At 43.8% G+C, this 71,091-nt stretch overlaps 3 protein-coding genes across 4 annotated transcripts; all 3 read right to left on the reverse strand.

Moving 5' to 3' along the window:
• Positions 1-19,271: 19,271 nt before the first annotated feature.
• Positions 19,272-27,650, reverse strand: VGLL1 (vestigial like family member 1). 2 transcript variants are annotated; one of them, XM_019492794.2, is made up of 5 exons: positions 27,491-27,650; positions 24,143-24,360; positions 23,111-23,527; positions 21,668-21,723; positions 19,272-21,279 (listed from the first exon to the last, which is right to left on the reverse strand). In XM_019492794.2, the coding sequence occupies exons 2-5, from the start codon at positions 24,339-24,341 to the stop codon at positions 21,205-21,207; spliced, it is 747 nt and encodes a 248-aa protein (XP_019348339.2). In that variant the 5' UTR covers positions 24,342-24,360; positions 27,491-27,650; the 3' UTR covers positions 19,272-21,204. The 2 variants fall into 2 exon arrangements, with proteins under 2 accessions (XP_019348339.2, XP_014456384.2); XM_014600898.3 differs by having other exon boundaries at positions 21,668-21,727; positions 27,491-27,648.
• A 1,051-nt stretch (positions 27,651-28,701) lies between these two features.
• HTATSF1 (HIV-1 Tat specific factor 1) lies at positions 28,702-48,758 on the reverse strand. Its single transcript, XM_014600906.3, has 9 exons — positions 48,519-48,758; positions 45,208-45,412; positions 44,790-44,837; positions 39,749-39,903; positions 37,568-37,731; positions 36,419-36,518; positions 35,362-35,451; positions 34,671-34,808; positions 28,702-34,205 (listed from the first exon to the last, which is right to left on the reverse strand). The coding sequence occupies exons 1-9, from the start codon at positions 48,708-48,710 to the stop codon at positions 33,921-33,923; spliced, it is 1,377 nt and encodes a 458-aa protein (XP_014456392.1). The 5' UTR covers positions 48,711-48,758; the 3' UTR covers positions 28,702-33,920.
• A 5,853-nt stretch (positions 48,759-54,611) lies between these two features.
• Positions 54,612-63,213, reverse strand: BRS3 (bombesin receptor subtype 3). The gene is made up of 3 exons (XM_006268564.3): positions 62,629-63,213; positions 59,294-59,645; positions 54,612-57,630 (listed from the first exon to the last, which is right to left on the reverse strand). The coding sequence occupies exons 1-3, from the start codon at positions 63,057-63,059 to the stop codon at positions 57,223-57,225; spliced, it is 1,191 nt and encodes a 396-aa protein (XP_006268626.1). The 5' UTR covers positions 63,060-63,213; the 3' UTR covers positions 54,612-57,222.
• Positions 63,214-71,091: the final 7,878 nt, after the last annotated feature.

The following is a 71,091-nucleotide window of genomic DNA, read 5'->3' on the forward strand; positions in this document are numbered from 1 at the left end:
GGTGCATTCAGTGGCCACCGACATTTCAAGCACCATCTAACCTTTCCCAGAGTACAAAGCACTTGAGCAGCAGCTGCCAGCAGTGCTTGCTCTAGTGCAGTAGGAGCAATTTTTTTGTTAGGCTTGCCACAAATCAGCCATGCTCCCTCTCCAGGTGCCGCTCCAATCCCCCTCCCCTGCCTGATCTGCTGCTCTGCTTTCTTCTCCCTGCCCTGTGCTCCCTGCATGATTTGCTGCTTTGCTTTCTGCTTCCTGCCCTAGCTGCCACTGTGCTGCCTGTCTCTTCCCCACACTTCTCATGCCACACACAGAGGCTGCCCATCCCACTTGTGGTACCTGTGCTGCAGATGGTCATCCCTGATCTAGTGCACTGTCTATTACTACTACCAGGGGAACTGTATTGTAAGAAGTTTTAACTAAAAGAATGGGCATAGACACAAGAAGGTCATTGGCTTCTTTTGATAAGACCTGTGGGTTATGCACAGGGCCAGGCCTGCACTGGCAAGTTGAGATGATGCTGGCTGAAACTTGGATTTCCATATCTAGACTTCAAGGCCAGAAGGTAGCATGGGACAGGAGATCAGACTAATGGATTAAATGGAGAAAAGTGAAGGAAAGGAGAAGGCTGAGGGGGGGGATATGACAGAGGTCTATAAAATCATGAAGCATGTGAACCAAGTGAACATGAGAATTGTTCACCAAGAACCAGATTACTAGAACCAGGGGGTACCTGCTGAAATTAGTAGGTGACAGATATAAAACTAACAAAAGAAGGTACTTTTTTATGCAGCATGTAGTTAACTTGTGAAATACATTGCCACAAGAGGCAGATAGCAGGGCCAGGTTCAAAAAGGGACTGGATAAATGCATAGATGAAAAATCTATTAATGGCTATTGAATGGTTGGAGTTGTTTTCTGTATCTCTAAACTAGTAATGGTGTATGCGAGGGTGGCTATTGAATTGGGGATAGATCATCCTAGAGATATCCAGTTCAATACTTTCCCTCTGTAGCATCCACTTCTGCTACTGTCAGAGACCAGAGTTAGATGGATCATTGTGCTGACCCAGTATGGCAGTCCTTACTTTCTTATGTTCTAAAAATGCCACCCAGCTCAGGCAGACTCCAAACTGCTGGGCACGTCACTCGGCACAGGAGGGTGCAGAGTACGACATGAACAAAGCAGAAGAGCATCTCACTGCCATCTGAAGTTCCCATGCACCTGGGGCTGGATGTTCCAAGAAAGCAACTGGCGTCATACACGCTACAGTCATTTTGCGGAAAGAACAGGTTACGTTTCCGACCCAACACTGACAAACGTGGTTGGAGGCCTGGCTGAAAACACAACATCTAGTATTTCTTCCACCACCTCTAACTCACTACCAACTCTAAAGATGGAAAGATATTTTAGGAACCTGCTTGTCAGTTTGGGAGTAGGTACCATAGGTATTGCCAGGTTCACTCTCAGTTTACTAGGCTATAGTGTTACAGTCCTAGAAGAGGCGTTTCCAGGAAAGGTGGTTACAGCACAAGTGAATCACAGTTTGTGATGCTCTGTTGGGTCATCATCATCTACCATTACAGGAATAAGGCAAGGAAAAAATAGAAAACTAGAGAGACCAGCCATTGCTTCTGAATTAAGGGGGTCACAAACTTGTCGCTGGTTCTAGGTAGAAGTTTGTTTTACGGGCAAAACTGAAGTCTGGTTACAGAAGTTTGCGCAAATACAGTTTTCCTATGTAGGCAAGATTTAGGGCAACCATACAGATGTGTGAAAGGTTTCTAGCTGATGGTTTTCAGCCATTCTGCTCAATCCAGGATGGGTAATTAGTTAGAGCCCTGTGGTCCTAGGTAATATATGACATATGCTTCCCAATTTTGATTTCTCTTGGGAATTGAGGCCAGAATTTATCACGGTACTAATACTGAAACGGGCTGGAGGGACAAAGCAACTGTTTGACCAACTGCAAAGAGCCGCAAGTGTCATTTGTTTTTCTGAAGAGAATGCAATGTAGGTTTTACTCTGCCCTTCAGCTAAAAACTGAGACATCTCTGTCTCCCAACCAGCTGTCTCACAGCCTGGGCTCTGTTTGGAAATGAGGGCAATTTCGTTGCACCGAGAGGATTTTTTCATTCGTTTTTACTACATAGACAAAAATCCCGGTAGAGCTAGGAAAGCTTAAATGCTTTGTTTGGACACAATGTCATTTAGTACAGCATGTGTTACAACACCTCATCCTCACACTGCTCTGTAGCAGTCAAGTCACACGCACCTGCGAGAGGCATACAGTTTGTATTCATAACAGCAGCCCCCGCTTCATCCTGCTCCTAATAACTCTGATGCATGACGGATAAGAAGCCTGCTAATGTCCCCCTCTCTGCAGGATTCACAGGAGACATGACCATACCTCTGCTAGTTTGATGGCTCTTTGGCTCTTTAGCTCTAGCTGTGCAGCTTCAGATACTGATCTCAGCTTGCCAATGTGATGGCCATGATATGAACCACCATCCTCTTTCTAATAATTCTTTTGCTACCTACATCCGCTGACAAAATGCGAGACAGTTTCAAAGCAGCTCTGTCTAACACGGCCCTCGGAAGCAGAAGGTGACAGAGGGCTGAAGCTGGCTGTAAATGGAAAGGCAAAGCAGCTATGTGGGAGCAGCTTGCAGAGGCACTCCAAATGCAGACCCTGCCATGGCCCTTGCCGGGATTTTCCAATCTGGCTTGCACACAAGCTGCATGATAGGCAGATTGACCATCTCCTGCAGCTCAATTTGTTCAGTCTAATTTCACTAGCAAGCTACTGTTCAGTGTTACTTGCAGCATGAGAAAAGAACAAGGTTGCTGGGCTACAGGACAATTTCCTTCAAGAGCAGCTGTACACAGACACAGAACTGAGAATGTCCTGATGCCTCCCTGGTTGCAGACACTGGCAAGGCATGTGTTTCCCTTTCAAATTAGACCTTTTTAACTGGCATCTCCTTTGATCTAGGAAATATCATGTGCTTTGAGGAGACCTGTTGACACAGCCGGAGATGACAGCAACATGAATACAACCACTGGCTGCAAGAAGCTACCTGACAAGGACGCCCCCCAATGGAACCAAACACAGGCAAGCTAAGGAAGTACGGGCTGGATGAATGGACAGTAAGGTGGATAGAAAACTGGCTAAAGCATTGGGCTCTGAGGGTAGTAATCAATGACTCGATGGCAGCCAGTTTCAAGTGAAATGCCCCAGGGGTTGGTCCTGGGGCCAGTTTTGTTCAGTATTTTCATCAACAACCTGGTAGATGGCATAGCGTGCACACTCAGCAAGTTTGCAGATGACACCAAGCTGGGGGAAGTAGTAGATATGCTGGAGGGTGGGGCTAGGATGCAGAGAGACCTTGATAAATTGGAGGATTGGGCTGAAAGGAATCTCATGAGAAACAACGACAAGTGCAAAGTCTTGCAATTAGGAGGGAACAATCCCATGCACCGGGACAGGCCGGGGGCTGACTAGCTGGGCAGCAGCTCTGCTGAAAAGGACCTGGGGGTAACAGGGATATGAGTCAGCAGTGTGCCCTTCTTGCCAAGAATGCTAATGGCATCCTGGGCTTCATTGGTAGGAGAGTTGCCAGCAGATCGGGGGAAGTGATTATTCCCCTCTACTCAGCACTGTAGAGGCCACATCTGGAGTCCTGTGTCCAGTTTTGGGCCCCTCACTACAGAAGGGATGTGGACAAATTGGAGAGAGTCCAATGGAGGGGCTGGGGGACATGACTTATGAGGAGAGGCTGAGGGAACTGGGCTGATTTAGCCTAGAGAAGAGAAGACTGACACGAGATTTAATAGCAGCCTTCAACTCCCTGAAGGAGGGTTCAAAAGAGGATGGAGCTGAACTGTTCTCAGTGGCGGCAGATGACAGAACAAGGAGTAACAGTCTCAAGTTGCAGCAAGGGAAGTTTAAGTTAGATGTTAGGAAGAATTTTCTCACTAGGAGAGTAGTAAAGCACTGGAACAGGCTCCCCAGAGAAATTGTGGACTCTCCAACCTTGGAGGCTTTGAAGACCTGACTAGACAAAGCCATGGCTGGGATGATCTAGCTGGGGTTGGTCCTGCTTTGAGCAGGGGTGAACTCCTGAGGTCCCTTCCAACCCTCATTTTCTATGATTCTAAAACACAAAGGGGCCAATCAATGTTGGTATCCAACAGCAAGCAGAAGAGCATGTAGAGTACTTACCCTGAACACAGGCAATGGTCCAAACTGCAACAAGTGGTCAGGTTGGGTGTAGGTACTCCAGAGGACAGACAGCCCCATGCCAGGGGCAGAAGTCTAAAGCACCAGAGCAAACAAGCGTGCTGTGCCAACAGACAGCACTCGTTCCCACCAGGTTAGCCTGCATCTGTGCTGCCCTGGCTCCCTCCAAGCAGATAGAAGGTGATTGGATTTTGACAGGTGAAGGATTTTGTGATAAGGTGCAATGCAGTGGCATAAATAAAACTCTGGTTATCCAGGCTGGCAAACACTCTGCACAGAGGCAGTGGGTCCAACCCTGGCACCATCCCTGCCCAGCCAGATCTTCCCATCAGGAGGTGTCAGGGGGTTCCAAATACAAATCTTTGTCCCTGTCCCCTGAGTTCAGCCCTGACCAGGGAAGCAGAGGAGCACATGGGCTGCTTGAGTCACCTGACCATGGTGTTTAAATGTTCCTGCAGTTGATGATAGGCAGCAGCAAGGGACTTTGCCATGTGCACCCCAAAAGAGCTACAATTTTAAGTGTTGTGTAACCAAATCCCCAATTATCCCTAGCCCACTGCACAGATATAACAAGGGATTTGCCTAAAGTCTCAGCCCCAATGAGTCAAGGGGAAGTGCTTCCATTAATGTCAAGGGGACAGGAATTTTGTCCATTTGTTCAGAACAGCCATTTGTAAATCACAGTAAATACAATCATGTTACCCCAGTTGTGCCCAATGCTTCCAGATGGTACAAATACCTTCTAACCAGAAGAAACTCTGATTTACAGGCAGAGCTGGGATTTTTTTGGCTGAATCACAGCAGCACCTAGAAAGGAAAGGTCTGAGTCATGACCTAGGATCAGAACAATGGGTTCCCCTACAGTCGGTGACACAGACTTCTCACGTAGCCTTAGGTAAGTCATTTGTACTTCATTTCTTCCTCTATATCATGAAGAACACCACCTGCCTCAAAGCATATTGGGAGGCTAATTTATCAGTGCAAATCATGTGCTTTGAGACCCTAAAGATGGAAGGAGCCAGACAAGTCCTTGGTATTATTCAATTACAGTCAGCATATTGTTTGAAGAGTATTACTGCTTTCCAGTGCAGTGTATCTAGCAGTTGGGATGTAGAATGACAGACTTTCAGGAATGGAATAATTCTTTTATTTTTATTATAGCACACAAAATGGACCAAGCACTTCACAAATTAGTGTATTTCTTACCCAGACAGTTTTAATCAAAAAGGAAGGAAAAACCTACTTAGCCTATGGGAAATGCCTGATGAGACCTTTAAGGAACACCATGCTAGCTATTACAGCACGTAGCATCAGTTATTGTGGCAGGAAGAAAGCCCATGGCACAGAAAGATCTTTCATTATGTGCAAGGCCTTGCAGTAGTAAAGGCAGGTGCCATCATAAATACTTCCAACCACATCCTATAGCTCAGGGGACCATTCCTCATTCACTAAAACATATTTAAACAAATCCATTTGCAGAAATGCTGCTTACAGTCCTTTCCAGATCTCCATCTACTCTCCCCTTTTAGAAGCACTCAAAAGAAGGCTTAAAAGCTAGAGAGGACGAAGGTCTCCTTTGGATTCCTATCCATAGCTTCAGAATAACATTCAAGGAAATGATCCCAGAGCTTAACATGGCACTGAGCTTGGCAGTAGCAGACATTCATTGAGGATGAATATGTTGTTCAGTGAAGACAATAACTGCCTTGCAATCTTGAGTTTCAGTTTTTTTGGCACAAGGAACCCTGGCAACCTTGAGAATGAGAGCAAGACACTGCTCCTAAACCTCCCGTCTCTACTAAAACTAGACTTTGATGGTTTTCAGTGTGGTTGAATGGAAGGCAACAATTCCATGAGCTGGTATGGAAAGACTTCATGGGAATCCCTGAGCCCTGGATGTTTTTCACTACCCTGGATCTGGGAGTGGCTAAGCCGCTACTAAAGAGGGGCTTGATTTCATGGGGTCTTTGCATTTCTGAACCAGGGCTCCATGTCTTGTTTTCAAAACTAGCAGGGCAGGCACATCAATAGAACTGAAAGTAGGTTCACACCACATTGCCCACCCATGCAAAAACTATTACCAACCACAAAACCCGCCACTTACTGCTAGCTCCAAGCAAGCTCCGTTTCTGAGCAGCGGCTGTTGCTGCAAACAGAAATACTGCTTTTAGAGAAGCTTTGAAATAAAAATGATGTCAGGGATTTTATTTCTGGCAACAGCCATCTGCGAGCTCACCCTTCTGGGCAGGCACTTACTGCCTAGGCTCCCAACAGTAAACCTCGGTCCTGAAAGAAGAGTGTGCTGACCCAGAGCTGTAATGCTTTATATCCTGTTAGAAATTAAGGTCTTTTTCACCTGCTCCCACAACAGCTGAGCTAAGTGATAGACATGCTCCTCCTTACCACCCCAGCAATAGATAGGTATCTCATAAGTAGGGGTAGAATAAAAGCTTTGGGTTTTCTGTACATCCAGAGAATGACATGAGAACCCCAGTGTCCTGACTAGACCAGCATCCAGGGGCAGCCTGTAATCCACCGTGACCAGCTGTCAAGCCCTGTCTACACTAGTGTTCAAAACTATGATCTCCAAACTGGTTTTAAGCTGGGCCAGGACTTTGGTATTCAACCCAGGAGATGGGACTACATGGCTGAGGCTGAGTTTCCAAGTTGGAAGCCAGGATGCCAGCGCAGAACACACTTGACCCTTACCCAGGCCTTCATGAATGTATTCAGAGGTGGTGTCCAAAGGATAAGAGAAAACCTGGATATAACAATGGGAAAAGCTAGTGATGTCTAATATCACAGTCCAGAACCGATCATCCCTAGCTTTCATCCCTCCAGTGTACTCATTAGGAAAATGCCCTTCTGAATTTCAGTGCTATCCCTGGAACTCACCCATTCTTCCCTTCCTTCTTGATATTCTTATCTGCAGTCCTCCCTATCTCAGCCACCTTTCCCTGCTTTCCTTTGGGTTCTTCCCGTACTCAAATTATCAAGACATTTCTATCATAAAACTAAACCCTGAAACTTTCTGTTGACTCTGACTTCTGACTCTGGCCTCCAATCAGTTCTTGATGCCCTGCCTCCTTCCATCTCCCTGTGCCATAACTAGGATGTCAGTTTATTATAGCTCAAAAGAAAACCCAGCTTTATGTGGATGGAAAGCCCTCCAAAGCATGGACGTACTCTTCCCTGCGCCTACCACATTGTGGGTACTACTCCAGGTCTACAGCGTACAGGCCGGCAACACAACCTCAGCATGGACCTCAGGTTGGTCCCAAGCGCAAGCAGGGCTGTGCTGAAGTTCATGCCTCTACATCTCTACTGTCACTATTTCACTGCTAGGTGGGAAGAGCTATGCCCGCCTGCCCTGAAATCACACCTTCAGCTGTGCTGTGGACTACAGCAGGCAGGAGACACACTCTGGACACAAGGTCAAAGAGCTTCTAGACATTTGTTCCCATCTGGTCTCCAAGAACCAGCCATGAAACTTGCATCATTTTTTATTGGTGTTTTTTGTGTCTACTTGAGACATCTGGTTCTCTCTGGTGCGCTGAGGACTGGAGCTTCCTGTCTCCCCGCACTCTCTCCTTCAGCCATTTGCCGTGTTCCTAATTTTAACTTAAAAACTCTTCTTTTTTTCATTCTGTTCTTCTGCTGGCTCTTTGTGCATCATTCTCCTTTTCCTGCATGTCTGAGTCACTCCAGCCAGCCTCACAGAAAACCATCTCTATTTATGTCTCTGCATTACTGATGCTTACACAACAGAGGCCAAGTGAAGGTGCACTATGATGCATCATTGCCTCACAGTAACATAGCTATTGGGAAGGTGGTGTGGTGGCAATGTGGTACCTTCCATTGTGCACCAGGCAACCACCCTGCCCTTTTTTGCTCCTTTTCCCCAGCTTTTTCTTGGGTATTCTCCATTCAGACTGTGATGTGTCCAGGAAAGAACACTGGACCAAATCCTCCCGTGTGTCTAGGCAACTCTGTGATGCCCAGCAGGTGACTATCTCCCCTAAGACTGGCCCACAACAAAACTCACCCCAACAAAGGGACAGCCTTGGCGTGCAGACCCTGCCAAGAGACAGTGGGTCTCCTCTGTGTGCCTTTGCAATCCCCAGCTGCAGTACCAGGCTCTTGAACATTAGGCAGCTGATCCATATTTCAGCAGTTCTCAAGCTACTCTGACCTGGGGGACAGCCTAAAGCAGAATGGCTCTGGGATAAGGGAATTGGAAAGGTGGTTTAGAGCTGCCGTGGTCATCCTCACATCTGATCAGCAGGGTAGGCTAGCATGGAATCGATCCCCAGGACTCACAAGCAGAGAAGAAAGGCAATTTAAAAGGACACAGAAGCTCTCTGTCTGTTGTAGCAGAGCAAGTGAGCAATGCAGGACCCTTTCTTACACTTCTCTATGGCTACATCTATTGTCAGGATCAGGGTTTTTTTCTATTGCTACCAATTCACAGTAGCAGTAGGATATCCTATTGCTACTGATTCCTATCGATCCAGTCAGCAACTGCGTTTGCTGCATCAGAGCATGCCAAAGAGCAGCGGTTACAGACTGGGACAGCAGCAGTGCATCGTGCACCACAAGCAGGAAAGGATGAAGCTCCCAAACAACCCTGCACTGCCATAGTTTCTTCCCAAATAGGAGATAGGCTGCAAGACATGATCCCCCGCCAGGTCCCGCAGATGTTTTGCCTTGCTAGAACCACTTTGGAGAGAAGATGACAGAAGGTGTTCAGACTTGGGCCCCATCACACCCTGGCCCTTTTAGCTGAGACTGCTACAATGGGAGAGTGGTGGTGAGGGTGAGCTTCCTGGCAGCCCTACCCACCCCACCTCATCCTGAGCAAGAGGCCCACGCAAAGCTGCTGCTTTGCAAAATCAGTGCTAACTGAGCATAGGTCCAGTATGAAGGGGCAACTGTGCTCTAGGGTGAAGGCAATGGGGAATCCTCACCTGCTTGTTGAGGGACACAGTGAGGATAGATTGACAGATGTGCCAGTCACTGCCAACACGGATGCTTACTGTTGGTGTGACTATGCCACATTTCTTCAGTGTTGCAATCAGGGACACTATCCCAGATGGCATCCAGCAGGTAACCATGGAGACCACCATGAAGAAGATGTGATGGTCCCTCTTCTGAATTGTTGTCACATTAAACTTTTGCTAGAATCAAGTGCTGTTTATCAAGCAGAAGCTAAACAGGGAGTTTTTAAACCCCTGCATTGTTGCAAGTCACCCCTTTGATTCCGACTGCAGGCAGGTGCCAGGGAATTCAGCAGGACCGGGATCTGAACCGACACACAGAAGTCTGAAACCAGAACTACACACAGACAAACGTGCAAGCTCACATTGATGCTCTGCACAGACATAACTGGGAGACTTGCTCAGAAACCCTCATCAGGTCTAGACACAGCATTCTGTATGCAGGAGAGCAGCTTCTTTACCAACGGCGGGGGGCCATGCAGGCTTTGCAACAAAGCCAGCTATTTCCTTGGAAAGCTTTAAGAAGAGAAGGTAGTGGGTTCCAGATCTCGCCCCAGGGACCACAGCTCCCTCCCTTGTGCCTGCAGGAGTTGCCATCTCGCAGTGGCAAAACTGGAAACCATTTTATTAATTCCCATACCCAAGAAACACGAGGCCAGTCCCCCACAGCTGGCACGTGTCTGGGTGCCTCCACTGCAGTTGTGGTGGTTTATACTCCTGGGAAATTTGTGGACCCTGAGGGATCATATGACAGGTGGTAATCATCCCAAAGCCTGCCATCCTGCTTCCATGCTGGGAATGTTTGCTAACCCCATGCATCAGGGTTTTGCCTGTAGGGGCCAGGAAGAAATGCCCCTCTTCTGCTCCATGACTGCTTGACTTTGCTGGAGGAGGGACATCCTGGCTTTTCGCTAAAGCACTGGATATGGGCCCCAGCGAGGGGTGGGAGTGTGGCAGGGGTGAGTGGGTGCTCCGAAAGGAAATAAAATCCTCTCGGGTGCCTCTCCAATGGGTCTGGCTTCCGCGCGCAGCATCACATCGATTGCCAAATCTGGGCTCACGAAGGGATTTCCCCCACGTCAACTTGGGTTTGGTTTTTTGCCTTCCCTTGCAGCACAAAGTGTGCTTCCAGAATCACCTGAGCAGGCATTTAGCTAATGAATGTCCTGCCACGGCTGTGACAAGGCAGCATTTGTGCCTCTGTCTTGCCTGGTCTTTCCCTGTGGCACATTGCAGGGCTTTGTTTTTTTGTAATAAGATGCTTTTGGGCCGTGGTGTGTGAGAGGGGCTGGAGGAGTGATTCTTATCACTTCTGGAAAACTGGGAGGCCCCTTCCAGGCTACACAATAGCCAGCCTTGTCGCTTGTTTTAAATGAAAAAAAAATAGTCCCCTCATTGCAACGCCAGCCAAACTGAGAACACTGGTCCCTGACCGCCGCACAGAACGCATGCGACAGTGGCCTCTGCTGGAGCGCAGCAGGCTTGCTTCATGGCAACAGTTTAATTTAGACTTCAAGATTGCGCTAGCTAGACAGACGAGGAGACTGCGCTGGGAGCTCGGGGTCTGTGGACAAACACTGCAGGGGTTACGGATGAGTGACTGGGGGTGAATCTGTGTCCATCTCCAGAGCTCTCCGAACAGCCTGTCCTGGAAAGCATTACTCAGTGAATGCTCCCCTTTGACTTCAATGCAATCGTCCGTCCGTGCACAGCTTTGCAGGACTGGGTCTAATTGTGGCAAGATGGGGGACATGTTTCCCTCAAGACCCCAATTTCAGGCTCATGACTTATCTGCTTTTGCTTAAAAAACAGGAACTGCACAATGCTCTCCCTTGAATCAGGAAGACAATGAGACAAACTGGGGACAGAAGAGAACCTGCTGTAGTGTTGCCTTTAAAATAGACTTAAATGACTAGCTATGACATGGGTGAGCTAGCTCTGAAGGATCATTAAGCATCTGCTGAGGCTAGTGGCTACCTGCCTGCTGCCCAGTTCCCTTCTTTTTCTACCTGTAGGGACAAAAGGCAGACAGGTTGCTTAAATAATGCAGACAGACAGACAGGGGTCCAATGCTGAATTAAGCAGCTATTGTAACTCTTGCTGCAGTTCAGCTGAGGGAAGGGTCTCACTTCAGAAGATGGCATCTAGACGGTAGCATCCCTTTGCAAACGTTCTGCTAAGCAGGCAGCTGGCTGGTCTCTTCTGTTGCACGTTGACCCCCAAAGAAACCAGTGGCGGCTCCCACTCACACAGCGTTTACCATTTCCCAAATATCATTTAATCCCCACAAACACTTATGACAGAGACAAGGGAGCCCTACTGAGTCTGATTTTCAGAGGCACAAACAGCACCTTGGTACCTGAGTGCTATTTGCAACATGGAAAATCAGCCCTTGATCCCCTTTTGAGTAAGAGATGAACCAAGCTGCACAGTGAACAAAAGTGGACCAAAGACAAGCAGGTGTTAGAGCTAGACCTAGGACTTGGGAGTTCCCACTGGTGCTCTAGTCAAGTAGAGTGCATGCTCTTCTCATTCAGCCCCATGGCAAGAAGAACTATAAATATTCCCAAAGTACAGTTGCCTGAGCCACTCTCAGGGCAGTAGCTAACTCATCTGAACTGCACTCTTGGAGCATTACAAAGGCATTGAGAGGGCGTAAAATGCAAGCCAACTGAGGCTAGAAGATTTCTGTGCATTCCCATTTTTGTTTCTCGGTGTTTTGCTGGCACCACATGGGTGACTGGCATTCATCCTGTGTCTCAGCTTTCTACCCATTTTGGAAGACAGAGGAAATGATGTATACATCACAGTCTGTCACTAGACCTCATGGCTGCGTCCCAGCTGGACATGCTAATACTCCCTTAGTGATTCATTCATAAAATGATGCCGGAGGTAAACACTCAAGAGAAAGGCCAGGATGCTACAGATGAGATGAGATGTCCAAGTATCTGTCTTTATGGAAGATAACCTGCTTTTCCAATATTAATTAACAGTTTCTTAATGTCTCAAAAGCCCCTTCAGCAGTCAAATGCTGGTAATTTTAGCAATAACCAATCCTTGAGGCACTCAAAACATTTAGCCTAACAACCCAGACGTAATTAAAATAGAAGACCAATGAACAGACTGCTCTGACCATCATTTCTATGTTGCTGTTTATCTGATTTTCCTTCCAATGCATCATTGCTGTTCTGTATTCCAGAAGGAAAATAGAAAGGAGGGTTGTTAAGAAACCTGTGTCCTTACTGCCTTATGTGCCTTTCTTTCTGCTAAAATGCTGGGGTTTAATGCTGGGTTAACAAAGTCCATTTGGGTTGGCTGGGAACAGACTTTTCATCCAGCCGTTTATTAAATGGCTAAGGAGTGAGTTTGATAGGGCGTCAGTAGGTCAGCTACTCAGTAATCAATCTATCTCCATCAAGCAGGAGACAGGGAAAGATAACATTCCCAAGCATCAACAGCAAACCAGCATCTCCATTTTACTGGTACTGCTCCAAGAGAATTGGGTTTTAATGAGTGGGCACTAACCATCAGGTGCCACAGTGCCCTTTGACCCACACAACGCTCCTATCCTGGTTTTTTAATTAGTTGTCCAAGTATTTTGTTGTCATTCATCCATTGGCCCCATACAATAGGAGCTATAAGTTAGCCGCATGGGCCTCAGGACCCATGATAACTGGGTGATACAAATAGTCAGGTGCCACGGTGCTGAGGGGCAGAGCAGGCAGTAAATAGCTGTGTTTGATGCAGGACAGTCAGACAGAGTCAGTGCTAGATTGAGACACACCGCTACACCCGTGGTTTGAGAGCTACACCACTTCAGCAGGCAGGCACCGAATACCACCCTGGAAGAACAGGGGAAGCCCAGCTGCTGTGACACCAGACAGCTATTGCATGGGTGGATGGAGAGAGCCAGGTCATGGCCCCAAGCCCTGCCAACACCTCCACCTTCTCTCTACAGTGGCGCACGATCGGTGGAGTCCTAGCACCGCGATGTGCTACAGCAGCTGTCACAACACGTAACTTCTGAAACAGTGCTTTTATCTTAGAGTGCGAACTGGTTAATGGCCTTTGAAGGAGCGCCGTGCTGCAGTTCAATTTGTTCTCCATTTGCCCCAAAGGAATATTCCCCAACAAAACTGTCCACCACCGATTTACGCTCTTTACTTGGAAGGCAGCATTTGGGGACAGAATGGCTTCCCTGGAAACCAGGAATTTGTGATTGAGCTGGGATCTCTGGAAGAAGAGACTGCCTGGATAACAGCAGCATTGCACACAGCCATTGTTTTGCTATGAAATCCCAACAGAGGTGAGACTCATGTGGTTTTGACCGTGAGCACCTAGGTACCCGAGAGTACCGAGGTACTGTACCACCAGCTCTGGTTAGCCACACACATGGTCCTAAGGCGTCTTGTTTCCAATTTCACCCACATTTTGCAGCTGGATAGCTAACAACGCATGAGAAAAAGCCATGCCTTTCATTAGCAGTGAAGCCAAACCTCCAACTCAGCTTTTTAATTCGTGTGAATGTGACAAGGTGCCATGTCTTCATAATGCTTTACTGCAGCTAGTCCAGATTTGTTTCCAACTGTCAGATCTTGTTATACCTTTTAATGCTCATCGAGGATATTTTAATCTATCCGAAGTCCATTCTTTATGGATGCACTGTAAATTATAATTAAAGTCACCTCTTAAACTTCTTTCAGCTAAGCTAAAAGGAGAGAATTTCTTAAGTTTCTCACTGTAAGAAATGCTCAAATAATTCTTGAGAGAGCACTTTCTGCAGGCAGCTTTGAAGCTCATGTCAGAAATGTCAGGTCTATTTGTTTCTACTTCATATCAATGTCTCTGCTTGCCAAGTCGTTCAAAGTTTTTTAGAAACACACGCACAGTAGGCAACAGCTCCCTGCCTCACTTGGCAATTTTGATAATGTAAAGGCCTGCATTGTGTCTCATTTTTGTTTGGCATTAAATGAGCACAACCGAAAAAAACCCATTATGCAACATGGAATATTTGTAATACAGCAGACTGAGAATTTGCACAGGACCATCTTTTGGTGATTCACAAGTACAAATCCAGGATCCAAAATAAGTCTGTAAAATTAATGCAGATTGAAGTGAACGGGAGTTTGAGGTATGCGGGCTCAGACCCACCTTTGGTAACTTTCTGCAATCTTTTCTTTGTTGCCCTAATCAAGAATTCTTTCTGCTAGGGCCTAGGCTCTTTTTAGCCACTAATTACCCAAGTTACCCATTATGACTGAGGCAAAAGAAGGGCTCTTACAAAAGGATGTAAATGGTGTGAATTAGAGCACTGCTTTGCAGGAAATATCATTCTTCCTAACTTTAAAGGGCTCACCTCCAATCTCACGTTCAATCCTCATTTGATCAGTGGGGTGCTGAGGTCAGTTTGGGCATTGCCAGATTATGAACGGCAGAAGGTGTGGAAGCAAAGCCTACCTAAGAAACAATATTAGGTCCTACAATTAGTTTTATTACAGGAGAGGATTCCTCACCAATGTAACAACTGGAGAGAGAGAGCAAGTGCTTCATATACAAGCATTAACAGCCTGAGATCTCAAGGTGGCCAGAGGAAACACTATAAAGACACCCTGAAGGCAGACGTGAAGAAAGCGGATGCCAACATCAATTGCTGCAAGCAGCTGGCTGCTCACTGACTCCAAGGGCACCGCAACCTCAACCAAGCAGCAGCCCGTTTTGAGGTGTAGCGTCTTGCCCTCAAAGCCGAGAAGAGAGAGCGGAGGAAGAGAAAGAGAAATCCCAGCCTATGGCCTATTCTCCCCTGTAGAAAGACCTGCAACTTCTGCAGACAGGTCTGTGGCTCAAGGATTGGACTCTTCAGTCATCTCAAGACCCATCAGTAAGCCATGGTAGAGACCGTCCTTGAATCAACAATGAAAAGCATTTACTAATGCTTTCCTGACTTACCTGATGTCTAAATCACACCAAGTCCCAGTTGAACAGAATCAGGAAGAAGCAGGGCTGGAAGGGACCTGGAGAGGTCATCTAGCCCAACCCCTGAATAGCAATATTATGTACAAAATCTTGGGGACAAATGAGCCTAAAAAACCTGTGCTGAACACAGGGAAGTGAAGCTGATTCAGTGGCAGATGCTCAGTTGCATATGTATTGTCTTAAAGGAGTTTGTAGCAGGTTTTCCCCTTGCTACAAGGCACCCAGACTGCCATCCAAGAACGATACCGCCGGGTTGGACTAGATCCATGCTTCTGCCTTTTACCTTTGTTTGCAGACAGGCACAGCAGCCAGGAGGAGCTGGTACTGACACAGGAGCCAGCTGCAAAGAAAACACCAAGGCTCTGGGTGTCCAGGCAGCACATGAGCAGCTTGCAGTGGTGAAGTGCTTCCCATCTCTTTCATGGATGTGTGCCACAATCCTACCTTTCAGAGCTGCAACTGTGCCCGCGGGGAGAGCCTGCAGGGTGGGCAAGCCTCACCTCTGTGTGTACATAGCTTAGCAGGTTTGCATCCTTCACGTGGGAGGGAAAGGGAAAGGCAGAAGGAGGAGCAGTGGAGCAGGAAGTGCATGTCGTTTATTGGCAATTATGGTAGAGCTGCCCTCTGCCCACACCCTGGAATGCCTGGCCTGGGCGGGCACATGGAGAGGGCACCCCATGTGCAGGCTGCAGGAGCAGAGCACAGCAGGGAGTGGGCACAGGGACCAGGCGGGTATGGGACTGAGAGAGATGCTGCATTCCCCCCAGTCTGTGCCTACCCCGCACTGCACCTCCCAGCCCCTGCGCACATCTCCTTGGGCTCCTGGGCAGGGATGGCACAGACCACCCCACTGCTGGCATCTGTGCCTCTCTGCACAGGGCTGGGGAATGAGCACCCACTGTGCACATCTTGCATGCTTTTTCTGGGTCTGGCATATCCATGTCCTGCCCCCTCCTTCTGGTTTGACTAGGTTTGCACCTGCTGCTGGACAATATTTTATATAGCACTTTGCAAAAACAGGCCCCAGTTCCTAATGCCGCTTTCAGATCTAGGCACCTGCAGGCGTTTGTCCCCAAAGAACAAAGAGCAAGTTCAGGAGACTTTGTACTAAAGCTGAAGCCGCATCTTATTTGCATCAAGGGGATTCAGTTCAAAGGCCTCTGCGGACGGTTTGTCAAATGGGCTTTTACCTGACCGGATGTCACAGTGAGAGAAGCCACGTATGTACCTAGATGGGTAGACAGAAATCAGGGTTTGCCCATAACATGCACTGATTTGGTAGCTTGGCTCCGCATGCTCCCCACATCCCCTGACCTCAACAGCAATCTGTGGCATTTTCTTTATTCATACACCTGCTGTTCCTCACTGGGATCTCTAACCACAGTTCTAGCCACACCAGCCTTCATCCTGCCTGTGAAAAAGTAATTCCAGAATAAAACTTCAGACCAGCTGGGGTCCTGCTGGGGCTCCAGGAGGACAGCAAGCAGTGCCTGCACTTTATACGCGGGGTGTCGCTGCGTGTGCATATCTGGCTGCTGGCAAGTGCATCAAGGTGCCCTCTGCATCTGTGGGCGCAGATGCACAACACAGGGCAGAGCCATTTACTTTGGATTTTCCCCTTTAGGAAGCAGCGGACACGTGAGTTCTGTCAAGCTAGGTGTATGGAGGAGCTGCTGAGCCTGACCACTAGGCAGCGGAGGATCCAGTTTGCAATGTTTCTCCAGAGTTATTTTAGCCTAGATGCAAGTGGTTTATTTACCTTGAAGCAGGTCTGTGTGTCGTGTCTGCTCTGCTTCTACCCTGGAGTAAAATCAATTGACCATGTGTGTCTGTACCCTAAGATACAAGTGCTGTGCACTTTAAAGTTGGTTTTAGCTGGACGTGAACAGCTGCTCCTTGTAATATTAGCTTTTTGAACACACATAAGCTCTTTCTGTATCATAGGACAAGGTATTAAGGACTTAGGGCTGGTATATTTTGTCATGAGCTTTTGAAAGAACAACCTGCTGCGTACAGAGCCTTCTTCATTCCATAATTTGGCTATTTTGTTTCCCCAGCGACCGAGTACAAGGATTTTCTTTCTTGTATAGCTTAATGGAAGCATAACAACCTGGAGCTTCTCTTGTAATAGTATCCCAATTGGGTCAGTATCTGTGCATCCTCCAATATAGAAAAATTATTTCAATGCTAGGTAGGATGTTGCTACAAAGCTTTCACTGTCAGTGCAATGCTCAGGAGAAAGCACTCCCACTCCTGCAGAAATTGCACTGAGAAAAAGCACCAGCCATAGATTGCTGCCCATCATCAGGCAGGAGCTCACCGTACATCAATACTCATTGCATCTCTGCAGCAATGAGCGATGCTCCACTTCCAAGCCAGAATTAAAAATAAATGTGAGGAGTGCCAGATGATAGTTACTGAATGCAATATAATATGGTCCCAAGATCTTTTAAGCAAAAGAACATATGTCCTGCCTGAGAATGAAGACATGGTCTGCGAAGAGAACAGTGCATCAGGCGTCAGCATCAATCAGAAATCCAGGTGTGGAAAGGAGAGAGGAAGAGCAAGGAACGCTTTCCATCTTCAGTCCAGAGCACTGCTGAAAGGCAGCATTCCTGCAGCCCGTGGGGGACCACTCCGTATCTGTCAAGGAAAAATGCCTCCTTCTGGAAAAAAAAACATTTCTGACCCATAGGAAATCCATTACCAACAGAGACAGAGTGCTACAGTTCCCATTGAGTAGAAGTGAAGCTTTTGATAAAGCTGCAGTGTCTTGGAAAAGTGCATTCTGTCTAAATTCCCACTGCATTTCCACTCTACTACAATGCTCTGCACTTTCTTAGGGGTTTTTTTTTTAATCTTTTATTCAGGGAACTGTAAAAACAAAACTAACACGGAATTGTATGAGCTTGAAGTGATTGCATCTTTCCAAAGGAAATAATATATGCCATTTTTTATACATTATCCCCTCTACCATCACTAGATGATTATATATCTAATGTTAATTGTCAAAAAATCTGCCTAAGGACTCTGGCTTCCCACCTGTTGATCTGTCTTGTGCGTAGGTCAGGAATGGAATCCGTATTTCTAAATATCAATCTCTCTTTTCTCTCCTTTCTGATAATGTAGCACGACGGGGCAGTTTCTCCATCACCACAATGTCATATTTTAGCATGCCGCACTTTCAGTGTGTGTGTATGTGTGTTGGGGGTGGTATTGTGATTCCTTCCCTGTTTGGGCAATAGATAATCTAGCGGTTGGAAACAAGAAGGGTATCAACTTTTAGTTCTGCACAAAGTAAGCTTCCTTTAACTGGAGCATTCAACAGATAAACTAGTGGATTCAGAGGGGATATTAGCCCCCACCACAAGAGTTATTAGTCTAGCTCTGGGCGGTTGTGCCCAGAGCTCACCAAATATTTGGAGCTCTGGGCACAACCGCCACACATGGAAAAAGAAGCCTCTTTCTCCACAGCATCTCCAACGCAGTGCATCACCATTACAAAAATATGGGTTGCATCCTGCCTAGAGACAGGTACCATCTGTGGAGTACTCTATAAAACCTGGCTTTGTATAAAACCTGTATGGAAGATGAATAACCCTCCTGTTCCCATATTTCTTCCCATTGCTCCAACTCCATTTCTTTCCCCAAGTCTCTTTCCCAAGACTTAATTTGCTTCATCTTCCTATACCTCCCTTTCTCTATTAAAGCTGCAAATATTTTAGAAATTAACACTTTCTTTTGAGCCTACATATCTCATGTGCTCAGAAGTGGGAAGTGATCTAAAGTGAGCTGCTTCCTACTTATTACAAAATTTCTAATTTGAAGATACTGAAAAAAGGGACTCTTGCCCAAGTAAAGTTACCACGAATTTTTTGATGAGGTTTCTTCCGTGCTTACCGCTATTTCAGAATCTCATTGTACTGGTGGAACCATGATGGGCGATCTAAGGACTTTTATTAAAAAAAGAAAGAATAGCTAAAACTACTAAAAACTCATTTTAAACACAGCAGCAATGCTTTGTGTCATCCTAGTACAAGACAGAAATGTGTGCAAGCATGTTTTGCCATCATCCAGAGTTGTTTTTTTTATTTAATTGATTCACCAAGCAGGCTTCCTTTACACATGGTTATAAATATTGTATTTCTAGTCTTGACATTCACAAAACTGTTCCAAAATAAATTGCTTTTTAAGAGTATTTAAATACACTGTCACATTTCTATGTTTGGCTCTTAAAGCAAAATCATTTCAACAGTTCCTTTGAGAGGAAAAATCAAGTCAGTACACAACAGGTATTTCAAAGCAGTAACTCAGGTGAAGTCACAACTAAAAGCAATAGGGTTTGACATAGGAAACCTAGGTAGAGTCCTGCAAGTCAGACCATAGCAGGTGGGCTGGCAGAGGATTGCAGCAGACAGCACCCCTCAGGCTGGCTGGGGGCTACAGCCCAGCTGCAGGCGATAGGTGCTGACTGCCTAGGAGGACTAGGCCAGCTGCAGAGGATAATTAGCTAGCCCACAGGAAGCTAAAAGGCTTTTGGGAAGAGGCATGAACAAGAGTGAGACAGACTCTAGCAGGCACAGAGGTACCAAGTTAGCAACAGCAGAACCAAGCCAGGGTGCTCTCATGGGGTCTGGGAAAGTCCCAGGGGCTGCATGGCTGGAAGCAGCAGCACCAAGCCCAGGAGAGGTAACTCATGTGAGAAAGAGAAGGGAGGCTGTGCTGCAGTGCTGAGGGAGCAGCATGAAACCAGCAGCTCCTTCTTGGGCTCTGAGAAGAGACACTAGGACAGTAAGTCACCCCTTTATGAACTATGTTCGTGGACCATTTAAGCTAGCAATTACTTCAAACCTGCCACGCACACCAAATAAGCACTGCAATGTGAATAAAAGTGTGATTTGGCTGCCCCAGGGTGACAAGATGACAAAACTAATTGGACAAAGGTAAAATTGCAGTACCAAAGACAAAACTAATTGGGAAGATGCACCTCACGAGAGAACAGAAAGATGATCTGAGCCTGTAATATCTGTAGGCAGTGTGGTTACCAGGTGTGCATGCAACACATGGGAAGAATACTTTAATGAACTGACTCCTGCAGTGGTCAGTGAGACCCAGCATTACCATGTAATGAGTTTTGATGGCTGGTCAGGTGATGGAAGCTAGGTCAATGGAGTCATTTGGATTAAACCACATTACACAGTGGGGGCTTAGGAGAAGAAACCAGGAGGTTGGAAAAACAAAACCATTCCCCGCTCCTGGTTTCAGCAGCTTTTTAAATTTTATTTATTTAGAGGTTTTCATCTTATCCTAGAAGGATTCAAATTTCTTCCCAGCTGCCACAGTGCTAGTTTGCTAAATTCTGCAGAAGCTCCTTCGAGAGATGTCTGAGGGCAGATCAGAGTCCTAAGATATGTACATACATATATAGCTACACATGGATGTCAGCGTGACAACCAGTGAGTCCTCTTTGCAGGTTCAAAGTCCCAGATCCCTATCTTTTTCTAAAAAGAAAATTATGAAGAGACTTGAACTTCCTTCTACGGCCTGTGTTTCTCCTTCCTAGTCCCCTTGCAGCCATTTTGTTGGGCTACTTGAAACAACATAAAAAGGCAGGCTCCACATCAGGAAGCCAGGCAATATCGGAACACAAAAGTTGTGGGACTAACTTGGCACATCCCTGTGTAACTAGGATAGTACCTCATACCAAAACGATGGCTATCAAATGGGGGAGGCAGGATTAAGAAGTGCTTTGTAGTCTGTAAAAGGATCCCTGTGTACCTCTTCCTTGTAGGCAAATACTTCCTTACACAGGGGAAACCAGGGCTGTGGGGTTTGAAACCACAAAAGCGAGAAATTGTTTGCTGAATGGAAGTAAATCATTTTCATTGACAAAGTAGCAAACAGCATTATGTAGTCTTTCCATTGACCGAGGGTGAAAGAAACAAGCTGGCTGCGATCCAGGCGCTCGATTCACAACTGCAGAGCATGAAAAGTTCAGAGTGCTTCTATGGAACAGAGCAGAAACTCACATTGGCTAAAAGTATAAATCTCGCCTTGTGTTGTGGATACCTGAAAAACAGGGCAACATCATAGAGTCAAACTGTGTACAGGACAGTGTGTGTAAGCTCTTAGAATTTTCTTCTGAAGAAGCTAAAACTTCACCATTTATAATAAAATACATCACTGAGGACAGGCTGGGGCTGGGACGTGGTCCAGACCCCTTGAAAGTATTGCTCACCAAAGCAGCAAGGTGACCACAACCACTTCTCAAATGTGAGACAAGTCAAGAGAGAGAGAAATAGTGCAAGTGTTAATGATCTAGGAATCGAGAGAGTGTGAGTGTGAGTACGCAGTTTAAGGAACCAAAGCAAGAGAGGAATTGCAGCCATAGTTGTGTGTGTCGAATGGAGGCCGTTACGTGTTTTGTGCACGGAGACTTCCCTGTTCCTTTACGTACCTGCACCAGCCAGGCCCATGCCAGGGTTTTCTGAGCCTTGATAGGCGCTTGCTTTTCTTTCTTAAAGAGAGGGGGGAAAAAAAAACCACAAGAGAAAACAATCAGAGAAGATGCTGCTGCCATAGCACAGAACTAAAAGCAGTCTTCGTGCAGGCTGCTTCTGCATGAAACCTTGTGCTTTTGCAGCCCACTCTTTGGGGTTTTTTTATAAATGTAAATAATGGTTGTTAAAAATGTGCCTGAAGAGAGATCTGCTGGTAAGAGCCAGGATTCAAGCTTCCTGGGCCGTCATAGGTGACTGGAGGGAATTTGGGTGCACACAGGACTTGGTCAGTGTGAGCTCAGAAATCCCTGCCTTAGTTTCCCTGTTTGCCCGCAAACAGATGTGGCCACGCAGGTATGATTTCACAAAGTGTGAAAAGTGTTTTGAGATCCTCTGCCAGAGGTGGACTGGAGGTGGCTGGGAAACAGCAAATCTGTCCCCTTGGGATCCTAAATGCTTATGGAAGAGGGGAGTCTAGCATCCACAGGCCTGTTCAGTCCTAAGTATGTTTAGACAGCGGTGCCAGCTAGGCACAGCTGTGCTGATGTGGGTCCCTGTGGAGCAGGCTGAGCTCCTTAGATCTGGCTCAGTGGGTGATTCACTTTAGTTGCCACCTGGACTGCAAACTCCCTGGGGTAGAGGACCCCCGTCTTCACTGTGGGCCCAGCCCACAGGCATTACAAACAGTGATGAAACGAGGACCAGGTTTGCCCGGTGGCTGGGTGTGTTGGAAGCGGTCACAAGCACCGTGCAAACTGCTCTCCTAAAGAGTCTGCTGTATAGATCATTGCAGATTTAAAGCGTTAACATGGGGAACAAAGGACAGACTCATTTTGTGGAACCCCAGGCCTGGCTGGGAGATGGGCATGGCCAGGGGAGGGAAATAAACCTCAAGGTGCGTGGACGTGTTTTTCATGGGTGCTGTGGTTTCTGTTACTATATTCAGAGTATAATTAAGGCCCTGCGCAACAGCCGGGTTTCTCAGACGATCTCTCGACATTCCACCCCTTTGTCATCATCTTCCATCTGCGCTTGGGGCAGCTCCTCACCTGGTTTGAAAGCCACTGGCAGGAAGGGCTCTGTGGGGCACTTGGTTATTTCTAGCAGTGCCCCAAACAGATTATAGTTTACATTAAATATTTGCCATCGACCTTTTGTAACACCAGCAGTAAGGAGCCGTGCAAGGCAGCGCACAGGATGGATTTTTCTGTCCACACTGCATTGCCCAAAATTCCCAAGTCCCACATACAATTGATGGCCTGTTGGAAACACTTTCAGCCCAAGGCTTTGAGCTAGAGGGATGAAGCCAAACAAGCCTGCTTTTGTCACCTTGAGGCACAGTCTATCTTTCCCAGGCAGGGGAATCATCAGGGCAGAAGTGGCAGTAAATATTTCCTTACCTTCCCCAGGAGTTAAACTTTGACTCGTGTTTGGTAACCTGGCAGATCCAGCCATACAGGCAGGGCTGGAGTCTTGCTTCATGACAGGGTCCTGCCTAGGTGCTGGACACCTTTCCTGTTGCAGGAGACCAAGGAGAGAACCATATTTCCCACCAGAAGTTGGTGCTTGCATCACATGCAAGTCAGGAAAGGAGTGGTGATGTCCCGAGCTCACGAGGCCTGGATTGCCTATAGCAGGAAAGTGCCATAAGTCTGCAGGCTGAGTCGGATGACTCTGCAGAATGGGCGGCTGGTAGTCGCCTTGCACAGCAGCAGCAGACAAATTCAGACCAGAAGGAGACACGTTTATAGTAGGAGAGGACTGATATGGCTTGGTCCAGTGAGAAGAGAAATTCCAGGGCTGGGGAGACATGCTATCTAGGTGAGAGAAAGAGAGAAGAGTGTGGACATCTTACCTCTTTTCCAAGGCAAATTCCAAATTACTTCCCAGGGAATATTTGAGGAAAGGGCTGCAGGGTTTGGCTCCAATTGCATTGAAGGAAATTCTGAGACCTTTTAGAAAACAGTTTATTCACTTGGATGCTGTTACTTTTTTAAAAAGTAGCAGTGAATCCATCTGAAAACAGGCTAAGTCCCCACCACATGTACTTGAATACGAATGTCAGGCATTTTGCAGGGCAGCGGGAGCTAGTTGCAAATAAGAATGTAAAGCATGTTGTGAAATTAGGTGAGCATTTTATTTTTTTTAAATAACAAACTGAGTCCCTGTCAAATCTGTCCCATTTGAGAAGAATGGAAACTTCCTTGACTCCTAAAAAAAAGGACCTTGATCCTTTAGCCAGGCCCACAGAAATCCAGCAGGTCCCCACACAGGTAGGCATTAGTGCTTGCCCAGGAAAGCACAAATCTGTGACTGGGACCTTACAAGTATAAAAGCCTGTTTACACACAGGAAGAGAAGTGAGAGAGAGAGTCTGGTCCACGAAGTGCAAACTTCTTTAGCAATTGCACACCTTCATGGGAAGCCACTCACCTTTTCTTAGGTCTTTGTGCTTCGTGCTTAGGTCTTGCGGGATCTTGACGTTGCTCAAAGCTCTCGAGAAGTGTTCGTCGACCACACTGTTGATGTCCCCATGGAAGTAAGTAAATACAACACATTGTGACCCCCATTCTGTTTTCACAGGCTGTTTGCTTTGGCTCAGATTGGCAGCATTTTCCCTGGTTTCTTCCATCCTCAGTGACAATTTGTGCCTGTGGACAAGAGAACAAGGTAAGAGGAGCATTTCTTAACCTGAATGGCTCTGCAAGTGTGGGCATAATCCTCTTCCAGCCGAAGGCAGTGGGACTCTACCAGTTTACCTGTGCATAGATATGGAAAGCTGCTTGCTCCGATTAGGGCAGTGCACAGTGGGGAAAGTAACTGTGCAGGGGCTGGATGAAGCTGGTTAGCCAGGTTGGTCACAGCTTTTCCCCAGGGGCAGGCTCCTGGCGAAGAGAGTCCCCAGGTGAAGAGGGTACATGGCAGGTAGAGGGATGGAGGTATGTCACATACAGCAGATACATCACGCATGTGCAGGATTTACCTTTGTGGGGGGGACACGACGGGACACTATTGCCAATCTGGGTGGTTCTTTTTAAAACAGCACTAGGCCTAGGCTCCATGTGCCGTGCATTGTCATCCAAAACATGGGCTGGGATCCTCTGCCTTCTGGCACTGGGAGCCCCCCCAAGGTGGTCCCTGTCTGTCCAACCTGGCAAAAATGGTGCTGAAGTGTCCTCTGGGCTAGCGCCTGCTCCCCACCCGTTCACACCCACCTGTGATTCAGCAGCCCAGACACTTTCTGTGGCAATCGCCTGACTGTGGGGTGACCAAGAACTTTACAGATGCTGCTAAACTGTCAAAGGCATCGAGTGGTATCATTGGCATTACTATACCCAGGTAAAGAGTCCATAGCAGTCACTAGACTGATTAAAATAGCGCTAGTCAAACACTGCTCACAGCAAGGCAATGGCTGTGCCTGGCTGATGTCAGGCACAATGGCAGAAGCCACTGAGTTATGAATGCGCCTTGCTTTTACTTTGAATGGGCACAAGCTGTTTGTTGGTTGGGATGCTCCACTCGTTTTCTGTTAGTTGTCTGCTGTGTTGGTGATGGCCCGACTGGCTTTAGCTATGGTTGGCAGGTGCCTGCCAGTTCACCTCTCCAAACACACTGTACAATGGGGGCTTTGGAAATCAAATGCACCACTGTAACGATTGCCTTGTCAAGTGTTTATTTCGGGATCCAGTAATCAGAACTGTTCGGGCTGTCTGATTGGGGCTCTCGCATGTAGACGTATATTTGAAGACCTTTTGAAGGGAAAAAAAGTCAGCGTGCGATTCTTCTGCCTCTCTTTCCCCACATTGGCTCATTCCTTCTCCTCCTCTCCATGCTTAGGCTTAGTGCCAGTCTCCACCTCGGAGCCCATCATATGAACTTGGTCTCCCTCCCCTTCTTCCACAGACTTTTCTTCCCTTTTCACATCTTCCTCTGGTTCATCTCATCTCAGTTCCTTGCTCTCCTGCCCCGCAGTGTGTGCACACACACCCTGCCTCATCTCTGTTTCTCCTATCGTGTACCTGGACTGCTGATCGCCCTGACCAGCCGGTCCCAGCGTCCACCACCAAGCTCATTGCAGCCTCTCCCCATCCAGCTCGTGGCCTCTCTGCATTTGAATCAGGTGCTTTCCTCTCCTTTCCACCTGGTGCACCAGTAGAGGGCATTGAAAGTCCGGGAGCGACTATCTCCCTCCTCCTGGTGACTGCACGCAGCATGTCGCAACTGTCCCTGGACGGTACCAAGGGAAGGCCTCGCTCAGTCCCTACCGACTCGGAGTGGATCGTATTCCAGGGAATGGCCCACGCACAGAGCGGCTGGGAAGATGGGAAAGGGGTGAAGGTCGGGACAGCACAATCTTCCAAGAATTTACCCAGCAAACTAGTACATCCCAAGTAAGCATTTGCAAACAGAGGGGGTCCCCCCTGCTAAAAGTAGGCCAACATTTTCACAGGAAGAGCAAAAGACACATTCCTGACAGCAATGGCCAAATTTCAAGTCACAGCAGCCAAGCAGAGACACGTTACAGCTTCAAAGAGAAGCAGCCGTATGACTTGTTTTCAAACAGCAGTACAACGAGCATTTCTCCATCATATTCTCGGAAGCGACTGAAGCAGCAAGCTCAAGCCTTTCCTACATGGCTCAGGAGGAAACGGACAAGTGGCATGGAAAATTCCAGCCTGAAAGAAGGGAGTTCAAAAAGGCGAAGCAGCATACGGGCTCGGCAGAAAGCGCTTCCTACCATGAAGATCCACACGCTATGCGTCTTTTTTTTTTTAAAGCAGTCTCTGGCCTGAAGGACCAGTTCTCTTCCTCACCGCAAAGCCATGATTGCGTCCCTATTCCACCCTGGTTAACTGTACTTGACTTGAAGCAATCTGCTTCTTGGGTAAGAATTTTGGGGCATGTTTTTTGTGTGTGGGTGCAAGCAACTGCCATGCCTCTATCATGTGAAAGGGCTGGTAGTTAAACATTAGGCAGATTATACAACAATTTGTATAGAACGAAAACAACAATCAGTACCTATCTAGGTTTCTACATATGCTTAGTCCAGGATCCAGGTGCTTTTCCAAAGGCAACTTGGGACAACATAGCCCCAGCCCTCAGAGAGAAATAAGTGAGGCCACCTACCTGGTCCCTTAGGACGAATCATGCAGACAGGGGTTGGGGGATGAGGAGAGCATGGGGAGTAGGGATGAAATTGGGAACTGTCTGTCGCACGTCACTTTAATTTCCTACTCTTTCCTCTCGGGAGGATGGCAAAGATGCTGTCTGCACCGCCAGCAGGGCAGGCGGAGCCACTAGAGTTCCTGCCTGCCACATATTGCTGTCAAAATGCATTTAGAAGGAAAGGAAGGACCGAGTCAGGTTGAAACAGTATAAACAGGTTAAGATTTAAGCTAAATGGAGGATTTTTAAAAAGGCCCTATTGAAACCCAATAGGCTTTACAGCTTTTATTTAAAGCTCGATAAATAATGGGAAATGGTACAGGTTACTGTGAAAGACACAGCTTCTCTGGGCAGCAAAGCCCTGGGAACCTGAGTGGTTAACTAAGCCGTAGCTCCCAGCAGCGCTGCAAACCGGCTCTCAACGAAATGTGATGTCTAGTGCTGTCATCTTGTCCTTTACACACTGCTGCTCAAGCACCGTCTGGAAAAAAGTTCCCCTTTCCCAAGCGACACGCAAAACAGCAAGGCTTTTTTACTGAGCTGTTTAGGAAAGGCTTTTGGGGGTGGAACAGGTACCGTACACGTCCGGGCAACCTAGTGGGGGGGGAGTCTTACCTTCACTTAGTGCCTTCCATGGAGTGCCTCTGGTGAAGGCTGTCCACATGCTGGACAGTCCGGCAGCCGTGTCCAGGGAGCCTGCGGTTCTCTTGCTGCGTGGATGTGTGCTGTCTGCAGCGACAGTGGGAGGAGGCAGGGAGTGTTCATGAACTCCCTACTGCTCTCTAGCCTCTAGCTGCGACTGAACTAGGCGTTTCCTGCAGCCCAGCTCCTAGGAATGCATGAAATGTACTCCGACGAGTCAACCAGGTTAGGAGGTTTCAGGAATGAGGAAAATAGGATTTTAAATAGGTTTTGGTGACACTGTGTACACACAAGGAGACGGTGTCTGCGGGCCAACGCTTCAGAGTAAAAAACATGGCAAAGAACCCAGATGGGTACATGACTAGGTGTTGTTTTCTTCTTTAAAATCATTATTTTCCTACAGGTCAGGTATGCTTGCATTTGAAATGCAGTAATAGCGTATTCAGCATTCTTTTAAGCAGAAAAGGTGGATGTTCTCCATCGACAGTAACCTTTTGCTGTCTTTTCTCATCTCATCTCACCCCTCCTGCTTTTCTGAGCCCATGACGACAACTAGGGACATACGTGTGGATACAACAAAAAGCTTCTGTTGGCTTTAGTTACAGCACGTTTTCCACCCCCCAATAACAAGGTAACGCAGCCAAAAAACCTGTTTGTCATCCCCAAACTATTCCTGCACTTGGATCAACCTCACCAAATACCAGCGCTTTGACCGTGAACCTACTCCCAGAGACTGTTTCTATGAACTGCCAGCAACATGGGCCAAACCCTCTTACCAAACACCCAGCGTGTGCAGGAGCAGTTCAGTTCTCTCCACTGCTGTCAAGAGCCAGTTCTTCACTACCAAGCTATAGGACACACAATCCTTTTCCTATTGACAGCATATCCCTTTGGATCAACGTTCACAGGTGCAGCATCGAACCACAGGAATAGATCTCTTTTCCTTTTGTTCTTTGTCTCAAGAATTATTTTACGTAAAACAGAAGAGCTGCAGCAGAAGAAACTAAGACTAACCCGCTTCAAGATACACAGGTAGCATGCCACTCGCCTTGTAGGTGAGAGAAATGGGTTCAGTCTCCCCAGGCAGACTATCCTGGATTATTAACCTTCTCTGTTCTTGGGACTTTCTTTCTGACCCATCACCTTCATGAGTTACCCAACAGAAGTTGCAATATAGCAAGGTGCAATGTCATTTGGGTTTAATCAGGCTGTCGGAAGTGAAATTACCAGACATGTTGGTAATGAAGTACTAGTGCATGGGTGTTAACACATATTTACACGTATTCATTAAAATTACAGTGTAAGCACAAGATATTATATTCAATTCGTAGCATCTTATAAAATTACAAAATAAATGGAGATTTAGATTAACTACAATCTCTCAAATATTGATCAAAAAGGCTGAGCGGTTTCTTCATCAATTTGTTTATTAAAAAGGTAGTATAAAACACAACCCCTTTAAGAAACAAAATTCAAGACACAGAAAATCAAGAGATTTTGGGTGCTGTCACAAGGCTAGAAATTACATATGTATGAAGGTATTTCCAAAATAAAAACGCTTTCTTTCCAGAATGCGAGAGAGCTTTGAATGGTCAATTCAACTTTGCCAAAAAGAAAAGGCCAGTAAGAAAAATTCAAATTTGGTGAAAAATATTTTCACAGTACTACTTCCATAGTAGCGTATTACCAGTCAGTGCAAAGAACTGGCCTCCAAACTCTGTAAAGGCCATTTTGTTCTGGTATTTTATTGCACTTTCAGAATCCCCTGATACTAAGAACTTCGAGCCCTGTGAAAGTCAGCACTAAAATACACACAAGTCAACTTAACACAAATATACCACTACTTGCTTAATGTACAGAATTTAAGTCCTTTGTCATACTGCAGTACGCTTTCTCAAGTTCAGAAACAAAAAATAAACTCTTGATTTTAAATCCCACAAAAATTCTAAAGCTACGTGACATCTTAAAAGGGATTTCACCAGGTTGTACGTGGTTTACGACTTGAGGATGTAAATATTGACTCGCTGTAAAATTTAAGGGTCAGTCTGTGATTTTACGAAACAACTCGTCACTGTAAGCTTTCTAAAGTGAACTGGAACTAAATATTCAAAAGCGTAAGCCTTGGTGAATGATTTCCAGGACAAGCTTCTAGCTCAAAAATGCACTGCATTTAACACACTAATGATTTTAAGTGAATTGCAATCCCAGTACAAAATAAATCTTGTTCTAAAGGACTGAAATTCAATTAAAAAGAGGTAAATATATCCAGCTGTATTTAAAAAGTGAAAAATCAGCAGGAGAAACAGATAAACATTTTGATGCAAAATGAAAAACTAAACTAATTCATTCCTCTCTTCCTAGCTGTATATGCAAATTGGAAAACACACTCGTGGTAACGTACACATCTGCTCTTTTGGGGCTTCATTGCCTTTTCAGATCCCTGCATTGCTGATGCACCTTATAGTCTTGTCTCTGCGTAGTACTTAAAAGGAGTCAGCTAGGGTCAAAGGACACTTAAGAAACATTGGACGCTTATCTTGCTGGGCTCCTTTGACCCTAGCTGCTTCCTGCCCCTGGGGCAGGGGGTTGGACCTGATGATCTTACAAGGTCCCTTCCAGTCCTGATGTTTATGAAAAAACTCTTTTGTTTCAGTACCCCCTGTCTGCATGTCAGCATCTTCAGGTAATTAGAGTATCATTCTGTCATAAAATGGAGGCTTAATTTGATTTGGTTCTTAAGTGAGCAATACAGAAGATGGGTTGGTGAGAACTTCACAGTAGCATCCCCACCCCGCTTAATCCCCTTGGACACTGAAGTGAGTTTAGACACTTTGCCACCTTTTCCAAATCTCCTAACCAGAATCTAAGAGCAACTCTTCCACCATCGACTACAGTGACTGCTGGAAGATCATTTCAGCTTCCTGCTAAACCACGAACCAACCGCACCTTTTCATGAAAAGACAGTTTAAGAGGGATGGCTTTTCTCGAAATGTTCACTTCTCCGATTGAACCCATTTTCTGTGCTGTTTGTAACAACTTCATGGGGGAATCCTGGCGAGTGGAGTACAGATCAGATTAGGAAAAAAAATCACTACCAAGAATTAAGGTATAAAATAAGGTACAAGAGCATGAATTTCCACTTGCAGTCCTTACTGAACTGATGGATTTAACTCTGTACTGACAACGTAGTTCTCTTTTATCATAAGAGAGCATTTTCATTTTGAGCCACAAAGCAACAAATCCTTAGGTTTTAGACTACATTTGGATTTTATTCTCTCAAACTATTTATGGGGTAGATAGTTACCTGGAAAAACTATTTGGTGTATTTTAGAAGAAGTTAATGCTACTCAGTTACTGGGATTAAAACGTAATAAAAATTCTAAAAATTTAGACTGATGTGATCACAAGTTTTGCGCACACATGGATCAGTTGAGTCATTACTGCACTGAAATACTAGAAATCCATTTTCATGATCATGAAAAATAATAGCTGGGCATATTTACACAAGATGCTTACTGCACATTAGCCTAACAACACTGCACAGTAGCGTGTCACGGCAACAACCGTGTTAATAGGCTACTGCACAGTAAGTGTCACTAAATAACTGCGCCAGTGCTACCGTGCAGTAACTCTAGGTACTGAGCATTTAGTTAGTACTTTATTAAGGAAGTACTACACTAAATGCACAGCATCTAAGGCGCATTAATGAACAGGTAGACATGCCCGCCTACCTCAAAATTAGTGGATAATGAACACTTGCATAACTAAGAAAAAGGGAAAACTTGCTGTTACTAAATAGCAATTCACATAAGCATCTACAAGAAACAAAGCCAGTTTCTTTACCAATTACTTTGTATAAACTAACATAGTCTTGTCATGATGTTTTATTAATCAAACTACACATTTTTCAGATGTATTGGCAAAACACTGGGGGGGAGGGAAGGAAAAGGACTTTCAATGTAATGTACTTACTTTAAGACAGTTTTTCTAGCTAGGAGTGAGAAGTTCTGAATTTCAGGCATTAGCATGAAAACAATAGGGTTTTTACATCCTTTTCCATTATTTTACTTCAAGAATGAAGAAAGGTTAACGTTTTTACAATCTTCATTGCATTTATTCATTTAGAAATTGTGTGGACAGCAAAAAGAAGAGGTTAAAACTACTACTCCTCCAATTAAGCACATTTCACTTGATAGGCAAGCCAATCAAATGAATTTATGAATCAACCGAGAGGAAACTTGCTATACAGACACAGTGTCATTTAGCATTAGATATTTTTTTCCTCCTGAAACACACTAATTCGTACTAAAATAGATGGGGTTTTCTGACACCGAGTGATAAGGCTTTAAGTACTGTATATACAACATTCATACATTTCTCAAGCGTTCTCCACAGCAGTTTCAGTTCTCCTATGTAACTGCAAAATCAAACACCTGCACAGAAGGTTACATATTGTAAAACAGGACCTCCAAAAGCTAACAAAGAGCAATAGCTTATAGGTCTAGAGTTTTGGAGCTAGAAGAGCACTGAAAGCAACAGCCATGACACTAAGCTGCACATGTCCTACACAGAAGCTTTAAGCACACAGCTATTTGTGGTGATAAGTTCTGCAACATTCATTACCAGCGCAAACGTTTCTTATGTTTAGAATCAATGTAGGCCACAGCTATAAGTATTTATACGCTTTTAATGGAACAATCCATTAAAGTTTCCTAAAATAATGTTATGTACAAGTAGAAAAACCTGTCACACAAATATCATTAAAAAAACCAAAAAACCATAGCTGTCAAATTCAGGGGCATCGCATCTGATGGTCTTTGTCGTACTCTCATCTAGGTTGCTCAGAAAACAAAATAAGATGCAACTACAATGGCGATTACGAATTTACACATTCTTATCGCTATGATCCAAGCACAAGGGGATTTCCCCCACCCCAAAAAAAATTCCCCCCAAAAATGTAACTAGCGTGGCTGCCTGGACAAATGCAAAAACCACAGAAGGTAACCACAGCACAAATCTATCTGAAAGACAATCAGGGTCTTCTATTCAAACTGTCCAAATGCTTCAAAATGGAAACACACTTGAGAATTAGCATCCATAATCTCTTTCGACCTATTATTTATTATTAAGGAAAAAAAAAATCAACATTATAAATTGGAAGTTTAAAAAGCCTCCTGTAAAATGAAAACTAAAAAGTCATCCATATGGAGAGATCTACTAAAGGGACAGGGCCAAAATCATGTTCCTAAATCCTTAATTAGATGTCTAATTAAGTTGTTTCGATGATAAACATCTCCACTGAAGTCGCTTTTGAAATTCAGCACACTTCAAAACTGCTTAACTGGCTAACAAGATGTAAATGGAAGAAGGCAATATTCTTCAAAAAACACATTGCCAAATATTCAAATATTTGTGCAACAACTCTGGGATTAAGTTATCAAAATTCTTCAAATTTTATAAGTCTCTGGGGTATGAAAAAGCAGTTCTAGGGGCTGGAGACGGGCCCAAAAGTATGTGTGTCTCAAAGAGAACATGGCACATACTACCTCCCCACTCTTAGCAGAGAAGCCCTACTTAATCTTAGATTCATCAAGGCAAAAAAACCCCAAAAGCCAAATATTCAAACGTACGATATATTTTTACATGCTTATAGCATATGATGAACATCTACCTTCACTGCCAGAATTTAAAACTAAGATCCGAAGTCAGTCTTATTTGTTACGTTCCAGTGTTGAAATGTTTACAGCTTCTAGTCCTTTTAACAGACTTGCAACTGCTCTACGCTAATGGAAGATATATGCAGAAAGTAAGAGATTTTATATGCTCAGCATTTCAATTTAAAAGCACCGTTTCACATATCTGGTGCTTCATGTTGGCTCTGTTAAGGCTCATTTATTTTTCAGTTTTGTAGGCCAACTGATAGGTAGAATGTCAAACACATGGCAGTACATGTATGGGTTCAGTACCAACAACTGTCTTCTTTAACAGAATGATACCAAGTTCCGAAAGGTCTCAAGAAATTAAAGCAAATGTTAAAATCATTCAGTTGTCAATAACCTTAGTATATTATTTGACTTCGTTTGTGTCATTATAGAAACTTCAGAGTTTGAGCGTACTTCACATTTACATAACTGAAACACTGACAAGCAAAAATATGACATAAAAAGCCTGGTCAGTTCTCTGCACCCAAATTGAGATACTCAGCTAGAACAACAGTCAATTAATATGAACTTTTAAATCCTCATTAAATACTGCTCTTAATGAAAATTTCAAAGCACACAATTGATGACATCCTAATCTGCATATAATTCATACGAACACTGCCTTGAGTCACCTTGAAGCACAGGATAATAGGAACCCAAGCATTGCCCTAGAAATTACACTTTCACAAAATATCAAGATGTTATGTATCTGCTTCATCATCACTGCCCGCAACGCTGCTGTCTGTGGATGGAGCGCCATCTTCATTCATGCCTTGGCCGTTATTCTCTCTCTTCCGAGCATCGTCGTTCACAGCACCTTTGGAAGGGTCGGTTTCTTTTGAAGCCTGTTCTCCTTCAGGCAGTTTCACGCTGCTTGTTGAAGAATTTGCATCAGATGTAGTTTTCTGGCCTGATGCGTCAGGGTCTTCTAAAAATGATCCCCAGCCTTTGAGCCTTTCTTCCCTCTCTCTTGAGGTCTCTTCAATCTAAATACATATATATATAGGCCTTGATAAATATCCCCACCAAAACTGCAACCTGGCACTTGCATGTAACAAGGTAGCTTAGGCTTAAAAATTATGAAACTGCTGCTTTCATCATTAATATGCATCAAGTGTAATATCTTGGAGCTTCACTCTAGCCAAGGTCCATGCTGCTCGTAAGTGCTAAGCATGATTTACTGAACAGAGGTTACATTTCCAGTGTGCAAAAGCGAGATACATCTAGGGCCTTTGAGATGAAGTGGAAAGCAACAAATAGTTCTAAGAGAAATCCCCAAAATTGGTACGCAAAAGTGATTTAGAAAAAAAGAGGACTTCAAATGTTAAAATACCTGATTTTATTTCAATTCTAGGTTTGTTTCCTTGTAACTTTAAACAAATTAAAGATTCACACTTGAGAAGAGTTTTTAGATTAAAATTCAGTGAAACATTGGGACATCTAAGGATTACCTGATAGTCTGTCACACCATCCCAGGGTTCAACACTTAGTTGCCGGCCACCAAACCACCTTCCATTGAGAGCCTGTATGCATAGATCTGCTTCATCTGCTTCTTTAAATGACACAGAGGCCACACCATCCGGGTGTCGCTTTAAGAAAAAAAATCCAAATCCTATCAGATGTATCTTTTTTGTTTAATTAAAAATTAAGTTTTGTTTGAGCAATCTTTTCTTTGCCTTCCAAGGCAGAGAATGGTCCTGTTCTGCCTGCTTGACATGTGCATAATCTTCTTTTGAAATATGTATCCTATTCTTAAGTAGTGTGAATCATGAAAGACTGTTTCCTTGTATAGACAGATCAGTATTGTTTGTTTTTAAATAAAAAAAGTCGGTTGTGACCATTTTAAATGTGCACATATTTCCATCATACAAGTCCCCAATCTAGAAGCAAAAAATGGTACACAGATATGAAGGAAACAAGAACACGTAGATCTGCACAACTTGTACAACATTTCTGTTCAAATCAGAAGATATTCCACAGATGAAATTTAAAATCCACTAACTGAACATAGAAAGTTTGAACAATGAACCTTAACTTTCCATAAAATAACTGCATTTTAAAAGGCAATGTCCAGCAAGCCCATTAACAATTTAAAGAATCCGAGTAACTGTGTACACAGAACATACAACAGAAATTACTTACATCAAATATAAGGACCTTTTTCACTTGTCCAAACTTCTCACATTCTGTCCGCAAATCTTCCCTGATTTCATTCAGAACTAAAGGATCCTCCTGCAAAATGTGTGCGCATGTGGCTCATTTCAAAGTGCTGGGGTAATGCTGTTGTCATAATGATCCAGGAAATGTGAAAGGCAAGAATTCTTACGGGTGATCTCTTCTATTGGACCAGCTGCATGGTAGGGATAGAGAAAGCAGCTGCCTCGGCCCCTGGCAGGCTCTGCCCCCAGCCCCTGGGGCGCAGACCCCAGGCACCACGGGTTCAGTCATGCTTGGTCAGGCCGGGCAGCTCCACCTGCCCCTCCTAGCTCCAGTTACATCTGCTGCATTCTCTCCTTTTACAGCACACGACCCAGCCTGCAGTCTGCGCTGCGCTCCGCTCCAGCTCAGGGCGAGAGGGAACTCAGGCATCTGGGGGCTCTGGCATAATTAATAGGGCTGTGCGAAGCTTCGGGTGGCGATTCGATTCGGAGGAGATTCGGTGGCTGAATTTCTGAATCAGAATTCAATTAGGGGACCAATAAAAAGGTCTGAATCGAGTTAAAGCTCTCTGAATCTTTGGAAAAGATTCGGAGAGCTTTGACGATTCGGGCAGTCCCCAATGGCTGCAGCAGGGAGCTGCAGCCACTCCCCCAGCCCCCGCATGGCTGCCCTGACCCCCACTGCATGGAGGGCTCTGCACAAGCTCCTCAATACCTCCCCCCACTCTCCCAGCCCCCCCCCCCCCCCCCCATGGGTGCCCCACCCAGGCCCTTTAAGGAAAAAAGCCAAAAAAATCCCTGGGACTTACTGCTCTTGCTGCAGCCTCTGGGGCTCATGCAGAGCCCCCCACATGGTGCGGGGCAATGGTGAGCACCAGGGATTACCCCCCACCATCAGGAGCAGGGAGTCTGGGGTTTGTTTGTTTTTTTCCTTTAAGGGCTGGAGCTGGCCTGGGCACAGCACCCGCGCAGAGCCCCCCACGCAAATATTTCTGAGATAACACAGCCAAATCGCTCAATTAGTTAGCATAAAATCCTACCTCAAAATCCTTTGGATGAAACATGTTCCTGATGATGATAACACGTTCATGTCGCATTCGAGCAGTAGCATCTTTCTTCTCAGGCCTCCAATCCAGCTGTCTAATGAAATGAATCAACAATCAGAGCACATTGTTGCAGCTCTCTCCAGTTTCTACAAGTATTTGTTGAAAAACAATCATGAATTTGATATTTCTTGACATGCAGATTCCAGTAATGGCATCTCTGGTACCAAAGACTTAAATTACTCTTCTAGAAAATGGAATAGCAATTTGTAACTTAATTGCTGTTTCTCTTATAAAGCTGCTTTAAGTTCCACAAAGTACCTAAAACTGAGGCACGCCAAACTTGCCAAAACTTTCATGTCAGTGTAATGTATTAAACATAAGGAATATTCTGTAAAAGGCAACTAAACGGGGTGAAGAGAAACCCAATTAAGCTACCTACTCCAACTACTTGATCCACACACACTATTTAAAAAAAATCATCCTGTATCAGGTCAGCTTAGGATCAATTAAAAGAATGTTCACAGGAACACTCTGATAGAGAATAAAATAAGCAAGTGGCCAAGACTTTCTTTTCTTTTCTTGTTTTTTAAGAAAGAGTAGTAGCTTCCCTACTCCCAATATTTAAAGAAATATTATTCATATGAAGTCAGATATCCAAGCAAACTGGCAAAGATGGAAACATGTTATTCCTATACAAGCTGACCCCATGCTAATAGTTCCAACGCAGCATAACGCAATTTGCTTTTTCGCATCTGGTTATACCGAACAGAGGAAGGGTACAGCACCAGTGAGAGAAGTGACTACAGAATTCCAGAGAAGGCTCAGGAACTCCAGCAAAAACACCTTATCAAATGTTTTTAACAAAAGAAAGAAGTTCGTTGCTTCCCAACTCTTAGCTTTAAGCCTTTGTTGAGATGCACTCACTGTCTATTGATTCCAGCCAGTTTTGACAATCTTGATGACTTGCAAGGTATCAAAGTTTCCCTCCTTTTGAAGAGGAAACTAACAGTAAAATAACTTTAAGAAAAATCAGATTTTAGATGGTGGTATAACATTGAAATAAGTGAAACTGTAGGAGAAACCCAACCAACACATATATGCAGAAAAAAAGTAACATTTTACTGAAAAAGAAATGTGACAAACTTTTGCTGTTGAGACATCTTCTTCCTGTAGTCTTTGCATTTCTTCCTCTTTTTGCTTGCATCGTACTCCCCCTTCAGCTGAAACTTTGCAACTTCAACATGCAGTTTGTATCCTCTAATCTCAGCCTCGTCCAAAAGTCTTAACGCGAGACCAACCGATTCTCTCTATTGGGACATTAAAATAACGCGGCAAACTTTGAAACAAGACATAGCCAACTTACTTAGATGAAGGTTTGGGTGTTAAAAAGTTAAGATAAAATTTCATTCCTCTCCACTCAAAACAAATAGTTGCAACCCATTTAATATAAGAGTCTATTAGAAGAGGGGGCAAATGTTAACTGCTTTGTTTGTGGCAAAAGTCAAGCCAGTATTTCACTGTTTTCCTATAACACAGATTCACGTTCCAAATTATAAAATTAATTGATGCTTTTCTTCCCCCAACTATTTTTCAAAAAACAACCTGTGATGCTCATGCAAGATACCATAATTAGAGTTAAGAATTAAGAAAGGCACATAAGTTCATTTAGAAGTTGAAGTCCCACTGTCAAAAGTCTTGCCAATTCCAAGTATTTCTGGAAGTCAACAGCCAAGTTTTGGGCTACAAGTTGGCTTTATATTTATGCACTGAATACTAGGCACATTTCTGGCATTCAAGAAATAGGAAGCTACCATGTATGACTGAGCAATGGCATAATATGCTCTCTCCAAGACACACCGCTCAAGCAGCTGAAGCTCCAGGATGGTCCATGACTAACTGCATGTAGGGTAGGGCATAGTCACACAGTCTAAACTTTAGAACCACTGTGATCTGCCTAATCTCAGCGTGAAACAGTAATACAAAATACACAAATTAAAGGTCCTCGTGGTGAAATACTCAGCCTGTCTTTTGTAGCTACTTCATTCTGACTGTATAAACATCTAAAGAGAATTCAGGATCACAACAGCAATTCAACCAGGATTTTACTATTACAGAAGCACGAACGTTCATAGAATGCATTTTCTATTTTTATCATTTCACATCAACAACTTATCATGCAAAATTCACTCTGAAGAGCGATTCTCAGCCAAGGCAACACGGCACCCTGGGGAGCCTTGAGATTCTTGGAGGGTTGCCACCTAATAATATTCACACTGTCAGATGTACAAACATGATTCATAAGATAAAACCAGAGGCTCCATCGACATAAGCATGGATGTTTGCTTCCCCTGGAACAAGAAGCAGCACCACACTTTTATGTTGCTGGTGCTTGTCCCCAGAGAATGCCTGTGCCATACGCCCCCTGGCATGCAGCAGGTTACCCGGGTGAGGTAGGGGAGGCTGAAGCCAGCATCGGGCTGGCCCCCACAGCTTTACCTAGGGTCCTGGGGGCCTCCTGGGGCTGCAGCAGCAGCGATTCTGCCACTTGGAGCCTGGCTGGCAGCCTCAGGAGGGCAGTGCATGCTACTCCTGCATGTGCCACTCTGCAATTTTTTTTTTTTGCATGGGTTTTTTTTGACCCCTGGATCTCCAAGGGTCAAAAAAACCCAAAAATTCTGCATTGCTACCTTGCAGTGCAGAGAGCAGCTGAATGTGTGGTACACGTCTGTGGTGCCACACACCGTGCACAGCCCCACTCATCTGGACACAACCAGAGTGTTCATAGTGTTTTTAACACAACTGATTTCTTTCTGACATGATATAGTCTCCCCAAGTTCTTTTCAACAGAAGAACTTCTCTCATTTTCCAAAATCAAAACTAGCGAAAACTACAAGTGAGCATTGTTCAAGGGGTGCCCAAAGTCTGTCAAGGCTGAGAACCATTGCTATATGCAAAGGGCATGCTTTCAACCTTCTCTGTTGTATAGATTCAGGGAGAGATCTCTGTATCATTTGCATCAAGGATGTACTTAGTGGCTCTATTATGAAAGCTACTTGGGGTTTGGTTTTGTGGGGGGGGTAAATACATTTTACTTGATTTATCAACTATAAACAGCAAGAACATAAGCTGACAGCTGTGAACATGATAACCACTGGTATCTTAAAGCAAAGAAAAGAGCCCACCAAGAGTTCTGAAGCAGCAGCTTCTGTTAAAAACAAACACGTTAACTGGGAAATGCCTGAGAAAGCTGCAAACTTGCTAGCAATAACTTTTGCCATGAAGCACAGACATCATGAAAACATCTCTTTTGATTGCACCACTGACCTTGAGATAACAACAGAGGCCATCACCTTTCAGATTCCCTTCCTTGTCTTTATAGAGTTTGATTTTAGGTTCATCTGTCTGAGGATCTAGCATAATTATGCCACATTTTGACATAACCTGTATAAATTCATCCTTTGTAACATCTGGAGGCAAACCTGCAAAATGAATAAAACCAGAAAACTTGCTATATATGGTTATAGTCCATTCCAGTTCCTTCCCCCCCCCCCCCCAACAACTACACATGAATAAATCTGTCATTAATTGAAAAATCTTTCTGTCAGTGACATTTTTGGATGAGTTTTTACACGTTCAAAAATATACTCTCTGGCAACCGGGGTATTGGTTGCAGCTGCGTTGGTCTAAGGACAGAGACAGACATGGTTCTTTGGGTAAACGTGAACAAACTTTCCAACTATCTAGTTGGTCTAATAAAAGATCTTTGCAAGCTTTTGAGTACAAACACCCTTTTTTTCAGGCAAAGGAAGAGTTTACAGTTGTATTGTGCTCTCTTGTCAAAGCCAGTATAACAGCACAATACAACTTCATGCAGAGGGAGAGTCTACAGAAGGGTGTCTGTACCCAAAAGCTTGCAAAGAACAATTTTTCTGTTCTCTGACAACTGCAACTGTTAGCATACTTCCTTTTAATTGACATGTTGGGAATCTTTTCTCCCGACAATATGTATTAAATCAAAAGTTATAGTTTCAATAGCAATCATTAAATTCTGAATTTCCTAATCTGTGGATACCAAGTCTCGTGTTGTACTAAGCATTTCAGACAACAATGATATTGTAGCACATATTACCCAATGTGCAGGTACCTTTACTGAACAATGTAGCATTTATTTTACTGTGCACACATCTCAATTGATTCCATTCACTGAAACAGATCATTACAAACTCCAGAGCAAGCAGACAAATTTCCCCCCTCTCAGATTTATACAACATACCTTCTTTACTGAGTGTATAGACAGGAAACATGTTCACACTTGTGCAATCAACATTGCATGGATGTAAAAAAAATGTAGGAGACTGATCACACAAACCGCTCAACTGCAGTTATGTCACCCAATCCAGTGAAGAATTATTATTGAGAAAAAACATGGGTGAAACTCCTCCCGTCTTGAAGTCAAACCAGTTTAGATGGTCTGTCCACAGCTTGAATCTTAGGTAAAACCTTTTCTCAAGGCAAACAGCTAAGCTGCAGCAATAGCAACCCAAACCACCTCAGGTTAAGTGGCAGCGGTACAGAAAACCAGCATAAGTTATACTGGGATACACGAGGGTCTGTCCATGATCTCCACATCACAGTGAACTTTTTAGACAACTATGTTATCTGAGCACAAGAAACAAAAGGGATTTGATTTTTTTTTTTAAAAACCCTGTGCTATCTAAGCCCAGAGAATGAAGTACACGTTTTTCTTGTAATCGTACAACTCAAAAAGAAACAGCCAAACCTAGCTGCACAACATTTTCAGACAAAAATTCATCTTTGGGTTGAGAAGTTCAGATACAGTTAAACTTTCCTGAAAATGTTGGCACGTGAAAACAGATATTTAGCACTAGCTAACATAGAAAGTTAAATATAGTCTTGAAACACATATGTATAATACTTGTCTCTCTTTTGCTTCTTTCTTACTTCCTCATCCTTATCCCAGTGCCACTGCTCTCCAGTATTTCTACCAGAGGCTGTCTGCCTACCCCTCTACACACAAATTCCTCAGGCCACATGCAGCGTTTAAAATTACTTCACCTTGCTGTAAACTATTCTCCACCTCCCTGTACAATCCCTGTTTTTTAAATTCATGTGTTACATCTCATCTCTAGATCAATGTTTTCTGAATAGTGATAACAAGCTACTAGCCGTGCTGTCTGGTCAAACTGCATCAATCAGCTAAACTGAATTTAAAAGGAGCTAAAGTGTCCTGTGCTTTCCTGCTACTACTTTCCCATGTTTGCAATTTTTGTAGCAGTCACGGGGATGTTATAGATTCATAGATGTTAGGGTCGGAAGGGACCTCAATAGAGCATCGAGTCCGACCCCCTAAAACTCAAGAACTTGAGGATAAGTAACCCGTGCAATTATGAATGGAGGAAAGAGTGGGTGGCCATTTTCACAATAGTGACTATGATGCGATTCATGCAGGCGCTACCATATTTACACAAGTATAAGGTGAGGTTTTTCTCTACCCCCAATCGGCATAGGGGGGGAAAAAAAAAACAAAAACAAAAAAACCCCAAAAACTTGTCTTACATTTGCATACAAGAAAGCCTCATTAAATACTCTGTGTCATTAAACTGATGGTGCTCAGTAATGAAAACCAATTATAAAGTTGATTAAATTCAGCCAACACTGAGTACCGCTATAAAACACATGGCCTATATCGGGCAAACATACCAATAGGAACCCACTACAAAGATAAGTGAGTGCAACCCATCTATGTAATACATATGGTAGGGCCCATTAAGCTCAGTCCTGATTCTCTTTCAAGTCATGGTGAGCCACTACACAAAATTCATTTAGACTTCCTCTTCACTCCCACAGCTGAGCTGTGCCTTCCTTTTCCATTTCCAATTATTCCTGTTTCTTCACCAACCTTGCCAAACGTCTAACAAGCATCACCAAACAGGGTTCCAAACAGCACATCCAGATTCCCCTGTCACCCCCCTCTCAGGCTGTTGTGTGATTAGTGTGGCCCCGCTCCCACAGAATCATAGAAAAATTAGGGTTGGAAGAGACCTCAGGAGCAGCGTTCCCTCTAAGCTGCATGGTGTGCGTGGACACACAGGTGTGCCTGACAGCATGGCATGAGCACACCTGCGTGGCCGCATATGCAGCAAGGCTTAGAGGGAACGCTGCTCAGGAGGTCATCCAGTCCAACCCCTTGCTCAAAGTAGGAGCATCCTCAACTACATCATCCCAACCATGGCTCTGTCTAGCCTGGTCTTAAAAACCTCCACCACCTCTCTGGGTAACCAGTTCCAGTCCTTTACTACCCTCCTCATGAGAAACTTTTTCCTAATGCCTAGCCTAAACTTCCTTTGCTGTAACTTGGGACCGTTGCTCCTTGCTCCATCACCTGCCACCACCGAGAACAGTTCAGCTCCATCCTTTTTGGACCTACCCCTCAGCAACTTGAAGGCTGCTATTAAATCCCCTCAGTCTTCTCTTCTCCGAACTAAATAAGCCTTGTCCCCTCAGCCTCTTCTCACAAGTCATGGGTCCAAGCTCTCTATTTTCTTTGCCCTCTGCTGGACTCTCTCCAATGTGTCCACATCCTTTCTCCAGTGGAAGGCCCAAAACTGAACACAGGACTCCAGATGTGACTTCATCAGTGCTGAGTAGAGGGGAAGAAACATTCCCATCGATCTGTTGACAACACTCCTACCAATGCAACCCAGCATGCTGTTAGCCTTCTTTGCAACTAGGGTACACTGCTGCCTCATATTTAGCTTATTGTCCACTGTAACCCCCAGGTCCTTTTCTGCAGAGCTGCTGCCCAGCCAGTCAGCCCCCAGCCTGCACCGGTGCATGGGACTGTTCTGTCTTAAGTGCAGGACTTTGCACTTTTCCTTATTGAACTTCTTGAGACTCCTTTTGGTCCAATTCTGCAGTTTGTCTAAGTCACCGAGTCTTAGCCCTATCCTCCAGAGTATCTACTATGTCCTACACCTTGGTGTCATCTGCAAATTTGCTAAGCATACACTCCATCCCTTCTTCCTGGAAACTGACAGAGATAATGAAAAAACACCAGCCCCAGGACCGATCCCTGGGGCACTCCATTTGACACCAGCTGCCAGCCAGACATTGAGCTATTGATTACCACCCTTTGAGTCCAAAGATCCAGCCAGTTTTCTAACCACTTTACAATTCATCCATCCAACCCGTACTTCCTTAGCTTGGCTGCAAAAATGTTGAGAGAGACCATATCAAAAGCCTTGCTAAAACTGAGGTATATCATGTCTACTTTCCTCCCCACATCCAGAGCCAGTCATCTTTTCATAGAAGGCAATCAAGTTGGTCAGGTATGACTTGCCCTTGGTGAATCCATGGTGACTGTTCCTAATCACCTTCTCCTCCAAGTGCTTATAAATGGATTCCTTGAGGATCTGCGCCATGATTTTTTCAGGGACTGAAGTGAGGCTGACTAGTCTGTAGTTCCCTGGATCTTCCTTCCCTTTCTTAAAGATGGGCACTACGTTTGCTCGTCTGGGACCTCTCCTGATTGCCATGATTTTTCAAAGATAATGTCCAGCAGCTCTGCAGCCAATTCCCTCAGCACCTCTGGGTGCATCACATCTGGCCCCATGGACTTGTACATGTCCAGCTTTTCTTAAACAGCCCCTAACCTGTTCTTTCACCACTGTTGGCTGCTCCTCTTCTCCCCAAACTGTGCTACCCAGTGCAGTTGCCTGGGAGCTGACCTTGCTTGTGAAGACTTGCTTGTGAGGCAAAAAAGGCACCAAGTACTTCAGCCTCTTTCCCATCATCTGCGCTAGGTTGCCTCCCCCATTAAGTAAGGGACCCAACACTTTTCCTCATCTGCCCCTTGCTGCTGACAGATTTATACAGAAGTGATGTTTTAAAAACGTGTTTACAGTGTGCTTGTGCTAAAACTTGCGGCAGTTAAAGGTAAATTACATCAAATCTGGATGAGCTAAATTACTACAAGCAAGTTTATTTCAAAGTCAACGGTTTAAAAATTTCCCCTCACTTCCATGCACTCAGAGAGACCAGGGTCTAACAGGAAGGTGAGAGAACAGCTTGCAGAGGGAAGATGTCGGGGCAGCAGAGGGCAAAGGGACAACTGTAACACCCCACATTTATTTTCCCCACTATTGCAGTGGGAGGACAAATACAAGGCAAGCCTCCAATAATTAGATTCTACACCTGGAAAATTACAACAAATTTGTAAGTTTTCCACATATAAAAATCCAATTATTGAGGGGAGGGGGTCATTTTATAGTCAAGTAAATACAGTAATTAGGTGAATCACTTACACAAATCCTTGCTCCATGTGAATGATAACATGCTCACTTACCAGTAACGTATACATTTGTGTTTTTGTCTTCTTCAACCTGAAACCACCCTAAAAACAAAATCATAATTTAAATACAATGAAGTTAAGGAATTAAATATGGAAGAGCTGATCTTCATGTAGTTTAGAAGTTCACAGTCAATCTTAACAGTTCAGAAACTCATTGTCCCATCTGTCAATTTCATCCAAAATTTTTCCACTTAATGACAACATTTTGAGCGTCCTGTCAGTAAGTTCATTCTCACTGTAGAAATACAGGTTTTTAGAAGCAAATGTGTTATATAAATCGAGTAGTTCAGACTTTTCAAAATAGATTCATTTTTGTTGTGCAAGATACTCAAAAACAATTTAAAATTGCCCCCCCTCTTCCCCGCCTTAAAAATAGTACTTTTCCAACTTGTATAAAAATAGGACTGCTTGCCTGCATCAGGTTTTCTTTTTTCTCCTTTCTGTTTGGGATCTGCTTGTTGCGATTCTTTTTTATTTGTTGGCTGCCGCATTCCAGGTGTCCTAGAATCTGCAGGTGGCTTACTTTCAATCACTGCACCAGAAGCAGAGGAACTGTCTTTATTCTCTGTAGAGAAGCCATAGTTTGCATGATATGTTGCGAGGAAGTCCTCATTTATCTGAAAAGAAAAAAAAAAATGAAAATATATTAATCCATAGTTCAAAGAATATCCACATTTCAAAGAACTGCCCACTGTGCCATGTTACAAGTATAGTGATCTTCTGATGACAACTTCCAAAAAACATTAAATAATGGAGATTATTTCACTTGCAATGAGAAAGTGTAAAGGGTGGCTAGACAGCACAGTTGAACCATTACCAATATTAATAAAGCCATAATGAAAGTCCATACAAACTGTGTGAAATACCTGAACCAACCAAAATTCAACAGCTTTTGTCTATATTGCGCCTGAAATTTTAAGAAGTGATGCCTCCCACCACAGTAAAATTTTGTTTCTCTTTCACTCACTGAGTTAGATTGCTCTCAAGTACAGAAACCAAGTGCTCTCAGCCATGTCAAACAGATGAAATGACATTGACAGGCATCCAAGAACTATCAACTATTAATGTCACTGTCACTTGAGGACATGTCTTTTGGAAGCAACATTTTCAAAGAGAAAATATAATGGGTGTTGAGAGACAGTAAACGTCTCATTGTAGATTATACAAATTAATACTTGGCTTTAAGTCTAAGATCATATATCATGTCTTTGGCTCAGCCACTACTTGAAGATAGGTTATCTGGCTCTCTTCCTATCAGGCCTTCCTCCAGGGAATGATTGTATGACCAAGTAATGTCAAAGCCAGCCTTTAAGAAACTTGTTTTAAATGAAGTACTTTAATCTTTGCTAGACAAGTATCAGTGCTAAGTTTATAAATCAGTTGTGGCATAGTTATAACAAAAAGAGGAAAATATGGTTAACCTTTCACGTAACCTTTTCAGGCTGGACTCAACTGTAGAGGAGTGCTACATCTATCTGCCTGTAATAATCAATGTGATGATTTTTTTTTTTTTTTTTATTTCACAAGCATTCAAAAACGACAAAGACTTAATTCCAGAGTGAGCTCTTAGAAGGTGTGAATAACACCCTACTTGAGTGCTGAGAGGAATGAATTAAATCACTACAGTCTCTGCTCTTTTACACAGATTATTTGGGGCTCAACAACAGTACAGTATTACATCCCAAATCTGACAGCCCTTCAGTGCTCATATGCTTGCAGTGCTTGCCTGTTCACTGGGCAGTTTGCTTGCCTCATGAAGCCAACACAATTTAGCACAACTCAAAACCAAAAGGTTGGATCTGGTCTACTACAATAGCAGTGCACTGACCTTTTGAAAAAAATCTTACATTAGGGTAACTTCAACTACACTTGGGTCTGGTCAACCTTAACAGCTTGTTAATACAATATCACAAGTACTGAATTATTTCTCTCAGAATTATTTTTAATAGATTTTCAAGTTTTTCAGTTAACGCTGTTAACAGCTTGCACTGAACTACTATATCAGTAAATCAATCCCTCCTAAAAGTAATCTTCTTGCAGCTGCACTCTTTTCAAAATTTGATTGGTAAGACTATATTTGGACAAAAACTTAATTTAAATCTACTTCTTGATACATGACCTATTTTGCTTTTAGAATGTTTTGTATTACAATGCTGGCCCCAAAAGCAATGGCATGCACCACACTTGGTAAAAGTTTTGTAAGTGAGAAAGAATCCATTCCACGTGCTAAAATCCCATAGACAGCTTCCCTCTTGTGAGCTTCAACCCATTTTGGCAGGAGTTGGAGGTAGTTTAGTCTTCAAGCCCACTCAAAAGCAAGGCCGTCCGGGGCAGGGGTTTGAATCGGGGCAACCGTCCTGGGCCCCTCACTTTGGGGTGCCCCGCGGAGTTGGGTGGAGCACAGCGGCTTCATGTCCAGCCGCTCTGAACCCCCCGCCCCACCAAATCCTCGTGTCCAGGGACGGGGCCCTGCACCTTGCTCGGGTTACCTCTCTCCAAAAGACTCAGGAAAGAACCACATACCAGGAGCCATTAATACTAGAAGGACTTGTCACAGCTTCAATACTGAGCAAACCAAAGTGGAAACAAATTGAACGTTTGGCCGCAGAGAACATGGTCTACATTTGAAAAAGACAGAGAAACCAAATACATGGGTTTAGCAGTGAAGAATGCCAACATACAAATTCAACATATGATCTAATGTCTTTCACAAGACACATCGTGTCTAGCAGTGCAAAGAAATAACTTGTATCTGAACATATCATTTATCAGCAAGGATTTTTTTTCTTTTTAAGGAGCACAGTATAAAATTGGTAGCTGTTCGCATTTATATTGAAAGACTTTTAACAGTATCCAGAATTTGGGCAGGCACAGACATGCCAAACAAACAACACCCCCCCCCCAAAACACGTCTGGCTTTGGGCATCACTCAACTTTTCCTGTCTCCGCTCTGCTTAATTTACGAATTCAGAAGTATTTTGCACCCAAGGTCTAATGAGTGCAGCAAAAACAAGTCATTTACGTGTCCAAAACGTTGGCGGGCAGAGGCCACAAGTAGCAGGATAAATAACTCCTCTTCTATGACAAAGCTCTTCGAGTAGATGCGATCTCTTCTATTAGCCCAGCTCCGACAGGCGTCAAAACCGTTATTCGCCCAGCTCCGATATAGTTGGGAAAACCATTATTAGCCCAACTACTTGAGCTGGTCTAGTAAAAGGGATCAGATCGACCCAAAGAGCCTTGTGTGCCGGTGTCCTCAGACCAGGACAGCTACAACCAACACCCCGGCATCATTTGTAGGACGAGAAAGGCAAGGAGGCCCAGGGCTTAGGATGTACAAACGCCAAATGCCGATCGAGAGGTCGTTTCCTGTAAAAAAAAAACAAACTCCGAACCGGGTCAGGATTTCAGGGGCCTCCAGCCGGGCGCTACCTTAGGGCAGCGCGCTCAACCTTGGCGCGCTCGAGGCTCCCCGTCGAACCGCCAGCTTCGGTCTCGCGTGATTTTTGACTGCAGATAAAACAAGAGGGCGACTCTTCTTTGGAACGTCGGGATTCAGAAATCTCTGGGTGCGCCTCGCCTCGCCCCACGGCTGTATCCGAACTTCCCGCGCCCACGCCTTCCGAATCCAGCCGGGTCGACCTCGGGGCGATTCGAGACCCGTGGTCGGACGCGGGGCGCGATGGATGGTCCCACTGCACCCCCCCCCGCCGCGTGACGCACCTTGGGGAACCAGGCCTTTTTCTCGCGGTCCCACTCGTAGGCGGCGCCGTCGGCCGGGTCCACGTAGGTGAAGGCGTCTGTGCCGCCCTCGCCACCGCCGCCGCCCTCGCCGTAGAGCTGCTGCAGCCGCAGCTGCTGGTAAAACTCGTCGTTGCCGTCCGGGCCCCCCGCGCCGCCGCTGCCGCCGCTCATCGTCCCCCCGGGGCCTCCCCTCAGCGCGGCCCGAGCCGCTCCCGGGCCCTCAGCGCATGAGCGGAAGTGGCGCCACCGGAAGGTGCCCGGAAAGCACCGTTGTGGGAATGACCAATGAGAGCACGCGCGGCCGAACGCGCGGCCAATAGGCGGGTCCGGGACAAAGGGAGAGGCGGGGATTAGACCAGCCTATCAGCGTTGGCGTGGCATCTGAGGGGAAGGGGGCGTGGCTACGTTTTCCCGCTTTTGCTGAAGGGGTGTCGAGGCGCTGCTACTGCTACGCTGGTCTCTGCGGCCTGCGGTGCTCAAACACAGCCCCCTCGTTAACCAGGCACGGCCTAGCCCACGGGCAGCTCCAGCAGGGCACGCTGCTGCTCTGGGGGGGGTCTCCATGCTGTCCTGGTGTGGTGTGACCGTGACTCGTGGTGACAGGGGACATAGGTCACTGAGGTGGAAGGACCGTTCTTCTGTCCTTGTGACAACATGCTCCAGGCCTTTTAACACCTCGGCCAGGCCGGTCCCAGAAACAATAAGCCCCCTTTAGTACTGGGGGCACCACAGATTTCTTTGGACAAATAATAATGAAAACCGGGACGGGAATGGAGGTCAAAAGTTCATAACACAAATGCTAACCGGGGGGGGGGGGGCAGCGAGCGGAGCACACGGGACCTCAAATAAGGGACGTGCTACAGGTGGTTTAACCGGCCGGACATGGGATAGAGTCTGCAAAAGAAAGCTTGTCCTTCAAAAGACCCCAGTTGATCGGTTCCTGGGGACCACCTGGCACCAGGGCGGTCTCCATTGAAGAAAGGCCCAGATTAAACAGAAAAGTCTGTTCTTTCAGGCTGTATTTATACTGTTGCTATGAAAGGAAGGATGTCAGAGCATCCTCATGGACTTGTGGATGCACAGAGTAGGCAGACCCCAGCACGAGGGAAGTTGCATTGAAAATGCTTGCTCCAACCATTTGTTACGAGGCGTTTCCTGGTCGCTTCCTTTAGGAGTCCCCGAGTTCTGGATTTTCTGCCTGGTGTTGGTTTCTCGCAGATGCTTCAAGGTACACGTTCGTCAGCTGCTGTTGGAATCGAGCTGCTCAGATTTCACGCACCGCTGTGCGGATTTTCCCCCTTAAGGTTATTTAATTACATACTTCCTTCAGGAGTTTCAAAGGGCACGTCTACACGAGACGCTTACTGCGCATTTGCCTAATAACACTGCGCAGTGGCGTGGTGATTAAAAACCGTACTAATAGCCTACTGCGCAGTGTTATTAGGTGAGTGTTCAGTAAGCATCACAAAATAACCACGTGTCGACACTAAAGTGCAGGAACTCTAGTTACTACACACTTAGTACTTTATTAAGGAAGTACTAAACTAAATGTGCAGTATCTAAGGTGCATTAATGAATGTGTAGATATACCCAAAATATACAAGAATTGGGCAGTAATTTGCACTGCTGCTGCTGATTGCAATGTTTTTCTGCAATGGGGCACTTACATTTACACATTTAAATCTCATGTTCATAAAATCATTATGGCAGAAGGAAAAAGAACAAATATAAGCGTGTAATGACACCATACATTGGTATTCCTTTAAAATGTGGATGTTTGTTCTTCCTTTGCCCCAGATGTTGGAGCAGGTTATACAACCAGATATGCCTTCTTCCTAAGCAGTGCCCATGGTTGAGACTTTTGAATTTACTGAGTCTCAGGTATCTGCTATTTAGAAATAAATTTTATAATTTGCTAATGTCTATACTCCTGGGGAGTGCAGTTGTCCTTACTGCTCAGAGAGCTCTGCTGATGAACCAATGTTGTAAAAAATACTGAAATTGCACTCAGGATTTTCAATTGTTTTTCAATGGCACAGCATTGCTTTCTCAATGGTCATGCCAGAGACTCACCTACTATGGTAATTAGTCATTCGTCAGTGAGCGCGCGCACACACACACACACACACACACACACACACACACACACACACACACACACACACACACCCCCTTGTGCCCTAGCTAGCTGGGGCAGTGTCTACATGTGTGCTGCTGTGGAGTTTTTTACTCTGCAGCAGGATAGTATCTTTAAATACAAATACTATCCTGCTGCAGAGTAAATTAGCTTACTTCAGCCTAATAGGAGTGCATGTGTAGATACCAAGATGTTTACTGTGCAGCTAATTAGTCTGCTGCACAGTAAATATCACGTAGACATGCCCAGTGAGTATATTTTTGGGTAGATGCTTTATCAATGTTATAATTACTTTTGTGAATAATAGCCATGCATTGAGTTGATGGATAAAGCAGAACATGTAGCAATACATTTTTTAATGCACTGTTGCGTGAACACTGTATGAAAAACATTTTCCTAGAATACACTGGACAAATTTTCAATTATATGGATGAATAACTGCCATGAATGAATATAATGTAATGAAACTCTCTTTACTTCCTTATACCATCCTGCATTGTGCAGGGCTTGCTCATGTCTTGCTGACTAGACCAGGAATCTACTGACTGTATTAAGGTTCAAGCAGACATATTCCAGATATCATATTTCCAGACTGGCTCTTAAATAGCTGTTTTTTAATTCAGTAGTTATTTCACCTTCAGACCAAAAGTAATTGTTGAAATTACCCTCATATCTCCAGCAAATGTAGTGCAGCTCCTTCACCCTTTCAGTCTTGGACAGAAAATAACATCAGGAGATTGTAGGTCAGAGAATGGCTGCAAGAAATGGATTCAATTTTCCCATGAGTTACAGGAACTTCACCCCTATTCATGAGGTCCTTGCGTTTATGAGGTCATAGTTCTAATAAAATGAGGCATTATTAATAATATTTGTATTAGGAAAAAATACCATTGCCATTTTCCAGGTTCATCACAACCAGACATTGCTGCCTGGTACAGTTTATCTTGTGCCACAGCCTTATCCATCATGGTATCTCTTCTGCCTGTAGGTTTTCTGGCATGTGTGTGAGACGGTGGCATTCCCATTCTGCTTCAAATAAGATTTACACATACTGTATATATTCACCTTCTCTTGCTAAGTCAGGTGTTGTTTTGTTGTTGAAAAATAACAGCTCATCCCAAACATTCTCCCTAACCCTATCACTTGCTCAGATTTGCTGCATTCCTCCCCCCATCTCTAACGCTCCAGTATGTCTTTGGTCCTACCACTTAAACACGCCCTTAATTTGACTGATTTCATTGGGATCCAAATAAAGTTAACCCATTAAAAAGTATGTGTAAGTGATTTGCTTAATTTCTGACTGCTGCTAACAGGTTGAGTCCACAGAAAAGCTGTGCTGTCTCCTTAGAAGTCTCTGTGCACATGACAGATAGGAACTTGATCTTAGGCATTCATCCCAACCAATAAAAGCTAGGCAGAGGACTGAGAAATGGAGCTTTCACAAGAAGACATGTTCTTCCAGATCATTTTCTTTATCTCTATAATAATGTATAAAAATGTTGGCTTAAAATATATTAGGGAATCCATACAAAGTATAGTCTTCTGATATACTTTTTCTCTTCGTTTGTTTTTTAAAAATACCTACCCTCTGGCTCCATCAACTGCTATTTAGAGCATGAATTTGAGATTTTTTTTGAGTTGGAACTAGGCTAAATTGCAAATAAATATGAACAGGAGATTATATTTTATTTACAGTAAGAAGCAATATTTTTTCTAGACTTTTGTTATGGATTTTGGCATAAGATGGCAAAACAAGTATTTATACACATTATTTTAGCTCTTCTTATCAAAGAAAACTTGGATAGATCTATGCAAGCAGACAGTGGTTGGTTTCTTGATGGCTGACTGCAGCTGCAAAGCAACCTTCTTCTCTGTTATGGGTAGGACATGCAGTCTAGAAGCTTTCCGGCACTGAATATTCCTGGAGCAAATATATCTTTACTGTCATACACACTGGAATGATAGTATAATCAAAGACAAAATCCGGAGCTTTATAAAGCTCTGAAAAGAGAGACGGACAGCAGTTAACTTGCTGGTCAACGGACTGTCAGATAAGATTGCTGCGGGGATAAATATAGGCTTTTCATAACCTTTGGCTGGCGTACAAAGAACATGCAACCTAGTCAGTGACATCTTTCATGCTTCAAGAATTTGTTCTTGGCAGAACCATGACATAGCGGTTTAAAGACTGTTTTTGCAACCACTTACAAGATGACAGCTTCACAGGTGTCACCTCTCAAATTTATCTTTTTTTTTTTATTATTCTAAATTATATTTTCATATCTTTAAGTACAAATATTAAGGCATATGTCAGGTAGAGCACTGTCCATGTATTGTTGTATTAATCCAGGAAGATCAACACCATCTAGATTAGAAAGTTGAAGAAAGAATTCCGGTGATCCGATTAATGCAATTTGATATACACTGTTCCTGATTTCAGTTGAACTCATTAAAATTAAGATTGCGATATTCTAAGCATTTCTGAAATCTGATTCTGATATCTGTTTGGGAAAGACATCTAAATACAGTAGGTCTGTCACTGGGAGCATCTACACGTGCAAATGCTGCTGGATGGGTTTACTCCGCAGTAATTTACTGCAAAGTAAGACCACCCTGAACAGGCATCTCTACAAGTGGGCATTTGGAAGCACGTTTGTTCCCAATTGGAGAAGACTGGAGAGGGCTGCTCCCACACTGCTCTACCTCCCTGCAGCAGCCAGGGGGTGCTCCAGGCTCCCCTGTGTGCTAGCCCAGGGGCTGACAGGGAGCATGGAGCAAGGAGACAAATTGTCTTCTGGTAGGGGCTGGGAGATTGCTCCCTGCCCCAGGGAGCTGCCTGCTGCTGTGGTGGGCTCCGGTGGCAGAGCCCAGGTTGGGACAATAACCCCTTACCCCAGCAGCAGGCAGCTCCCAGAGGCAGGGATCAATCTCCTGCCCATGCTGCCTGGCTGACCGGGAGCAAATTTGCTCCCAGTCAACTGTCTACACGTGCCGACTTTGCAGTAACTGCTCAGCAGTTAATTTGCTACCTGCAAATGCAACTGAAGGTGGCAAATTAACTGTGGAGTAGAACAAATTACTGTGCAGTAAGGGTCTGCACATGTAGACAGTGATACTTACTGCGCAGTAATTTGCTTTACTGCACAGTAAAGCATCTTATGTAGACGCACCCTCTGAATGTTATAATTCACATGTTATACTTCTCACTTTGTTTTGGCATACCTGTGTGATGTAGACTTTCCCATATTCATGCCTTTTGGCAAATGCAGCTAAGAGCTAGATCTGCAAAGATAGACACAAGCATCTCTACTCCAGATATTTTATGTTAAATACATTGGAACACAGGTCAGTGACCTTATAGCTGTGCTACATTAACTGTGTTGCCATTTATTTCAACAGGACCAGGATGTCACTCATTAAGAACTCAGCTGGACAGAATAGTCATATTTTTAAAGGAAAATACCTTTGGCATTTAGCCAAAGAGGCAGTAATTCTAAATGAATCTTCAGGGAGGTTAGTCTTGGCTGTGTTTTACAGCAGACCTGGATTCTTCAGTCTTTACATACACACATTTTAGTGGTAGGCAGTGCAAGTTTTTATCTGTGTCAGATTGACAGGATCAGGTCCACTATGTCAGAAACTCAGATCACGATTACGTATCTTGACAAAGAAAATTGCTTCCATGAAACAGCTCACTTTTCTGCTGAATAGATCATCTGCTGCAGAGCAAGTGTCAGCCACTGCATAGAACCTGTGCACTTTGTAATCATTAGTGCCACTGATTCAAATGTACAAAGGCTGCACTTGTTTGTAATTTTAGCTTATTCTTTAATTGTAATATTCTTAGCAGAAACATGTGACTGTCAGCAGGTAGTCCATGTTCAATGAGTTAAAGCAAAACTATGCTTTTTAAGAAAGCCCAGAAGACATGGTACTAATATTTGTGAAAGAAATTTAGTATTACAGGATACACTGCTCATTACAGCATAGGCATGCTTTGACACTATTTGGTTTATTTTTCTGACCAAAACACGGTTTCAAACTGAAATCAGTATCTTACAGTATGATAAGCACAAATTATAATGCTGATAATATATTGATAGCAGCTGTTTTTAACAATATTTACACTTATATCATCAAAGCTAGAAAGGTTTACAACACCTAAAAAGCAGCTATATTATAAGAGTCAGCTTTTAAAACTTTTTGGTTTAAAATATATAAAATATAATTAGAAATGGGCAAATAAAGTGACTGGCACAATCATGTTCCACAAAATTGAAAGTCAAGAATCATTTAACTAAAATTCCCCTTTATCAGGGAAGAGATGCCAGAAATACGTTCAATGGTAAATAGTTGAAATGTTCATCTGAGTAATACTGCCCTAAGCACTCAGCCTGAACTTATATGTGCAATGAGCTAAGACTTTGGCCCCAACACAGCAAAGTACTTTTGTTCCATGGAAACCTCATGCTGGCTTGAGGCCTGTATAGTTACCAGAACCATGAAATGTGAGCAGAATTCATCCAGGAGCAAATAAAACTTCACTAGATGAAATCACAGCTTCCATGCAACACAACCCCATGCACTACTATAAGATTTTACATCTCGTTTACACAACAGAGCAATATAGAGACCCAGTGTACAAACTCTCTTGTATGAAAGAAGTACTGACACAAGGTAGTAATGCCTTGTGATTCTACAACAGGACTAACTGTGTCATTTTAGGTGAGACAAGGATTTGTATGGGATGATTTGGTTAGGGATGATCTTGCTTCAGGGTGGTGAAGGTTTCATTGATGGACCAGGCAGGATGGACTAGATGACCATCCAGGGTCCCTTCCATCTCTAATTTTCTGATTCTGTGATTAAGGTAGGCTTTGCAGGATTGAGTCCATACTTTGAATTTTATCCCTACATATTTTGCAATGTTATTTCTTTTACAATGTGGTATGGATTTTAATTACAAATCCACTTGATCTGTCACCTCACAGTCCTTTTCCAAACCATGTCCAGCATGCCCATCCAACTCCCTGAACTTGAATGGGGCTATCCAAGGCTGCCAAGAAAGACTTAATCCTTTCTTCCTTAAGTAGCCTGTATAAATTGTATTTGTTACTGCTGGGTGGTTATGTTATATGAATACAAGGAGTGATAACATCAGATTGCACTGATAAAAGTAGATGTTAGCCAATATATCACTCTGAAGTATATATCATGAGGGTTGAGTTAGGTAAAATTAATACAACAAATACTATAGGCAACAGAGAGGTTAAGTCAGTAATATAGCCAATCCTTAAATGTCGCACATGCAATGTGCAGTGGAAACACATTTCTAGCAGCATACAATTCCAAAAAGACTATCTACAGCAGTGTATACACAAAGCAAAAGTAGCCACATGCAAACTGAGAAAAAAAGTGAATCTTAGAAGTTGCTATTTTCAAAGACTGTTGTGAGGACTGCCTAAGGATTTTGAAGTACAGGGTTTAGCTTACAGCACAGAAAATCTCTAGGGCTCAGAAACACGTGACAGATTCATTGTCCAGAAGCATTAATAAACTAGGACACGCAAATATGGAGTTTAAACTCCAAATTTAGATGACTAACAAGCCATGGCCTTTTTTTTATTTCACTGTACATGAAAGGGAAAAACTGTGTGTGTGATGTGGGGTGCGGGGAGCATTATTTTAGGTATTATTTAAGGTATGTGGGACCCAATTCCTGCTCCAGCCAAACTGTTCTTAGTGAATGACTGGAGAGGGAAAGCAAACATGACTTTAGGCCACTTTTATATTTACCTCCTTTTGGGCTGGCCAGGGTCAAGCTGATTCTACAGTCACTCCAACATCCAAGAATTTACTAGCAGCTGAGGATCAGTGAGATTCAAGGATGCCCTGAACAGGTCCCTTCCCCACAGGAATGTCCACTGTGCAGGAGGCCAAGAAGAAATATCCTGTGGCCAAGAAAAATATCCAGGAGGCCAAGAAGACAATATTCTGTGTCAAAACCTGAAAAGTAAGAGACCTCCAAAGCCTGATTCTCCATAACACTGAAGTTTTATGCTGGTGTATTTCCATTGACATTAACGATGCAACAGCTAACAAAAAACCTGGTTTGCCATTTTATGAAAACTTGCTTATTTCTCTTTTTTTAAGGAAAGACAATATAAATACTTTCCAAAAAAGGAATGCCCGTAATCACAACTCTCTAGCTCTGCAAACTCAGAGCCAATACAAAAATATGCCTTCCGCTCAGCTGAATTTTGTGTTGTCAGCTCAATGCAGGAACCTCAGGGAAAGATGCACAGTGCTCACGAGGAACATGTGCTGTCCTCTTGATTGAGCCCAGGTTGCATTTTCAGTTCTCTTTTCCCTACACACAGGTTTGATTGTGTAACGGAAGGTATCAGGAACTCCTGCTGAAGATCTCCCCGCAGGGAGTACAAGGGGCACACCAGCTTCTTTACCTGCAGCTCCTTGCTGGATCCAGATGCACTGGTATCTTTGTGGGAAATGCATGGTTTCTGCCCCCTCTCCATGGCAGAAAAACTAAACACTTTCCTCTTCCTTTGTGATACTATAATCTGTTAGCAAAGTGACACTGATTTCTGAGCCGTGTGTACTGCCTGTGACTGATAGGGCTCTGGTTGGCGTGTTACTGTGGGTAATGCTAGGAGGCCGTGTAGGAAGTCTTGCCTTGCAACACACAACTTGCTTTTTAAAGTGTTGGCGGAAACTTTTACTTAGCCAGTAAAGAGCAAAGGGATTAACACAGGAATTGCTGAAGGCCAAAGCCCGAGAGAAAATAGTAGCTAGGAGATGAAAGGTAGAGGCATCTACAGAAGAGTGGTAGGTGAAAGAGCGGTATAAGTAGAGGATGTGGTTAGGCAGCCAGCAGAAAGCAAACAAACCAACCAGCACCAGCACAGTTTTTGCAACTCTCTTGCGGGATTCAATCTAGGAAAAATAATATCTAGTGTTAGTAACAGTTAATGACACATTTATGCAATTAGTGCTCCTACCAAAAAGGCTCTGAGCTTAATGAAAATCACTCTTGATAAATTACCTGAAAATTACTAAACGGCATCTTCACAACGAAACAGAAAATAAAGCAAATGCAAAGGGGTTCTTTTGCCTTTGGGCATTGTGTTTCAAGTGAAGAAAACTGAAGTCTGAAACCCCGCTCTCTCTCACTGTTGTCTTCCCCTGGGAAGCCAGACTGAAGGGGAGAGGAGTCCAGGAGAGCTGACTGTACTTTAAAGAAGCCTTACTGAGAGTTCAGGAACAAACCATCCCGATGTGCAGGAAGACTAGCAAGTATGGCAGAAGACCAGCTTGGCTTAGCAGGGAACTCTTCACTAAACTAAGTCACAAAAAAGAAGCTTATAAGAAGTGGAAACTTGGACAAATAACTAGGGAAAAATATAAGGGCATTTCTTGGGCATGCAGGGATAAAGTCAGGAAGGCCAAAGCGCAATTGGGGTTCCAGCTAGCAAGGGATGTGGAGGGTAACAAGAAGCGTTTTTACAATTATGTCAGTAGCAAGAGGAGGATCAGGAAAAGTATGGGTCCCTTACTGAATGGGGGAGGCAACCAGCATACTGAGCTGCATTGGTGGGTGTGTTGTCAGCAGGTCAAGGGAAGTGATTCTTCGCCTCTGTTCAGCTCTGGGGAGGCCACACCTGGAGTCCTGTGTCCAGTTTTGGGCCCCCCGCTACAGAAAGGATGTGGACACATCGGAAAGAGTCCAGCAGAGGGCAAAGAAAATGGTTAGAGAGCTGAGGCACATGACTTGTGAGACAAGGCTGAGGGAACTGGGCTTATTTGGTCTGGAGAAGAGAAGACTGAGGGGGGATTTAATAGCAACCTTCAACTCCCTGCAGGGGGGTTGCAAAGGGGACAGAGCTGGACTGTTTTCAGTGGTGGCAGATGACAGAACAAGGAGCAATGGGCTCAAGTTGAAGCAAGGGAGGTTTAGGTTAGATATTTGGAAGATTATTTTCACTCGGAGGGAAGTAAAACAGTGGAACAGGTTACCCAAGGAGGTGGTGGAAGCTCCATCCTTGGAGGTTTTCAAAATCCAGCTAGACTAAGCTTTGGCTGGGATGATATAGTTGGGGCTGGTCCTTTGAGCACAGGGTTGGACTAGAAGTGACCTCCTGAGATCCCTTCCAACCCTAACTTTCTATGATTCTATGATAGTAGCTGTTGGGGCCTTGTCTGAACTAGGATTTAAAGAAAGGATGTGTTTGCTAGCACATGTTCACATCACACCCTTAAATTCTAGTCTGGACAATTTCAAGGCTCTTTCTCTGATGGTTTAGAATGCAGTGGAAGGTGCTATGACTTCTGAGTTCAGTACGGTTCCCATTCAGCAAAGAGAAACTCATTCCTGTCTACTTGGGCCCTTAAGGACATGTTTAAAGTTAAGTCATTATGACCTAAATATATTCTTAAATGCCTTGTTACTGTCTGTTCCTATAGATTATATGTCACAGAGGCATATTACTTGTCTATTGTTTATATTCTATATGCAAGCCTTTTCCATTTAAAAGTTAAGATTTCAATCCATATGTTAAACTTCTAAAAGCTGGACATTGGACTTCCTGGTCCTACATACCTGTTTGCGGGCATGGCCATGTTCTTCGGCTGGCATGTTGAATGTGCTTTTGTATAACGTTCTGGCAATAAGAAAATAATAGACAGAAATGACAGTGAGCGGGATAATATAGAACACCAAGAAGCAGACCAGAGAATGAGCTTCCTGCAGTATTTTCTCAGATACGGGATATGGGGCACATGCTTCAAAAGATATGTTTTTCTCAGGATTGCTGAATGAATATAAATCTGAAAATACAGCCTCTGGGATAGCAAACATCATGGAGACAATCCAGACACAGCCAGCTTTACAGCAGGTCTTCAGAACAGCATCTGAGGTCTGCAGGTCCAAGGGCTTCACAATGGCTCTGTACCTAGAAACATAACCAACAGCAACATGTTAGAGTTAATGCAGCATCATTAGTCTTATAGCACTGTTAATTTAAACTTCTGGAGGCAAATGCATTCCTACTACATCTAAACTAAGATTAATAGAATCACCTTGGCAATTAACATGAGATTAATTTTGTACATTTTATTTTCAAGTACACTATACATATATGTGCATTTGTTTTTCTATGTTATGACATAAGCAGGGGTGGGCAAAATGTGGCCTGTGTGCCGGATGTGGCCCACCAAGCCATTCTATCCAGCCTGAGGGGCCCCTAAAAAAATTAGAAAATTAATATTTATCTGCCCCTGGCTGCTTGTCATGCAGCTCTTGATGGCTTGCCAAAACTCAGTAAGCAGCCCTCCTCCCAAAATAATTGCCCACCCCTGACATAAAGTGATACTAGCTTCTCCATAAATGAGGTTGAAAACCTAAGGATAAATTTTAAGCATCTACTTAAATCCTGTTGTCTGTAGTCTACCTGAAACAGTCTTCCCCTGATTCATCTTATCTCCCAAATAACTTGGCTGGGAAGCTCCAATTGCTTTTGGCTTTGTAGGTCTTGCTGAGAAGAGGTTGTCCTCTTGTGCTTGGGCTGGAGGGCATTATAGGTTAGTATTGAGACAGAACTGTATATACTGAAGTTATAGAGCTGCAAAGAGAGGTAAATGAGCAAATATACAGACTAAGAGCTGATGAAGGAGTGTGCATCCCTCAATGTAACTGGGAGGCTGAATGTGGCTGGTGTATCAGTAGAAGACAAAGGAGAGTGAGGGAAATACTCAGCAGAACAGTAATCCAAGAAGCTCCCAGATCTAGCCTTGGAAATCAATGGATCAGGTTAGTACTGGAGATAGACTCTAGGGATTTAGTAGGTGAAGAGATTTTTGTTTTTCTGATGTCTCAAGCAGAGGCATAGCAGCACAGCTTCCTAGCAGGGGCAACTGCATGGCACCTGGGGCAGCTCTAACTCCTGCCATGCCAATTGCAGTGGCTGCCATTCCTGGTCTGCAGCTCCTTTGTTCTTGTTTTTGGACCAGGCTGAAGGTAGCCTTGGCTTGGGTTCCCTATACAAAATTTTGTGCGTAAGCCCATGAAACTTCAAGCATTAGGGCACAGTATCATAGCTGTATCTCTCCACATCCCTGTGACCACCGTTCAGGTCATGTTCACTCATGACAGCTTTTAGGCAGTTATGGAACAACATTTAAAGTCCATTTTAGCACTTATCAATACACATTGGTCTGCTTTTGATTCCTGCCTGTGGGACCGTGCGAGCTGGACTGAGTCAGACAGGCAAAATGAATGGCAGGAATGTATGGTGAATGTCAAGGCGAACGTGTAGGCAGGAGAAAGTGTGAAAAAGAGAGGAAGTGGCAATTAGAAGGATGGGGCAGAGGGCCCTGAGCAGCAGATGGAACCACTCTCCCTGGTCTCAGAATGGGTGGATCTTGGGTGAGGCAGAGGAGATCCATGGAAAGTGCAACAGGCTGGTGTGAAAGGGGATATAGTGAAGCAGGAGGCATGGCTCAAGAGGATGGAAGAGGGGCAGTGGAGATGTGTCATATTGTACTAGGTAAGGACCTTGTTCTCTGTCTCACCTCCAGGCAAATTCAGAAACAGAGCTGCAGATGAGAACATCAGTCATAACAACTCTCCTGATCCCAGATTTTTCCAGGCATCTTCATTCATTTATGCTCCTGCTTCCAGAATGATTTTAACCATAGGATTACTGGGTTAAAAATATCACGTAAAGCAATTATACTATGGCTTCCAGGAAGAATCAATATCGCACCATTCTCCATTGCTATTCTGGTCAACTTAATTCTATAGTATATGTTGTGTTGCTGGGGATTTACAGGCTGCCTACTTCACACAGTTACTATTTGGGCTTGTCTATACTACAGAACTGCAGCCACGGTAGGTATGCTGTTATAGCTATGTTGTCAGAGCCCTCTATCAAACTTAAGGTATGCCAGCAGAAGAGGTTTTTCCCCCCTTCTGAACAACAGGCACTCTTCTGTTGGTGTAGCTGCATCTACATGTGCAGTTTTGCAAGCCCAGCTATGTCAACAGGGGATGTGATCCTTTGACTCTCTTTGCTGGCATGCCATGGTGATGGTGTCACAATTTTGTAGTAGTGACTACATAGAGTAGATAGTACTTTGGTTTGCTAGCATTCAAAAACCTTTTGTATTCTTCAACACTGAAAGTCAGTGAGATGGAGGCTTACATGCTGTAATAGTAAAGCTTTCAGTCTAATTTGAATTCTAGTTTCAGGACCTATGAGTTAAAATGTCACTAGAAAAGGTACAGTAACTAGAAGTCCAAAACAATGAAAATACTGAAATAAAGCAGTATGGCATCAAAATTATAGTAAGCACAAGTCAAGATGAAAATTATTATTGCATTGTAATAGCCATCAAATTGTAAAAAGTTTTGAAAGTAACAATCTTAAGAAGCAATTAGTGTTTTCTTAGAGTCTTAGGGCCCCATCCGAAGCTGATGGAGTAAAATTCATGGAAAAATTCCCGTTGTCATTAATCATCTTCTTATCTCTACTGTTCATCCTCCTGACTTCTTCCAGGCACCACTAGGTAGCACCAATATACAATCTTTCCCCTGCCTTAAATCATTTATCTTTCTTGATGTGTTTAAAGAAAAATATGTTTTCTACATGCTTCAAAGTACTAAAAGGTCAGGCTTGTTTTTCAAAATTCTTTCTAAATTGTCTTGCATATAAATAATTCTGCCACTTTTTCAGTTAATATTGACTTTTAGCTTACATTGTTTGTTTTTTTTAATTGGAAAGAGATGTAGATTTTAGTCTGATCATTTAACATCATGCTTTTCTATCTGAGAACAAAACGTTACTGATTAACGCAAAGGGACAGATTCTGTCTTCTCACTCATTCTGAACTTCATGCACAAGTACTTCTTAACAAACCAAATTGCTTCAGACCCACCTGTCAGCACTGAGAACAGTTAAAGTGAACACTGATACTCCAACTGAAGTTAGCTGGATAAAGGACAACAGCTTGCAGCCAATTCTTCCAAAGAGCCAGGTATCCACAATGTAGCGTGTTGCATCAACCGGCACACAGGTTAACAAAAGTAGCAGGTCTCCAAAAGCCAGGCTGGTTATGAAAATATTTGGAACTGTCTGCATTGATTTAATCTTAAAGAAGACTTTGATGAGTATAGCATTCCCAAGGAGACCCACTGAAATGATCACAGCATAGGTAATATAAATAGTGCACAGTATTTCTAATCCTGGAAAGGAGTCTTCAACCCATCTTGGATCTACGGTATCGTTGTCAGCAACAGCTCTCACTTCTGTACCATTTACAGATTCATATAATGTCTGATTAGCCAAATGCAAGTGTATCCAAGACATTTTCCCCAGGCTGTCTCGAAGTTGATCAAAAATGTTTAAAACCCGTAGCGTATAAGCAAGACCATATAAAAGTGTAGAATTGTGTTTGAAAGTGCAGTTCCCTAGTGCACAAGCTCATTTATTTCACCTCTCCCGAGTCTGAAAGCATGCTTTGGGTAAATGCACACAGATCCAGTTCTGAAATGTGTGGGAGGTGGAGAAATGTTTTATTGGCTTTTCAGCTACTGAAGGGGAGAAGGAGGAGGAGAAAAGAGGAAAGTGTTTCTTAACGGTTTTCTCTGCAGTGATATTTCTCTCATTGTGAAAAAGGTGTTTTTAATACTATTGCAGAAGCTATATTCGTATGTTATTTAGCAAAGATTCCATAAGAAATCCTAACAGTATTTTTACAAAAGAAATGTACTTCTTCAGACCAAAAACCTGAAACATATAAGTACAAAATCTGCTAACATGGTACTACACTTAATCTATTCTTAATATTAGATAAAAACATTGCAACACAGTTAATAGATATCTGTAGGAAAAGAAATAGAGACATATGGCAGTGCTTGTTTTATCCTGATTTTTAGCTCATGTCATAAGAATGCAGTGGGCTGCAGCAAATTGTATCCCCGTTCTGCTCACTTAGGGATTTTTAAGTTTACTCATCTGAACCATCCCATTGACTTCCATGGATGAGCTTGTGTTTAAAGTTATACATGTCTATAAGAGGTTATGAAGCCTGTTATTTGTAATGACCAAGACTGCAGCAGGAGAACTTACAGCACAGACCTGTGGCAGACCTATAACTTGCTAGCATCTTTCCTATTTCACAGTATCAATTAAAATTTGCCAGTGCTGTAGTTTTCAATGCCTTTAGTTTAGCCAGTTAACAGTCAAATCTCAAATTCTGCTCTGAGATGATTTCATTGACTTGCATCTATGTAAGCAACGGTACTAGGACCTGGACCCCTGGGGCTGATTTCCAGCTTAATCATTCCCAAAACTTGGAGGAGGAAGGGAAGACTAGGGATTGAAATTTGGGCATCCAGAGCTGGAATGCTAACTGGAGATTTTTTTCCTCCATGTCTCTTTGCTGCTAGATGCTAGCTTCTTCTCCTATATTCATGTAGATTGTAAATGTCTGTAAACAAGCATGAATTCATGATGGATAGGATCCACCCAATCTCAGTACCAAATCATGGCATAAAGCAGGCCTCTTTATACAGCCATAAACCATACCCCAAATGCTTGATTTTCTGTATACCAGCCAATATCTTTGCACCTACCCCTCGGCTCCATGTAACATTCAGGCAGTCATGCAGGACACAGACCCACAATGAGGCCATCTAGAAGAAGGGGTCATGCATGCATAAAAGGTGTGTGAATCAAAAATTCAAATTAGGACCTTTCATTGGTTTTTTTTATAGAAGACAAGTTCTTGTCACGATCAGTGCTAATAGGTCCTTTTAAATGGGTACAGTATGTAGGTTGCTCACACATTTAGGTGCTGCCGAGGATGCCTGATTATGTTGTCCACCCACACTGGCATAGTAGCGCACATTATGTTTAATACAGAGTTCTGCAACTGTAGCAGATTGTGACAGTTTAATGTCAGCTACTTATGTAAAATGTTTAGATTTCCTGTAAAGGAAGAGTATGTATCTCCAAACACTGGGAACTAATTGCTTTCATTATTTTTATTCACTGGGGGACAAATACAATCTACCAACTGTTGAGTACTCAGAGTAGCACAGAGAATGAAACACCAGGTGTGTGAGTAACTCAAACTGGGATTGATCTGAGATAATCTTGTAACTTGCAGTTATGAATGCACGAGAGATTTGCTCGTGTTGCCATGTTTAGTGGTGAATTCGGATCCAAACTCCCCACCTCTCTCCAGTCTCAGGATATTCAGACGTGTTGGAGAGATTGGGGTTCTTGCAATAAAGCCTGAGACTCACATTTGCCTTTGCAGTTTGAGCATTTTGTACCACAGTGTCGAAAGGAAGAGGAGGAAGAGCTGGCCCTGGGAAGATCCCCTCAGTGTTAGGGATCCTCTGGTAGCATGGAGGCTCCTAAAGCACCAGCCCTCCCAGCAGGTGGTAGAAAGGGCACATTCAGAGAAAAGGAATTTTCCTGGCACTCTCATTCAGCTGCCGTGTTGGCTGCTTGGGTCTGCTAACAGTTGGCACAAGTTAAAGTAGACCACAAAGAACTCAAAAGCCCCTTTTCAAGCACATTTCACTCTGTCTGTTTCTCAACTGAAGCCAAAGGTCTGTGATGGATTCTGGATCCAAATCTAAAGGTCCCAAGATGATATACAGATTCGATGCAGAGTTTGTGGCAGGCCTTTTCCGAAATGTTAACAACATCAGGTAAACGAAGAAAACAAAGACAAATCTATTCCACCTGCCTTTATCTCTGATGTAGCATAGTATAACTGCATAACAAGCAACACTCCAGCAATAGGCTTCTTGTTCATGTTTGCTCTTGTGATGCAGAGACCATATACCTACCAGCTTCATACATCCCCCTTCTCACAGACTCTTTTTGGGGAGGATTGGAGGCAGTTTACACTTGTGATGGAATATCTGGCTGCCGACTTAGCAAACCAGCAGTGTTTTGCTTTCCAGACTGGAGAATATTTTCACAGCTGAAGTGTCAGAGTTAGGAATTGGAAATGTCAGCTTGAAAAAGCCAAAAAAAAATCCTATGCAAATCATTCATCTTGTGGAGTTTGAATTTCTCTGTCCATCCATCCTCTGCTATTCTTTAGTTTCGCAGAATGAGCTGACTACATTGAAAAAAAAAACTTTAGAACATTTTAAAACTAGATTCTAGTGGATTTCAGTAAAGAAATTCCAAACCAGAAAAGGAAGAGAATGGCATCATCGCTCTAAACTCTAAACAACCGGAGAGATTGTTTTAGAGCCATCTCTTCAGGCGTTAAGAGAAAATCAGTTTGGGTAATTCTGACTGTTCTCAAAGTACTACATTACAGACATGCATGTTTCTTTTAAACTCAGAATGTAAGTAAAGCACTTCATGGAGTGTTTTATTTCACTATCTTTGAATGCAAATACTCTATTTTAATGCAGCCTGATTGCTGTCTTAAGTCATTTCCATATACTGTGCACCCACTCAGAAAAATTCCTTTCAAAGGCATTTGCTCTGCAGCAAACCAAAATGTAGAGAAAACCACAATTTTTTTAGGGAAATACATTTGTCTGAAGTATAATTATTCTCAGTCAAGATTCTTCGGGTAAATGTGGTATCCTTTATTAGCCCAACTAAATATTCTCAGTAGCATATTTCTATTATATTTTCATCATCCTATTGGTCATGCAGAGTTGATTGCTTTTTGTGAAATCAGTCAGAATGTTTCGTAGCTAAACTGGCAGGTATACAGATTTATAAACAGGGATATTCCACAAAATTCACTAACCTATTTCCTTCAGGATTATTGTAATTCACCTTGGGCACATCTATACATGCCTATTAATGCACATTGATAAACTCCAAAGCTTATTGCTCCAGAGTTTATTGCTGCCAGGCATGCATCTGCACGTGCAGCATGTTGGACTGGGGCGGAACAGCCCTGGCTGGCTGCGGGGTCCAGGGCGTCAGCCTGCCAGCCCAGGGCTGCTCCCCCTGGTTCAGTGTGCTGTGGGGGGGCTGGCCGAGACACACAGGTACTTCAGTATGGGGCTAGCCAGCAAGCAAGCACCCTTGTGTCGCAGCCAACTACGTGCACTGCTGCAGAGTTTTTTACTCTGTAAAATACAAATACTATCCTGCTGTGGAGTAAATTAGTTAACTGCAGCCTAACAGAGGTGCACATGTAGACCCTGAGACATTTACTCCACAGCTAATTAGTGTGCTGTGCAGTAAACATCTCGTGTAGATGCGCCCCTTCCTAGGTTATTGTTATTTTACTCTCTCTGCATAGAGATATTTAGCTGCCTTTTAATTTTTTTTTAATGTCTCAAGCTTGATTACTGCAATTGCTTTGACAGTCTCACTTAATAGTTTCTCCCATCTGTTTGTGGCTGGCTGATATATGTCTCTATCTTTTTGTTACGAGGACTGACAATCATCTTCCTAAACAGTTAAATAACAGTAAGGAGATGCTGAACTGGCTGTCTACTCCTGATTTTGGGAAGCTGTGTGTTCAGGTCCCCTCTCTCCTCATGGGTTCTGATAGCTTTTTATATGCCCACACTGAAGATTAAAGTTTTACAAATTCAGTCTCAAGAGTTGATGACACTTGGCCATTGAAATGTGGCAGAGCCACCCATTTTCCCAAGAGAAGGGCTCTCAAGCGTGAGGACAGGGCCAGCCATTCTTCTTGCCTAGAAAACAGTCCCCACATAGCTGTGGAGAGGGTTCAGGGAGGTTTCCTGTCAGCTAGCTTCCCCGAGTGGTTCCCTACCCACAGAAGGGACAATATGACAAGGCTCGCTCTAGATCTCAGTCCCTACTGTCTCCTTACTGACCACAAGAATGTTTCTTTTATAGACTGGCCCCTTCTCCCAGGAGATCCAGCTCCCAGCCACAAAACCCTTCTGAGTACTCCATCTACCAGGATCTTTAGCCTCACCGGAACTGATACCCAAGTAATGGGAATGCAGACCTGGTTCACATGCTCTGTTACAGATTCTGTGACCTGGGAGCCTCTGAAGTTACAGATTTGCCAGCATTATCTGAATTGCTTCTGCTAGAACCATAAAAAGATAAGGGATCATGCACATTGTTGTAATCTCTCTCTCTCCCCTCTTGCCTTGCTCTGTCGTCTTCTTCAGTCTCTGTGATTCATAGAAAAGCCCAAAACAAACCTCTGCATTTTAATTTCTATACTTTCTTTATGATAAGGCAGTATTTCTAGTATCCTTTTTCAAAGAGAAATATGTGACATCTGACCCAACAGCATGGATGATACCTTCCTCACCTTAGCTTCTACTTGACCGGTCGTGAATATTTCATCTCTGTATTAAGGAAGTTGTATATGGCCTGGGACTCATATAACCAGTGGCCTGCCACACACAGAGCTGGGCTTTAACTTTCATCACACACCTGAGATACAGCTTTAAAAATTTCTGTTTAAATGGAAGTTGTTAATAACATTAAGTTATGGCAATATAAGGTCACTGAGCTGAATACAGCTCCGATCAATAGTGCCAATTAAAAAGAAGTGGTGCTGGCTCCTACCCTGGGGGTCTTTAAAAGGAGGTTGGATGAACACCTTGCCGGGGTCATTTGACACCAGTACTCTTTCCTGCCATGGCAGACTTGATGATCTGCTCAGGTCCCTTCCGACCCTACTTACTATGAAACTATGAAATTATTATCCGATAGATACTCGGTAGCCTAAGTGATTTATGGGGTTTGTTTCCAGTCCGTTTGCATGTGCCCACCTGGCAAAGTACAGTGCATCACAGAAAAACTCTCAATTAGCACAAATTGGCACCTGTTTAGGCAAGGTCATCAGAGAGGCTCAGAACTCAAATGCACAGAGCATGAAATCTCTCTTCACAGATGTCCTGAACAAAAGGCTGGCAGCCTACACCTCTAGGTACAATGTTCAGCTCTTCCACTGTTTTTTTGTGTGGCATTACTTAATTGCTCTGAGCCTACATTAATCCCTCTCTAAAATGGGCATAATATTATTACCTGTTCTCTTCAGTGGCTTAAGACAACTGATACTTTTCATGATTGTGCCCCATTCCTGACTTGCCAGGCATGTCAAAGGAATGTAAGAAAACTTGCACTGAAAAATGAGGGAGTTGAGTTTCTAGGACTGTAAATCTGATGCCTTTCACCACCAAAAACTACAGAGGCATAAAACTTTTTTCATCTTCCAATTTAATCATTTCCATTTTGCCGTTGGCCCCTCTCTTCAGAGGGTACCTCATCTCCAGCAGCAGGAGACAAAACTCTTCAAAACAGGCAGCCTCCCTTGAGGAAACTCAAGTAACCATTTAGTTGGTACTGCATAACTCCAAACAGTATCTGATTACTACTTCTCAGACACTATTTTTTCATGAGCAAAATACATTATATTCATACTGGCTATCCAGTATGCAGGGCTTAATTTGAAATCACATATGGTGTAACAAGGCTACCAAGTCAGGAGGAGACAGACTGGGTGACAAGAGCTCATAGTAACATCTAACTAGAAATGAGTTCTTAAATCTGGACTTGAACCTGAGTTAGCCAAATGCTCTTTCAAATAGTTCACGGTTTATCGTTATCTCCAGGGAAAGGAATAACACCATCCCACTCCTTCAGTGTGGCAGAAGGGCAGTGCTGATGAGCTGTCAGAATCAGGGTTCAATGATGCAGCACCAAGAATGATAACTTCTTGGTTAAAGTCTTAGGGAATGGCTTCCAAACTTGTTAAAAAGTATAAGCTAGACCGTTCGGTAGAGGAGCTGGTGGAATTCAATTAGCCTTGCAATATTTGACAGGAGATTAAATGCATTTAGCAGTCATTAGCTCCAAACACCTACTGTCATCCTCCCCCAGTGCTGTATCACCTCCCCACCTTCTTGACATCTTGCAAGGATCCTTAGCTAGCTTCAGGGATTGAATGGTCAGAACCTGTTCTCGAATGGATTTGGTGTCATGTCTGAGCACAGAGAGAAGTGAATATAAAAAAAAAAATCTTAATTTCTCATAGATGAATGCTCAGCAAATTGAAACAGCACACCTAGAGAAATTCTTATGGGCATCCTTAAAACTTATATATGTCTTTAATGTAGATCCATTAGCTTGCTATTATATGCTAAATACTCTGAAAGTTAAAAGCATGCCATATTGTGCACTAAGGTTTAACAGCTAAATGATGCAATAGATAATTATCTTCCCCCATATTTTGATTTTTAACCTCCAAGCAGGTTTCCCATAATGACTTACTCTTCAGTTGCCAAATAAAACCAGTATTCTTATATCTAAAATGATATTTAAGGAGGGCGTGCACATCTAGGGAGATGCTATGCATGTAACTGAACCTGCTCCTGTAGGATGATAGGACATCAACAGATAATTTAAATTGAGTTGTACTAAGGTTTAACACTAGTGCAGTAAGTTATATGTCTGTTGAGCTGTGGTTAAAGTACCATAAGTAAGTGGGCTAGAATGCAATTTGCCTACGTACCCTTGCAGGAAGATGCAACTCTGTGGGTGTGTCTACACAAGACACTAAAAGTGCAGTAGACTAATTCTACTGCACATTAATTAGTATGTCATGGCGAAAAGCACTAGCGCACTAATGTGCAGTAGAATTAGTCTACTGCACATCAGCATCACGTAAAAGATGTGCACTGGGGCTACTGTGCAGTAGCGCCATTTATGGTACATTTAGTACCTGGTACTAAACTTAATACGCCCAAATTATGTACATGTAGACATGTCCAGTGTGAGCTGCATGGTCCTCGGGTTAAAAGGCTTGGGACTAAGCAGTACTGGGCTCCCATTTGCTTCCCTTTGGGATCCTCCCCACCCCTCAGGGGCACTTGAGTCACTTTGTCTTCTGGGGCCAGTGCTGGGGTCCTGCAGGTTACCCATCAACCTTTGTGCAATGTGGACCCTCATGTCTCCATTCAACTCAATGTTAAGAGCCAACTGTGATTTGACATCCAGTAGTCATCAACACATATTTTTTTCCTTCAAATCCTTTCTCTAAGCCAGTTTAAAATAGAACCTGGTTTTCCAGTGTACGTATGAGCTGTAAACAGGAAATTTAAGGGTAACTGAGAACAATTTAGCAATCAAAAGAGCTTTAGTTCAGCATAATCTCAGAGAGAGCACACACGGCTAAATGCAACTGACACCCCGGTGTGGAGGCTATGTTTGCATTTGTAACATACCTCAAGCCTGCGGTTCACGTTCCAAGCCAGACCTGGAGCATCAGAAGCTGTTTCCGGCATTTAAAATGAATTGTGAGTGTGTGACTCACAAGTGCATAACAATTTTTATTAGATTTGTCTTTGTGTGTCTCCTACTCCTGTGAATAATATCACTGCACAAATCTGTGACAGAATGTCAATGA

This window comes from Alligator mississippiensis, chromosome 8, assembly GCF_030867095.1.
Source record: "Alligator mississippiensis isolate rAllMis1 chromosome 8, rAllMis1, whole genome shotgun sequence".
NCBI lineage: Eukaryota > Metazoa > Chordata > Crocodylia > Alligatoridae > Alligator > Alligator mississippiensis.

What these genes read in the sequence shown, in the direction of transcription:
- VGLL1 (XM_019492794.2), bottom strand. Translation starts at nt 24,341, where the DNA reads ATGGAAGAAACCAGGGAAAATGCTGCCAATCTGAGCCAAAGCAAACAG. An exon ending in GCACAAAGACCTAAGAAAAG is followed by an intron (nt 23,528 to 24,142) that starts GTGAGTGGCTTC and finishes TCTCTCACCTAG; the next exon opens with ATAGCATGTCTCCCCAGCCC. An exon ending in CATGGGCCTGGCTGGTGCAG is followed by an intron (nt 21,280 to 21,667) that starts GTACGTAAAGGA and finishes CCTGTTTTTCAG; the next exon opens with GTATCCACAACACAAGGCGA.
- HTATSF1 (XM_014600906.3), bottom strand. Translation starts at nt 48,710, where the DNA reads ATGAGCGGCGGCAGCGGCGGCGCGGGGGGCCCGGACGGCAACGACGAG. An exon ending in AAAAGGTCCTTATATTTGAT is followed by an intron (nt 34,809 to 35,361) that starts GTAAGTAATTTC and finishes TTTTTCTTAAAG; the next exon opens with CGACACCCGGATGGTGTGGC. An exon ending in ATGGTGTGACAGACTATCAG is followed by an intron (nt 34,206 to 34,670) that starts GTAATCCTTAGA and finishes ATATGTATTTAG; the next exon opens with ATTGAAGAGACCTCAAGAGA.
- BRS3 (XM_006268564.3), bottom strand. Translation starts at nt 63,059, where the DNA reads ATGTCTTGGATACACTTGCATTTGGCTAATCAGACATTATATGAATCT. An exon ending in ACTGTTCTCAGTGCTGACAG is followed by an intron (nt 59,646 to 62,628) that starts GTGGGTCTGAAG and finishes TTATGTTTCTAG; the next exon opens with GTACAGAGCCATTGTGAAGC. An exon ending in ATGGCCATGCCCGCAAACAG is followed by an intron (nt 57,631 to 59,293) that starts GTATGTAGGACC and finishes TATTTTTCCTAG; the next exon opens with ATTGAATCCCGCAAGAGAGT.